The 72,089-nt window shown below is 28.4% G+C and overlaps 1 protein-coding gene across 1 annotated transcript; it reads right to left on the bottom strand.

Moving 5' to 3' along the window:
• Window positions 1–38,804: 38,804 nt before the first annotated feature.
• Window positions 38,805–70,414, bottom strand: LOC122510596. The gene is made up of 4 exons (XM_043625367.1): window positions 70,278–70,414; window positions 39,465–39,627; window positions 39,018–39,151; window positions 38,805–38,912 (listed from the first exon to the last, which is right to left on the bottom strand). Exons 1-3 carry the CDS (start codon window positions 70,395–70,397, stop codon window positions 39,048–39,050), a joined length of 387 nt encoding a protein of 128 aa, XP_043481302.1. The 5' UTR covers window positions 70,398–70,414; the 3' UTR covers window positions 38,805–38,912; window positions 39,018–39,047.
• Between the last annotated feature and the right edge of the window lie 1,675 nt (window positions 70,415–72,089).

Raw genomic sequence — 72,089 nt, 5'->3', positions numbered from 1 at the left:
GAGAATCGTGCAGGCTCTCGGGATACTCGAGATCAACTTCTAAAATGTACCAGACTGAAGAGTCGTCGGGTACGTTAAAGTCAAACGCCTTGTCAGGATTGTCAATCCACTTAAAACCACCAATTGGAAGTGCTTGTGTCATTGCCCAACCGTAAAAATTATTGGCATCGAAATGCATAATGTACTTTGGGTCTTGAGATGGATCAAACTGATCCATATAGGGATTGTTCGCTTTACCATACCGGTTACAACACTGGCTAATGCCACCTCTGATACCCGACTCAATAAACATCATCATGTCTATGTCGGTTATAAGTTGTAATGCTATGCCCGTATATTTGAGCATAGCATCCCAAGTTAAACCGGGGGTAGTGTAATAGTGTGCTGGATCTAACCCGTACGCTTTTACACACTGTTCGCGAAAGTTTTCAAAGACATTGGCAAGTAATAACACAATAGTTTTCATATAAAGGCGAACGTAATCGTAAAGAGTTTGACAATTAAATTCAGACCAGACTTTTTGCGCATGCTCATATTCATCATCCGTTACACCAGCGTCGTAAAGAGTACTATAAAATCTCTCTTTTGTTGGCAACTCTGTTTTATCGAGTTTACTTCGCGAATCAAAGTACTTATAGGGGAAAATACCCTTTCGCGTTAACAATTTTATTTGTTCGCGATCCGTCACCGTACTGGCAAATACGGATTCAATAATTTTATATTCGTCAAGGTATGACGCTAGTTTCTCAAGAGATGCTGCCATGAATCGAAACGAGTCAATGAAGCGGAATTTAACCTCACTCCCCTTGATGTTTTTAGTAAAGGAGATATACTTCTCCTTGTTCAAGGGGAGGAGGTCAATTCGACCTTCAAAGCTTGTTGATACAGCATGAATTATAAAGTGTGCGTCATACCCGCTTAAATTGTGAAATACAATGGGGATGAGTTGTCACTCTTGATAATTCAAGTTGCACGATTTATGTGCAGCACCTTGGTATTTGCCAGTAAGATGACAGTGATCGCGAACTTTTTTAACACCCGCTGGTATATTCTTCTGACAAATATGGCACACGGTTGCATTCTTAAAATCAGCAATTTGCTGAGGAGTTAAGGCATCCATAGGTATAGAATTTTTAAATACGTTATCAATTCTTTCCGCGAATTGTCTTAACTCGTCAGCAAACCACTTGGCAGGGTCTAACTCCTGCCTTGGACACGGTACATACATAGACATTGAGAAATCGAAGCTACATTTTACATAATAACCGATACTCAACAATTTATGACGCTCGAATATCTCGGTTTTACTTAAATTATCTGTATCTTTTTCAGCGGGAAAAAGTAAACTTTCACAGTCGGCATAGATGACAAAAGGAACTTTCTCCTTATTTACATAATTTTTGAAGGTAACTATACAATTTTCTGTTCTCGGTAGCCTAATGCGACACACATTTTTTTGTTTACAATTTTCGTCGTGCCCATTTAATCTTTCCGCAGATGGGAAGTAGTGTAAACATCGGTCGCAGATATACTTTTTACATTTCTTTTTTGACAATTGATTTGACACTGGCCGCGATAAATCTTTAATCCAAACATAGTGGAAATTCATAAAGTCAATATCGTCGTCACAATTTACATTGTCATCGCATACACTTTCATCATCATACGAATCTACTACATGCAGTAGATTTACATGTTTCTCTCTCTTCTCTGCGGTCAGATGAAGATGGTGGACGGAGAAATTACCATGCTATTTCGTAAGGCCGTAGACATTTACAGATATATTGTTTAACAATTTGAATTTCACAATACTTTTTAATGTTACAGGGAATTCTATACCCTTAAAATTCAATTCATTTTCGAATTCTTTATAAGTAAAAACATACTTAGTTACATTAGAATTTAACGTGTGAGTGTAAAGCTGACAGCACGGCCCACTTAAAACATTCTTTGTCATCGTTTTGTACATTGATACACGCTTTCTTATTCTTAATTTGTGTAGGTAGATTGATATACGACCTCACACGCATTGGATTATACTTATTTACATTAATTTCTAATTTCACTATCGACACTAGGTTCCAGTTTGACCCCTTCTCATGGAACTCCTCAACCTTCCTCATGATTGGCTGCTTCATGTTTGATTCAAACCAGTCCTCCAATACGGTCGTCGGGAAGATGCTACTGGATTTGGCTGTGAATGGTATTGGTTGAACCACTTCTTCTTTGTTCTGCACTCTTTTGAAGTTGGCTGTTAATACACCGTATGCAACTATGGGGCCATTTTGTTTTAAAGCATCTTGAATGTGTTATTTAAATAAAATGGCCGCATCATCCAAAAACGCACTTATGTCTAGGTGTACAATATTTAAAACAACATTCGTATACAGTCAACATTCAAATGCACTCTCACATTCAGCTCATCGCAAGCGGTTATTAATGTTAGGGTCTTGTAGACCACCGCCCTCTATCGCTTGAGACTCGAACAATACTCGAAATCCTATTATGGATTACAGAATGTTCTGGCAACGACTTTTCTCATGCGTAAAGTACATGGATTTTAAAAGACCTGTCAGAACTTTATACAATAAAAACGCTTACAAAATAAATTCTCATCTAAGAGAACTCAAAAAAATAATAACAGGTAAAAGTTGGAATACTGTAATCGGTGTTAGCTTAGCTTTGTCTACACTGCGTGAGCTCACAGACTACAATGAGAAATTAGCTCTCGAAACTCTCATTTATAGTCTGAAATCCCCACTCTATTACCCAAAAATCCCCACTACTACCTTTGCGCATGTGCAGGAAACCATTTACCCCCACTACTACCTTTGCGCATGCGCAGGAGACCATTTACCTTACTCATAGTTTTCACGCATGTGCGATTCCACACTACCTTAATTTTCATCCCTTCTACCGCTACTACAACATTCACACACATTCATTATATAATTTACCCTAACCTACAATACTAATAAATACACACTTATTTTGAAAATATATGTCTTCTATATTATTATTATAATTATTAATTATAATTTTTATCACGACGCGTGGACGGCGGCGACGTCGCTCTCGACGACCTCCATTAACATGTGGAGGTGTCGGCGCCCGAGGTGACGCTGTTCGCTGAGCCTCTGGTGGAGGTGGTGTCGGAGACCTGGGCTGCGGTGGCGGCGTCGGTGATGCCTCTGATGTAGGTGGCGTCCCCAGCACCACATAGGGTGGTGGCGTCTCTGGCCGGTGCCACGGGTACCTGAGAGGCGTTGGAGACCACACTTCCGGCGACCGGGGCTGCGGTGATGCCTCTGGTGTATGTGGCGTCTCTGGCCGGTGCCACGGGTACGTAGGAGTCGTTGCAGACCTGGGCCGCGGTGATGGCGTAGCTGGAAGTGGCACCTCTTGACCCGGGTGCTGCAACTAAAATATATTATATTAGTACAATTTAATTAATAATAATTACTTACTTAATTATTAATACTTACATTGTACTGCGACACCATCCTCATCAAGCAGTTGTAGCACTCGCACCGCTGGTTCTCTATTGCGTCCGTCTGCTGCTGTGCTGCGAGCTGAATGAGCTCTCTGCCGTGTGCTAGCTACAATCGTAGGGTTCTCCCCACCAAGCGGTTCTCCCACTCGCGCTCTCCCCACCGTGCACTCTTACGAACGCGCTAGGCGCAGCGGTTATTATTGTATGCAGGCCCTCAATTGTTGTAAACGTTAGATAATTACAAATTTTATTCACCTTCATTAATGAAATAATTTTAGTTAATTATTAATTAAATATTTATTTTTTAATTCGAATGAAGAGATTATTATTTATTTATACAGACAAAGAACAACGTGTAAAGTTAAAATAAAAACGGAAAAAGTATAACTGAAACAGAGAATTTTTTTCATAAAATCTAAATATTTCATCAAAAACAAGTAAGCGATATTAATAATATCGCCAGAGTCGTGATATTAAATTTTACTTGAAAGACAACATAACCCTAAAATGATAAATACAATTAAAATTGTGTAAAATTAAATGCCCATTTTCAATTACATGTATTAAATTACAACCATTTAAAAGTAAATTATTGAAATTAATACTGTTTTATAACAGAAAAACACAAAAGTTGATGTTTATAATGTCAGAAATATTTCTTGGTAAGAGTTGTAAGTTTCAAAAAAACTTTTGTTTCAAATTAATTTTAACAATTAACAAAAACATTTTTTTAGTTTTAAATAAAGTTATACAGTATGTTCAGGTTTGACATTAAAGACTAAGATAAATATAATTCTGCAGTTGGATGTTAAGAGTACAACATATTATATTAAAAATATTTTATTTACACTGAAATTTTTATACAATAATAAAATTAACAACTTTTTTAAGGAAAAATCGGTTGAAGACAACTTTAACGTAATACAGACATAATGCATTTAAAATACATTAAAAACTGAAACTGTTTTTTTAAAGAAAAAATCGATTGAAAAAATCTTCAAAACAATAATAAAACAAAGAATATAAAATACTACTTTATAAAATTAAAATGTTTTTTTTAAGAAAAAATCGATTAAAAAAAACTTCAAAACAATAATAAAACAAAGAATATAAAATACTACGTTATAAAATTAAAATGTTTTTTTTAAGAAAAAATCGATTGAAAAAAACTTCAAAACAATAATAAAACAAAGAATATAAAATACTACGTTATAAAATTAAAATGTTTTTTTAAGGAAACAATCGATTGAAAAAACTTTAAAACAATAATAAAAATAATATAATATACAACAGTATAAAATTAAAAAGTTTTTTAAAGAAAAAAAAGTCAACTGGAGCATTTATCTTCTTTTTTAAAGAAAAGAAAATCAACTGGAGCATTTATCTTCTTTTCTTGATGCTCGTTATATTTTTTGCCATAGCTGATCGTAGATTCTCCTTCGGATCATTATTTTTCCTTTTTCTTTTTAATAAAGGTTTCGGTAACATCAATTGAATTTTTTTTTCTCTTCCATGCGCCTTTCCTTTTTCATTTTAATCTTTCAATTTGAACCGATATATCATCAGGCTTAAACTCAGGAGTTGATGTCACTTCTTTTACTTTACGGTTACAATCTGAGCTATGAATTGTTAAGTTCCTCTTGGATGAAAACTGCAAATTTGATTCTTGAGTACAAAGTGTGTTGGGTGTTTCACTCATTTCTGTTTTAAACAAGTCGGGGCACATTGGATTATATTCCATTCCTTGTATTTTCTTAAATTTCTCTTCACTCAGCTTATAAATCTGTAAGAAATATTATTTAATTAAAATACATTTTAATGAATGTATAGTTTTAAGTTACAAATATTAATAAAGTAAATCAAATTGTAGTAAATTTTATGTTCTCATTTTAGCTCAAATCTTCTTTGAAATTTAATTCAACTAAAAAATATCAAAAATAATCTTGTTTCCTCTTGTTTCTTTTTCTCAAAAGTGCTTTGTGTATTTTTATTGTTGCTATTGATTTCCTAAGTAAATAAAAAATTATTTTTAAGATTAATAATAATTTTTTAAAATACAATGTAGAATGTTAATTATAAACCAATTTTTAGTTTAAATAAATAATATGCTCAACTTTTTACACCTTCTTTCAAAGGCCTCACCAAGTAACTTGATTTGTCAAACGTTGACAAGTATTTTGTTAAAAAATATTTCTTTACAACCTAAACAAAAAAATATTTAGAAATTAGATTCATAGATAAAAAATAATTCATTATGTGTAAAGCAAACAAAAATAATACGTAAATTTTCAAGGAGTAGAAAGAAATATTTCAATACTATTGATTATTCTAAAGATTTCAAATTATTCTAGAATTTCAAAGCAATTCAGTTATAAGGTTATATTAAATTAAATTTTAAGTTTTAGTTAAATTAATAATTAATATAAAAATCCTTTTTTTAAAATAGATTCAATTAATTCCTTGTCCAAAATGAATTGTTATTATCTTCCTACAGAAATAGAGAAAATTATCTTTAACAATATTTTTAGTATAATAATAGTATTTTTTGACTATATAAAGCTGTTAATATAACGCTACATTATTTTAACTATTTTTTTCAATTTTTACTGAAAAAATTCTAGTTCTGTAATAATTTTCAGACTTTTTACTTACAAAGAAACATATATACAAACTTTAATTGGCAGGTTGAAATAGAAGTGACTTTTTAAAATTTTTCTTTCAATAAAAAATATTATTTAAAAAACTATTGTAATTTTTTTAAGTTTATAGTTTAAGAAAACATTTTTAAACACTTAACTTTATAATTTTCTTTGTAAAACATTGAAATATTAATTTCTTGTGTAGATCTTTCTTTTAAGGTTAGGTTGGTTATATATGTATAATAAGAGATAATTAGATTTTTATTATGAATTCATTTGATAGTACTTTTAAATCAACTTGATCAATTATTATTTAACAGTTTTTTCTATTTTTCATTTTATATTTCTGTGAAATATTCGAAAAGTTTACCTTTCTTGCGTCATTGTGTACCTCGTCAACCTCGTGGATAAAATTTTTTTTAAACGCTTCCATTGTTTACTGAGTTTTTATTTTCCTAAATCAATAAAAAATCACAATATTAGAAAATTAATCTTATGAAATATAGTTGAAAACATGATTTATACAATAATTTGTAATTTGAAAGAAAATATAAGCACTTACGTTTTTCAGGTTGTCTAAGACTAAACTGTGTAGTCTGCTAGTCACAAGTGCTCTCAAAATCATAAGGTCTACTGTCAATATAATTTTGACTTATTCAAAATTTTTTAATGTTAATTAATATATTAATATGTATAAAATATTTATAAATACTCTGAAATGAGCGCGAAAATTTAAATTGATATATAAATATGGGGATAACAGATAATCACGCATCTTATTGAAAATATGACTTGGGGTGTTTACGAGATTCTCGCCCTAGGGCGCCCCAAGGCGAACAAAGGTTCTCAAAGTCACTTTTATTATTCTTTATTTATATAAAAACAAACGATAATAAAAGTGACTTTGAGAACCTTTGGTCGCCTCGGGTCACCTTAGGGCGAGCATCTCGTAAACACCCTTGATAAACGTTACAGTTGCGCGCGAAAACGATTTAAATTTGAAACTAAAAATTTCTTAATATTTTATTATATTAATAAATTTCATTAAATAGAGTGAGCATGCGATTATATAATAATAAATAAACATAGTTAAACGAATAATTTTATTTATAAACCAAATAAAGGATTGATAAATAAAATCAATTAAAATAATCTCAAATTATAATTAAATAATTGATATAGAAAAATCAATAAATCAAAATTAACTTAATAATAAATAGATAATAGTTGTAAATAAAACTAAGGTAATAATAACATTTATTAATAACTAGTAATATAAGATCACACTAAATAGAAATATGGTATACATTAATAATAAATGAATTAAACTTACCTTTCTTAATAAACAATTTAAAACTAAATAATCTTGTATTTATAGAATCTTTATTTACCTCTAAGATTAATAATCTTGTTCATAGTTTTACCAACGTAAATTATTGAGTCCAAGAAAGTTTACTCCCCAGTAACAGTTTTTAAATATACCGCCAATTGATCACTAACTTTAGTGGTAAAATAAAGCAAAATGGCGTCCAAGCAATTTTAAATTGTATAATAAAATTCAAATCTCCCACCAACAGCTCCATCGGTAAAACAGATTCCTACATTGTCAACCGAGTGTTGACAGTTACCCACACCACCGACTGTTGGCAATATAGGAATCTATATTACCGACTGCAGGTACTTAGTTGAGATCAGAACCAGACGCAGAATTCCCCTAGCTATACTACTTGTTTAAACATACATTTTTTAAATACTGTCAATTTGTGTTTAATTCTTTTTTTCTCAAAAATTATCAATAAAAATAAATTAGAGGTGTGCTTTTAATCATTTATTTTATTTATTTATATTACTTCCTCATAGAGGAAGTATTGTAATACCGAAATTTTTCGAGTTCGATTTTTTGACATATCTTTATGTTATTTGACCTCAGGAGTTCAAAAATGACATTTTTAAAAAATGTCATTCCGTATGTGTGTGTGTGTGTGTGTGTGTAAACATCACATTTTCATAAATATCTCGAAATCATGAAGAGCTTTTGGGTTGAATTTTTTTTAAATTGTAGATCTCACCTGCGGACATAAAGTGAGAGTACTTTGAGATAGATTAATAAAGTTTAACTAAATTTTTTTTGGATTTTTAATTTTGCAAAAAAACGTTTTTTGCCCATAACTTTAAAAAAATGTTAGGACACCTATAAATGATTTTCCACAATTTTGTAGAGTTTTTTTAGACGCATCTTTTGAGCCCTAATTGAACATTTTTCGTCCATATTAACCGGAGATATTAAACTTTTAAAAATTCAAAATTTTGGAAAATAAGACTTTTTTGAAAATTTTGTTGAAAAATATAGAAGTAATCTTAAAATTATCGTTACCGACTTGTAGAGCTTCAAAAAACGCTTCGATTGACCTATTTTTGAACCTAATTCGATAATAAATTTTGAAATTATTGGTATTTTAAAAACCAAAAATTGTGGAAAATGACATTTTCTCAACTTTTTTGTTTAAAAATTTTTGTTTAACTATTAAATTATTGTAATTATCTTGTAGGGTATTTAAAAATAAATTGATTGACCCAAAATTCAATCACCTTTACCATATTTATAAAAAGTTATTCATATATTTCTATTATTTTTATCTCTATGAGGAAGTAAAGTGTTCATGAAATGAGCACCAAAATTATAAAAAAAATTATACAACTTGGCAGCGGTTTTTTAAATTTTCTTCCTCGTGGAGGACTTTTTTTGACGTATTTCATATATTTGACGAATTTCTCGCCTAAATCATTAACCCGTTGACTGTCGCTGACGCATCGCATATATGCGCAAAACTAAACTGGACAAAAGTGGTTCATGACGCATATATGCGCGACTTATAAAAGGTGATTAAAAACTTCTTAAATGTTCCTGAAACCGATTACTCGGGGGTTATCGAGGTCGCTGATTACGAATATGACATTCGTTTTCCAAAATTCAAAATGGCGGATCCAATATGGCGGACAAAAAAATAAAAAATTGATCAGATTGACTTGAAACGTAGTACTCAGGGGTTTTTGGGGTCGCTGATTACGAATCTGACATCAGTTTTTCGAAATTCAAAATGGCGGATTCAAGATGGCGGAAATTTTTTCAAAATTCGTCGAATTTGTTTGAAACTTGTTACTCGGGGGTTTTAAGGGTCGCTGATTACGAATCTAACATTAGTTTTCTAAAATTCAAAATGGCGGATCCAATTGGCGGACGACAAAATAAAAAATTAATTATAATGGCTTGAAACTGAATACTCTGGGTTTTTAGGATGGCTAATTACGAATCTGTAATTATTTTTTCAGGGTATTTATCAAGATTTGATTTCACCAAAAATTATCATACTGATGTCAGATGTTACATTCGTAATCAGCGACCCTTAAAACCTCCGAGTAACAAGTTTCAAGCAAATTCGACGAATTTTGAAAAAAAATCCGCCATCTTGGATCCGCTATTTTGAATTTCGAAAAACTGATGTCCGATTCGTAATCAGCGACCCCAGAAACCTTAGGGTGGAAAAGAACGGGGCGAGGCAGCCAAGATTTCACATTTTGATTAGCGAAGCAGTTATTTAAATAAGTTTTTTTAATTTTAATATCGCGTTAGAAAGCTTGTCTTATTGGCTACAAAATCGCAATAAAACATTTTGACGTAGGTTGCACTTGAAAATTTCTACAACCCTTTTCCCAAAGGACCACATTTTGGCATATTTGAAAAAACGTGGGGTGAGGCAGACAACTATTTTAATAGTTGAAAAAACATAACTTAAAGTTAAATTTAGTAAAACATAACAAGGCAGTTGTCCTTAACTTACTTTTATATTGTTAGTAATTATATATATTATAATAATATAATAATATAATAATAATATAATAATAATATATAATAATATAATATAATATTATAATATAATTATATATTATATATATTATTATATTTATTTTTTTTTATATTGTTGTTTTTGTTTTTTTTGAATAATATTATAATAATAAAATTAATTAAATTCAATTTAACATTTTACGGAAATATAAATTTGTTATTCTTAAAAAATGGTTTATAAAATTCAATTTTAAGTTTAAAATCTATTGGAGCAGGAAAAAAAGAGAAACATTTAGAAGAACCAATAAAATCAACACAAAAAGACGAAAAATTTAGTGTTGACTGCCTAACCCCACGAGTACTTTTTTAAAAAAACATCCACAAAACCCGTAATATTAAAAATATCGTAATTCCATTAACACCATCGTCTTTAGCACTAAATTCTGCATTAAAAATCACTTTACAATCGAATTTTATTCGTGTAACTCTATTAACTAAAATCACCAAAATAACTCTTAGAAAAGTTACATCAAAAAAGTCTGTTTTCATAAATGATATAATATATTGTAATTGCTAAACTGCTCCAGCAATAATGCCTATCTGTTAGCAACTAAAGTAAACTACCATAAGTAGTCTACATTATCAATAGCGCACGATTTGAAAAAATTATGCAGAAATAAGAAGCAATTGGCTGCCTCGCCCCATTCTCCTCTACAAAGTTTCATAAAAATCCATTAAAAAATTTTTCAACACACTTTTGGCCCAAACAGTGGAAATCTCGTTGACAGTCAAGGGGTTAATCAACTCGAGAACAGAAAATTCGAATCGGAAATAATTTGATCCAAATCGGCCAATTCGAAACACAACATACTGCATACACATCATAATACATTACATAGCAGTTCGAAAGTCTAACTTCGATTTTCGAATTGGCTGATTTTATTCGAAAATCGAGAGAAAATTCTATTTGAACTGCCAATTCGAAATTTGAACTTTCGAATTGGCCGATTTGAATTGAAAGTTAACCGAGTCGAGTTGAGCAATTCGAACTTTCGAATTTCGAATTGGCAGTTCGAATCGAATTTTGCACACCTCTAAAACGAATGTTTAAATACTCTCTAAATCTGAATTAGTGCGGATTCGTTTACCAATTTGAATTAGTAACATTTTTTACTAATTTTTAGTAGTTTTTTACTAATTGCTAGTAGAAAATTACTAATTCAATTAGTAGAACCTATTTTTTACTAAACTGATAAAATTTAATATTTTTATGAAAAATAATAAATAATAAATTTTGTAATATCCGAATAATCATAAAGGTTTATAAAATTATTGCTTCGCGTCCATTTTTATCCTAAAAGTCTAACATAATTATTAAATATTTAAAACAAGTTGTAAATACAGATGTTCATTACATGAACATTTTGCTTCCTCTTTTTACCATAAGCAAAAAATTTTCTTCCTCGTGGAGGAATTTTTTTGACATATTCTATATTTCATTTGTTTTACGAATTTTTCTCCTTTAATTGTAATTAATTTTATAAATTCAAATGCAATATATAATTTATATATACCAATCAATCTGTTCTAATGCAAAAAATAAGATTTGTGAAAAAATTAAGTAAAATTTTATTGTACAGCAACATTATTTTGATGAAAGAACTGATTTTGTTTTAAAAATTCGAATTTTTCAGCTTTTATTGTCATATTAAAATTTTATAAATTAAACGGCTACAAAGCTTTTTCCACGAGGAAGCAAATGTAAAATTTTTAGTGTTTTTAATTAATTTTTTATAAGAATTATAAGATATATCTAAAAAATTAAAATTCTTCTAAAGAGGAAATTACATTTTTATCACATTGGATCAACATAATCATTTTCAAAATTGATAGATATTTATAAAAGATAAGTGAAAATTATATACTAATTTTTTCAAATTACAATTATTATAGAAAAAAATGTAATATATATATATATATATATATATATATATATATATATATATATATATATATATATATATTTATTATTTAATGTAATGTAAAGATTTGACAATTATTAATAAATTCCGAAAAGCTAAGTCTCCATGCGTCCGAAAATTAATTTTAATATTGTAACGTAAATATTTTTACACTTTACATTCGAGTAAAATTAATTGAATTTAAAATTTAGAAAAATTATAGCTTTCTCTTTTTGGACACTTTTCTGCGAAAATCTCTGCTCTGCGACTCGACCTCGATAAAATGCGATTTATTTTATCTTTTGTTTACTGCTTTGCTTTATTTTTTTTATGTTTGTCACGAGCGATTCTCTTTTGGATTTGTACTCTGAGACCCGAAGGAGGAACGATATTGGATATTTGGAGGTTAACTGTCTAACCATTCACCACACTGGCTGTTCGATGCGCTGCTTAGCTGTTTGAGGCCACACATTTACACTTTTGACAATTTGGCTGTTTGACGCCGACCTTTTGGCTGCTTGACGCCGCACTTTTGAGCCGTTTCTGCTCTTTTAAATTTTGCTGTTCGAAGCTGCACTTTTGGCTGTTTGACGCCTGAATTTTAACCACTGGTTGTACCAGATATTATTTTATTGCTGTCTGTTTGGATGCTGCCCTTGCGTTTGGTTTTGGACCAAACCCATTCTGTTTTATTGTTTTGACACGCACACACACATTCTCGTGGAAGGATGTTTCCTCTGGTCGCTGCAACCAATTATCGTTGGAAGTTCCAACAAATTTGTCAACTTAGGCCGAGTTGACTATTTTTTCTAAAGATCGAAAGCCTTGATCAAATTGGTTTTTGTCCTTTGGAAGGCAACCTCTCTTACCAATTTATCGTTCCGCAGCAGAAGATGAGCTCCTGATCATCGTATTTGTAAATCGCTCGCGTAAAACTAATTTTGCTTTGTTTTGCTGGTTTTGCTATTTTGAAATTAACACCGCGTTAATTTAAATTTTGCTTACTATTTTGCTTGCTTTAGTAATTTTGCAAATTTAATGGTTTTAGTATTGAATATTTTGTCTGTTAATTAATTAATTTGTCAATTGACTTAATTATTGGATCAATTTTTCTAATTAATTGCTAATTTAATTTTGCCTCGAATTTCATTTTGCTTATTTTTGAATATTGTTTTCAAGTTAGATTATCGCTAGTATTGTTACGTTAGTTCATTGAAATTAAGAATTTTATGTTATTATGAAATTTGGTTTAATATGTGAATATTTTATTGAACGAAAATTATTAATTTACTATTTTGTTAAGAATTGTAATTTTCAAATTTGAATGAATTTGCCGCCGCAGTGCTGCCTTGAAACAATGGCGCGCGACCGCCGTAGGTCAGGTTAGATAGGAAACACGACGCTACTGGCGAATTAGTGAGAAAACGTGACAAGCACCGGCATTCGCGTTTGGGACTCGCTCAGCGAATTATATATTGTAGGCTTCTCCCTTTCAAATTTTTCAATTTTGTGAATTGTCTACGAAACAGGTGTCTAGGACGAGAAGACGACCCGGTCTCGATAAGCTTCCCGTCCGCTGTTAATTTTTATATTAAGTTGAGTCTCCAATGTGAGAGAAGGTGCGCATCGATGTTCATAGCTATAGATATACCACACCATACTTTCGTATACCTATAGCTATGAACATCTATGCGCACCTTGTCTTATTGGAGACACAACTTTAGTGAATCGACAGTATTGTTTAAAAGAATGCATATTCTCAATTTTTCGTTTGTTTTCTTTGATTAAATTTAGACTATTTCGCGTAGAGAATATGAATTCTTGCTTTCTTTTCGAAATGACGCCACTTGTCGACCTCGTGGTCTTTTCTTTGCGACAATTTTCGGTTTTGTCATTTGATTTCTAATTTCAAGCTTAAAATAAAAGGCTTCATTGCAAATCATTGTTTCAATTTTGTGATTTTATTATGTATTTTACGAGTTTGTTAAAATTTCGTAATGCCTCGCGGTTTCCCTCCTAATTTTTGCTGTGTTTAAATTCAAAATGTCGCGTATTAATTAGTTAGAAATAATTAGAGAATTGATTGTGTGCAATGAGTGAGTTCAGAACCAAGTCATTTTGCGTTAAATTTAGTTTATTTCGCGTATTAAATTTTGTTGAGTAGCAGAGATTTTTTTTGTTTTATAATGAAATTTTACAATTTTTGTTTGATTATGTTGCGTATTTTATTTTTGTAATTATTTGAGACGAATATTAAGTTCGAGAATTATGTCGGAAATTATTAGTTTAGATTTTATTTTGTTATTTTGTTTGAATTGAGCGAATATTTTGTTCTTTTTTTGTAAAGCGAACATGATTACTTATTGAATATATTTTTTGTCAATTTTAATTACACGGAAAAAATTTCGGGCGCGCATCCGTATTACCTATGGTAATGCTGTTCTACTTTATCCCTGGTGCATAAGAAGAACAAGAGTGGGAACTAATCGCTCTCACAAGTGGGAGCCTCAGAGTCCCACAGCAGAGCAAGAATATACTTTAGACAAGTATATATATATTACGTATACAGAGAAGCTGTTCTACACCACATACAGAGGGCTCTGGGCTCTGCCTTTGGTAGTTCCACTTTATCTCTGTGGGACTCCACAGCTCCCACAATGAGAACGCAGATATCTCACTCTTAGAACATCGGCGTTCTTTCATTTAGCACTGCAATCGTACGCGTAGGTAATGCTGCGCGCCCGAAATTCTTTCCGGCGAAAAATGAAACATATATGTTTCATTATTTTTGCCTTTGGAAATACTCTCACCAAATCCCTAGCCCAATGCTTCTTCTTTTTGAGTTAGCCCGAGCAACATTTTGCTGTGAAAGTCCGATAAATTATACTTAAGTATTATTTTGTAGAGTTTTGACTAAATTTTATTTTTGATGCTTTGATTTGATATTCGCTTCTGTTCGATGATTCACGAATTTTGTTTATTTTTGTGATTAATTTCTAAAGTAAAATTTGTTAAAGAGGAATTAACCTGGTGGTCTTGTTTCCTCCAAAACGATAATTTTGCTAATATTGTTGCTGTTGACGTTGGCTCATCGGTGAGCCTGGCGCCCAACAATTTTGTTATTTTGTAGTTTTTGCCCCTTTTGCTTAAGTATGATTCCGAAGGTAATTGCGCTCTATCTCTGAACGGCACTGAGATAGTAATTATTAAGAATTTTGCAAATTTTGAATTATCTTGATTTTTTTTTTATTTTGAAAATTATTTAAGCCATTGTAAAATTTTTAATCTCACAATATTGATCACATTGGATCACTGAAATGTTTAAAAAAAAATTCAATAATTTTCTTAAAACATCATAAAAAATAAATTTGGTTTTTTATTGATTATTATATTAATTGTGAATATTTTACAATTATTAATAATTTCTAAACAGGAAAGTCTCTATGCGTTCGAAAATTAATTTTAATTTTGATCACACTGGATCACTCAAATGTTTAAAAAAAAATCAAAAATTTTTTGAAAACATCATAAAAATTTGTTTTTCAATATTTCAATTGTTTATTAAAATAATTGTAAATATTTGACAATTATTAATAAATTCTAAACAGGTAAGTCTCCATGCCTCCGAAAATTAATTTTAATGTTGGTCACATTGGATCACTCAAATGTTTAAAAAAAATTCAATAATTTTTTTAAAACATCATAAATAAATTCAATATTTTTTGGAAGCCATAAAATTATTTAAATAAAAGATGTTTTGATTCTTCTGTTTGGCCTAATGGCTTCATTATATATTTATATTTACAATAAGATGACGCGTTTCGACATGGAATACCACATCCTCATCAGATCTACAATGATAATTTACTACAATATAACATATATACAGACAGCATGTTGGAGAACATTTACGAAGTATAAGATTTCTTTGTTTATATAATATAATTGCTTGAAAAAATTTTTTTCTTTAAAAAATGTTCATATAAAAAATACATTATCCATGTTACGTTAAAATTTAAAGGTTAAGTGTCAAAATTTACGAAGTCAATACATATAAACATGATAAAGTTCTTTACAACAAATGCAAAAAAATATTTAAAAAACGAGCATTTAATAAAAGTTCATGGTTTTATGTATAATAATTTTATTAAAAACACTTTAAAAAAACACATAAATAATAAATACCTGCTTAAGACATATAATATTGATCATTTAAAAATGTAAAAAATGAAACATTGTGCTTATTATTTATTTTTTATAAAAAACTTTTTGATTAAATGTCTAAACGAAAAAGGAAAAAATTAACTCCATGTTCCATGCGTTCCAAAATTTATTTTAATTTTGATCACATTGGATCACTCAAATGTTTAAAAAAAAAATCAAAAATTTTCTGAAAACATAATAAAAATTTGTTTTTCCATATTTCAATTGTTTATTAAAATAATTGTAAATATTTGACAATTATTAATAAATTGTGAACAGCTAAGTCTTCATGCGTTCAAAAATTAATTTTAGTTTTGATCACATTCGATCACTGAAATGTTTAAAAGAATTCAATAATTTTCTTAAAACATCATAAAAAATAAATTTGGTTTTTTTATTGATTATTATATTAATTGTAAATATTTTACAATTAATTAAAGTCCGTATTCCGTTTGCATATATATATTTTGTCTGTTCGGTTTTAGTATGTCTGTTCGCCGTTAGAGGAAGCAAAACGCCCCCCGCTGCGAGGGCTACTTGGAATTGAGTCCCGAGCAACCTTCACAGCGGGGGTCGCTTTGGCCCTCAAACCCTCATTAGGAAAAACTGCTAATGACTTTTTCTATAAAATATAAATTTTTTAAATTGTAACATTTTTTATTTTTCATTAAAATATTTAAATTCTTTACTTTCTCACGATTTTATACATATGTTGTTTACCAAAAAAATGTTAAAATTTAATGATTAAGTTAAATATTTATTTAATAATAGGTATGGTTTTTGGTAGAGTTAACTTCATTCTATGTATCTGGAAAAATAATAAATTTTTTTAATTTTAACATTTTTTGGTAAACAACATAATGTATAGAATCGTAAGAAAGTAAGGAATTTAAATATGTTAATGAAAAATAAAAAATGTTACTTTTTAAAAAATTTGTATTTTTATAGAAAAAGTCATTAACAGTTTTCCTTAATGAGGGTTTAAGGGTCCAAGCGATCCCCGCTGTGAGGGTTGCTCAGGACTCAGTTTTGACTTGGTGTGCCGTATGGTGGGGAAGGCTTCTTTCCCTCACGAGACTAACTTGGACATCACTCCTTGTATGTAGTGTAGAGAGTTAACAATCGTGCTTCGTGAGTGGTATATTCATTTTTTGAATATATCACATTACTATTTGATATAATTTTTTTTATTTTGGATAACATTAGATATTTTCTTTTCTTTTTTTTGTATAATTTCTCTACAATTTGTAGAGAGTTAATTAAAGCGTTTCGTGAGAGGTATAGTTATATTTTTTTAAATATTATATTATCATTTGATATATTTTTTTTAATTTTGAATTTAAAGCATAAAGAAATTGACATTTTTTTTCTGTTTTGAATAAAATTTGATATTTTTTCTGTTTTAAATAACATTTGATTTTTTTTATTTAAAAGATAAGAAAAGAAATATTGGATAAAATTGAAATTTGGATATTGGATGAAATAAAAGATAAAAAAAGAAATATTGGATAAAATTGAAATTTGGATATTGAATGAAATAAAAGATAAGAAAAGAAATATTGGATAAAATTGAAATTTGGATATTGAATGAAATAAAAGATAAGAAAAGAAATATTGGATAAAATTGAAATTTGGATATTGGATGAAATAAAAGATAAGAAAAGAAATATTGGATAAAATTGAAATTTGGATATTGGATGAAATTGGAATTTAAAGTATTTAAAATTTAAAATGGATTGAAGAGAAATATATATATTGGATGAAATTGGAATTTGATGCATTTAAAATGGATTAAAGAGAAATATATTGAATGAAATTGGAATTTGACGTATTTAAATAGAATAAAGAGAATATTCGACGCCTCCCGTTCATATAATGCTTATTGAAAAACAAATGCAAGATTATTCTTATTCAGTTTTTAGTGCAAGACAATTCTTATTCGATTTTCCGTGCAATAAAATGCTTATTCAAAATTCTATGCTAAAAAGTACAATCTGAAATTAGCTTACGCTATGAGTTTTATAAAATTTTCAATTGAATATAATTTTTAATTACAATTGCTTAAACAATATTTCTTAATACGTAAGAGATAATCCATGTTTAAATTTTCTAATAACAATAGATACGCACTGAAATTCTCAGATATTTAATTGCAATTTAATATTAAAAAGATGATTTAGGGTTACATTTATTGTTCTGTCAGTGGCAATTGTTTTGCACACAATTTTGAATAAGCATTTTATTGCACGGAAAATCGAATAAGAATTGTCTTGCACTAGAAACTGAATAAGCATGATCTTGCATTTGTTTTTCAATAAGCATTATATGAACGGGAGGTGTCGAATTATATTGGATAAAATTGGAATTTGACGAATTTGAAATAAATTAAATAGAATATATTGGATAATATTGAATTTAGGCTTATTGGATATGTAAATTGGATGAATTTGGAATTTGACGAATTTGACGAATTTGAAATATATTAAACAGAATATATATTGGATAAAATTGAATTTAGGGCTTATTGGATATGTATATTGAATAAAATTGGAATTTGACATATTGAAAATGAATTAAATGGAATATTGGTTGTTGAATTCAAAAGCATTGTTTTATGGGTTACATATGATTTGATTGGTTAAATATTGATATGTTGGTTAAATAATTAAATATTAGATAAAATTAGAATGTGGCTTATTTGAAATGGAGTTAAATACACTTTATTAGTTGAAATCTTGAATATTGTTTTATGAGTTAAATATTGGTTGGTTTGTATTATTGATATAGGATACAATGATTTTGTAAGAATTGATGAAACTGTGATGTAGAAAATATAAATTAGGAAAACGTAATTATTATTATCAAAACCCACAAATTGGAATTAAAATTAGATTAAGAAGAAAATATTGATTAAAAAATGTCGAGAATAGAAGGCCATGTTAATTTAAGTGCTAGAGAATATAGAGAAATACTTAATAATAAAAAAATGTTAAGTGATAATCATATTTATGAATTGGGAAAAATTTTGGAAAGAGAATCAAATTCTATGTTTAGAATGCAAAGTACTTTATTTGTAAATGAAGATCTGCTTGAATATATTAGACCTATTGGAGTAGGCGAAAAACATATTCAAATACTATTTAGTGGTCATAATAAGAGGGGTCATTGGATTTGTACGTATTATGATGGAGTAAGAATTTATATTCCTTGATAAATTTTACATCCGTTTTCATTTATTTTGTTGTAATAAATTTTACGAGGCCTTATGCGGTTTAAACAATTTTATTTATTTTGACGACGTTTCGATACATTGAGTATCCTCTTCAGGTCAAATAATTGAAAATAAAAAACAAACAGTCGTTCAGTCATTTCATCGAAAAAACAAAAGAAAACAGAAACACCTCATAAAAAGGGTTTCCATTAATTTATTATTATTATTATTATTTTCGATGAAATGACTGAACGACTGTTTGTTTTTTATTTTCAATTATTTGACCTGAAGAGGATACTGAATGTATCGAAACGTCGTCAAAATGAATAAAATTGTTTACACCGTATAAGGCCTCGTAAAATTTATTACAACAAGAATTTATATTTTTGATAGTCTTAATGAAAAATGTCTGAATGGAGATCAGTTGAATTATTTAAGTAGATTATATCCTTTTAAGCCACTAGTAGTTTTTGTTACTGTTGATCAACAACCAATGGGTAGTGTTGAATGCGGACTATATGCAATAGCATTTGCAACATCATTATTTTATAATGTTATGCCAAACACTGTTAATTACGAAAGCATAAATAACAAAATGAGGCAGCATTTAAAAAATGTTTTAAGATAATCGTCTATGTCAGTTTTCAGAGATGAGAAGATCGAATATGAGACATTCGATTGTAGAGTGTGATTAGAAGCGTCTTTTGAAATATGAAAAAACAAATTCTTATAATTTATTGAAGACACACCCTTGGAATAATGTAAATAATAATAAAATTGTAACAATGGAGCAGTCAAAGGATAAGTGTTCTTTGAATAAAAAAAATTATAATAATTTTAATTCAATTAGTAATAATGATAATACATATACATAGAGCCCCCCGCTGCGAGGGCTACTTGGAATTGAGTCCCGAGCAACCTTCATAGCGGGGGTCGCTCGGACCCTTAAACCCTTATTTAGGAAAACTGCTAATAACTTTTCTATTAATAATGAAAAATATAAATTTTTAAATAGTAACATTTTTAACTTTTAAATTAACATATTTAAATTCCTTACTTTTTCACGATTTTATACATATGTTGTTTACCAAAAAAATGTTAAAATTTAAAGATTAAGTTAAATGGTATTTGCTTCAAATACTGCAAATATTGGGTCAAATAGCATTAAACTGATTTAGATAAAACCTATGTGAAACAGTTAATATTTATTTAATAATAGGTATATTGTTTTTGGTAGAGTTAACTTCATTCTATGTATCAGGAAAAAATAATTAATTTTTTTAATTTCAACTGTTTTTTGGTGAACGACATATGTATAGAATCGTGAGAAAGTAAGGAATTTAAATATGTTAATGAAAAATAAAAAATGTTACAATTTAAAAAATTTATATTTTATAGAAAAAGTCATTAACAGTTTTACTTAATGAGGGTTTAAGGGTCCGAGCGATCTCCGCTGTGAGGGTTGCTCGGGACACAGTTTCAACTTGGTGTGCCGTATGGTGGGGGAAGGCTACTTCCCCTCACGGGACTAACTGGGACATCTCTCCTTGTATGTACACTGAAAGAATTTTTAGGGAGGCTGCTGACTTTTAATGTCCGAAATTAGTGCCCCTTGCTTAGGGCTCGCAGCTCACCTCAAAAAAGCGAGCATCTACTCCCGAAAGGTGAGCTGCTGCCCCTGAGGAGTTGCTGCTTACCTTTCGGGAGTAGATTCTCGCCTTTTTGAGGTTAACTGCGACCTTGAGGCAGCGAGCTCTAGTGGCACTAATGTAAAGCTTGCAGCCTCCCAAAAATTCTTTCAGTGTAGTGTAGAAAGATAACGATAGTGCTTCGTGAGTGGTATATTTATTTTTTGAATGTATCACATTACTATTTGATATAGTTTTTTTTATTTTGGATAACATTAGATATTTTCTGTTTTTTATATAATTTCTCTACAATTTGTAGAGAGTTAATCAAAGTGTTTCTTGAGTGGTATAGTTATATTTTTCTAAATATTATATTACCATTTGATATAGTTTTATTCATTTTGAATTTAAAGGATAGAGAAATTGACATTTACTTTTTTCCTGTTTTGAATAACATTTGATTTTTTTATTTAAAAGATAAGAAAAGAAATATTGGATAGAATTGAAATTTCGATTGATTGGATGTTGGATGGAATTTGAAGTATTTAAAATGGATTAAGGAGAAATATATTGGATGAAATTGGAATTTGACGTATTTAACCCCTTGAAAAAATTTTTAATGCATTTTTATGAAACTTGGTACCCTAAGGTTTCTGGGATCGGTAATTACAAATCTGACATCAGTTTTTCGAAATTCAAAATGGCGGATCCAAGATGGCGGAAATTTTTTCAAAATTCGTTGAATTTGCTTGAAACTTGTTACTCAGGGGTTTTAAGGGTCGCTGATTACGAATCTAACATTAGTTTTCCAAAATTCAAAATAGCGGATCCAATATGGCGGACAACGAAATAAAAAATTGATCATATTGGCTTGAAACTGAATACTTGAGGATTTTCAGGGTCGCTGATTACGAATCTGAAATCAGGTTGAGTCGCGCAACATCAATCGAAAATGTGCTGCAACGCGCCCTCTTTTTTCTCAGTGCACTTACGAAAAAATCCTTAAATCGCACACTGGGTGTGCGACACCCGGGGACTTTTAAGTGTGTTCTTTAAGCTGGAATAGGATATTATCTTTTTGAAAAATTATCTTATATTGCTCAGTACATCTATTTTAAAGGCAAATAGGTTTCATAATGATTTATTTAATATTAATAATTAAAAAAGGGTTTTTTTAAACTACTGAAATCACCTTAAACCAAAAACTGGGTGTCAGACAAGCAGAAATTTTTCGTCGTCAACTTTATAAAGTTATTAAATACACAAAGACACTTGACAGACTAATAACAATCACGAAACATGAAGTTAAGTACAAAATGTACTGTCCAATATCAACACATGTTCAATTTTTACGAATTTAAATGAGATATTAGAGTAAAAAGCTAGAATATGGGTGTCGCACACCCAGGGTGCGGCTTAAAGGTTAATGTTAATATTTCCAAGCATCTGAGTCCTTAGAAGCATTTGGGATAAATAATAATTAATTATTTTACCCAATTAATGGTATATTAGTCTCAAATAAAATAATGATTTATTATAAGGGTAAGACTCCATCAGAAAAAAAGCGAATTGCAAGTGGTCTTCCGATTTCTTCAAAACCTTGGGAAATAGAAGTCTTATATGAATTAAATTTAACCCTAAAAGGATTTTGAAAAATTTTTAAAATGGCGGCCGCTACGCCATATTGAAAATGAGTGTTGCGTTTTTTTCAAAAATTAATAACTCTGAAACTTTTTGATCGATTTTAATAAAATTTACAGGCGATATAGTTAAAAATACGTAGTTTAATTTGATATTATGAACAAAAAAAAATTTCCAAAATTTGTCCAAAAAAAAGTCAAAAAAATTTTTTGAATTAATTTTTAGTTCAGTTGGCCTAATTTTTGAATTTTCTAATAAGTAAATATCGATTCCTTGTAATTTCACCTTTCATTTCATAAAAAAAAATTTATGGAGACTCTAATAGTTCTCGAGATATTGCGACTTTAGTGGGAGCGCATACCGCGGAATTAAACTCCGTAGCGAGGCGGAATATGAAGCAAGCGTACAAACGTGCACAATAGGGTGTCCGTAACAATTAATTTTCAAAATTTTGGATCCAATATGGCAAGTTCAAAATTTTAATTTTTTACATTTTCGAAGTAAATATTTTAAAACAACGTCAAGGGCGATATTTGGAAGCGCTGTTTACGAATCTAATGTTAAAAGTTTATTTTTTAAATTACCGAATCTAATATGGCATGGCGGATTCAAATTTTTTTTTTAAATATTTCTTTAATAATCGATTTTTAAGAGCAGAGGTATAAAAAGTTAAATTTCTATAAAAGAGTTTCTAAAACATCCCAATAATTATTTTTTGTCAATATTAATCTATAAATTAATATTTAGACTATTTATTTAAAAATGTAGAAAATCATAATTTTGAATCCGTCATAGTGGATCGAATAATTTGAAAAATAAAAATTTAACATTAGATTCGTACACTCAGAAAAAAATTTGTTCGAATCAACCAAATTTTGGTTGAATAAATGCATAAATGCATAAATGCATTGCTATACAGTCAACCAAACGTTTGTTTGATTCAACCAAAAAATTTCTTCCAATACGTTTATTTGTATTAACCAAATGCTTATTACACTTAACCATAAAATTTTATTTAATATAACTAAAAAATTTGTTTATTTCAAGAGAAAAGATTTGTTTGATTCAAATAAATAGTTTTAGTAAACGTATTTGGTTCATTTAAATAAATATTTTTGTTTACTTAATTTTGTTATTTATTTTCCTCTAATAATATTTGAATTTCCTAATTTAATATTTTCTAGTACGTATTATTGGTTAATTTATAATTTATTAAATAATTATTGATATTTTAAAATTATACATATAATAAATTATAATTTAACCAATAATATGTATACTAGAAAATAATAAATTAGGAAACTCAAACATTATTAGAGGAAAATAAATAACAATTAAGTAAAATATTATATATGTATTTCTTCATATAAACAAAATTACTTAATTATAAAAAAACATTTGAAATATTACATTAAACATATTATAATTATGATTTTTATACGTGCATTCAGAAAAAAGTTTATTCGAAACAACAAACTGAAAACTTCACAAAACCTTTTTGTAAATATTCTTCTCACTGGTACAAATTAAATATGCAGTAAGTCAATGAACACAATGTATTTAATATTTATTTAACCGACACTTATAATTTTTTTTCTTTGATTTACCGATTTAACAAATAAATTTGACGCGAACGCGGACTGTAGACAAGTGAGATCGCCATTTTTAAATTCACACATGTACTTTTTGAGACAAGCAAATATGTTTGTTTGACTCAAATAAAATGATTTGGTTGAATCAAACAAATTTGTGTGTTTTGTCGAACAAACTGTATTTAACTAAACAATATTATCTATTCAAAACACAAATTTGGTTAAATGAAACAAACAACTTCAAATAAAAAATTTCTTTCCAATAACCAAACAAATTTTACGTATTTATTAAAATAAACCAAATTTTTATTTAAATTCAACAAAATTGTTTTATCGTGACAAATAAAATAGGTTTTAAAACTTTTTCTCTGAGTGTAAATAGCGCTTCCAAAAATCGCCCTTGACGTTGTTTTAGAATTTTTACTTTAAAAATGTAGAAAATCAAAATTTTGAACCCGCCATATTGGATCGAAAATTTAGTAAAAATTAATTTCTGATATCAGATTCATGATGAACGATCGAAAATAGCCCCGAGTAAGTAATTTTTTTGAATTTTTGACAACACTTATGTGTTAAAACCTTGGATATATTGTGGTGTATTTTTATGACCCACTTTAATCATCCGCCATTTTAAAAAATTTTCAAAATTAAATTTTTGGCAAAGTGCTATCTTATAGTGCAGCTAAAAATGAAGCCAAATGTGACCTGGAGAATTTTCTGCATGAAAATTAAAAAAGTTATAAATTTTTTTTAAAAAGTGCATTTTTCCTATGTATTTTTAATGGGAAATTTCGATGGATCTCTGGCACGTGTTAATATTAATCAATCGGCTTCAAATTTTGGGAAATTTTTTTTCATTTTATTGGAACTAAACTGGGGGGTGGCGTAAACAAAATTCGAAAGTCGCATTGTTACGGACACCCTATTGTGCACGTTTGTACGCTCGCTTCATATTCCGCCTCGCTACGGAGTTTAATTCCGCGGTACGCGCTCCCACTAAAGTCGCAATATCTCGAGAACTATTAGAGTCTCCATAAATTTTTTTTATGAAATGAAAGGTGAAATTACAAGGAATCGATATTTACTTATTAGAAAATTCAAAAATTAGGCCAACTGAACTAAAAATTAATTCAAAAAATTTTTTTGACTTTTTTTTTGACAAATTTTGGAAATTTTTTTTTGTTCATAATATCAAATTAAACTACGTATTTTTAACTATATCGCCTGTAAATTTTATTAAAATCGATCAAAAAGTTTCAGAGTTATTAATTTTTGAAAAAAACGCAACACTCATTTTCAATATGGCGTAGCGGCCGCCATTTTAAAAATTTTTTAAAATCCTTTTAGGGTTAAATTTAATTCATATAAGACTTCTATTTCCCAAGGTTTCGAAGAAATCGGAAGACCACTTGCAAATCGCTTTTTTTCTGACGGAGTCTTACCCATGAATATTTGATACAAACAAATCTGTAGTTCTTTGGAAAAATTATTTTCTTGATTCAAATAAATATTTGAATTAAAAGAACATGAATTACTGAATCAAGCAATTTTCATAATTATTGATTTGAAGCAATATTTTTTAATTTGAATTATTCCATTTATTTGACCTAAGTAATGCAAATTTGGGAAAAATATCTAAGTAATAGATAATAGACAAATAAAATATTTAATTGAATCAAACAATGTTTTCCATTTTTATTATTAATATTGATAATAATAGTTTAATATACCGACAGATTAGCTCAGTCGGATAGATGCCTCGCTTGGCGGTCGTTTTAAGGACCAAGGGTAAGTACCCTTGTTTCGCGCCCTTTTGGCTTAGTATTTTTCCGGCACGTGAGACAATCTAAGCGGGAGGTTTGACGTCGAGGTATAATGATGTGCACCGTCGATTATTGTCCGGTACACACCATTAGAACTCGACTGTCGATAAACCGGTTGTACTCAGGAGACGTTTTCTACAGTTTCCCTCTCCACTGTCGAGAAAACCCATTAGACGGGTGATCCAGGCAAATGCGAGTACTCCTAATTTTTAAGTCGCTCTGTAGGCGCAAAAATTTAGTATTAAGTAAAATTTAAGAAATGTTTGTAACAAATGTTCTACGGTTGTAAAAACACTTGTATAGCGAAGATTGTAGGCTTAAGACGGGTGTATAAACCTTACGATGGTCAGGGTTTTAATTTAATTTTCTACAATTTGAACTGTATAAAATATTTTTTGAATTGTATGTTGAATAAAAGTAGGGGTGGATGGGGCAAGAATAGTTGGGTAAGACCTTTTCGGATCATGTTATAAAAAATCAGTAAATTTTCGTTTTCTCTATTTTATTGGATTTAGACTATTTAATATTGATATCTGAAAGTAATAACAATATGTTCTGAACATTTTCTGAATTTTAATATTGAATAAAAATTCGTCTGAGCTAGAACCTGAAAGTTAACCAATTTTCTTCAGACGACCACCAATTTATTGGTCAATAAGCTTCATTTTTCCGTATATGTGACCTGGTCTATGAAAAGGGACCTTACGTGTCAAAAAATCATTTTTTACTTTTTTGTTCATTCGGATAGGGTTTGAAATGCTCTTTAAGATGGTGAAAACCAAAAAATCATAAGTTGATTAGAAGTTTTTTAAAAAAATTTAAAGTTAAAAAAACAAGAGTAAAAATACGAAAAAACTGATTTTTTTATTATACAAATTAAAATAACGAAGACGATAATCTTTTTATTATTTAGAAAAGTTGACAGTTTCTTTGACAACTGTCAACAGTTAAAATTCAAATTTGTTATCATATTCGTAATCAGCGAAAAAAACCCTTACAAACATGTGTCACTTATTTATACTTATTGTTGCAAGTTAGAAAACTTAGATTATTTTTTCTATGTTTGGGGAGTTTGTTATTAATTTATATAAACAATTAGTAAAAAAAAAATTTCATTACTTGTATGTTATTTATTTAGATACTGTGATTCACGGTGAAGAAAATAAGCCTAAATTGATTAAAAAATATTAATATTTAAAAAAGTTACAAGGGTTTTTCTAAGTTAAACTTTAACTGCTGTTTTCTCGAAAACTTGTTTTCGCACGTAAGGTCCCTTTTCACTGTCCAGGTCACATATAATTACGCACCATTGTGTATATCAACCTAAAAAGAACAATTAAACATTTTTTTATAATTTCCAGTCGCATTAGCAGGATTTTTCCGTGCCAAACTAGCTCTAACTATTCTTGACCCATGGGGGAGTACGGAACCCATATTTCAATTTTTCTTAAATTTTGTGAAACAACGTGAATTTAATTTAAAATAAATACGATATTCGTGTTCAGCAAGAATATATTAAAACGTGATTAAGATTACGTTGACATTTTAGAAAAATAGGTGTTTTATAAAAATAAACTCCTAACTTCGCAAATGGTGGCAGATTGACTTCTAATTCTTACTATCATCTGTTAGGGGTCGTCCATAAGCTACGTAGCCCCATTTTTTGGGAATGTTGACCCTCCCCCCGTAGTACGCTATTACATGTAGGGGAGAGTGGGGCAAGACGGGATACTTAAGGTTTAAAGCGCAAAAAAACGAAAATTATCGAATATATACTTTATTATTATTTTTAATTATCATTTTTGGAAATCAGTCCTTCGTAAAAAAAGGCGTACAAAGGCTATCTGTTTCTTAAAAAAGCTTATAATTAATAATATTGAAAAAATTGCAAATCTCCCCGTCTTGCCCCACCGGCGGGTAAGATGGGGTACTAACAAAAAACAACCTATTTCTGTCGACAAATTTTACAAGTAAAAGTTGCATCTTCATCTTCATGCATAACTGCAGTGAGCCCATTGGCCGCAGACAAAAAAAGCAGGCCAGCCTTCATTTGAGTCTAAATAATAACCATTACAATAGAGACAAGGTGTATTTTCCACTTTACCATCGCTAATTGATGATTTAACCTGACAAGATTTTTTCTTTTTGGTCACTCTTATTTTATTCAGTCTTGATTTTAGTAGTTTTCTTAACTTCTCTTATTTTTTTTTTTGCTTAATTTGTGAACCCCGTCTTGCCCCACTCTCCCCTACCCCATCTTGCCCGCACCTGCGAAATTTAATAAAACGATTAATTACTGCAATTTACGATTCAACAAAGAAAAAAAACATATGCTTCTCTTCTTCTGTAACCCTTGACAGTTAGAAAAAAATTTATACAGTTCATTAACTGTTATTATTAAATAATAAACGCCTCCTAAAAAAAGTGAAAAAATGACAAGAAAATCGTCGAAAACATTTTTTTTAGTAAAACAGATAAAAGATTTGTTCTCATGGCTTTTAGGTTTTATAAACAAGAAACTATCGTCTCGGTGCAGTATTGTGTAAAATATAATCGCGATTGGTTAATTCGTTTGTTAAATAGGGCCGGTACCCCGTCTTACCCGCTACCCCGTCTTGCCCCACTCTCCCCTATTAGCGCCATTTTTTCCCTTTGTCGTAGTCAATTGCTTGACCCCCCTCCCCTTCAAGAGGTTACATGGTTTATGAATGGCCCCTTAGTGTTAAGACACGAAAATATCATGAATGTTTCAACGTTTAACATATTTCTTAGAATTGTTAAAATTTCGACATCCATTCTTACATTTGTGGAACGCTATCAGATTTAATTTTCTAAATATTATTAAAAAAAAGAATGAAATTAGTGTGAAAAATACTTAATTGAAGTATTATTGTTTCTGTTTGACGATAACTGTTACTATTTAGAAATATGATACAAACCTTTTTAAAAAAACGGTTAATGAGAAATAGTATTCAATATTATGATTTGTTTATTTTATGAAGTAGACAGAAAATTTTTCAATAATTGTTAAGTAATTATTATATAAGACTATGTAAAAATTATGCATAATTTGTTAATTTTTTTTTAAATGATATTGAATGCATTGGGTACTATTAATTAAAATTATTGCAAAATTTATTTATTTTCTCACATTATTTTTAAGATAATCAGGGTTCTTATGTTATGGCAGATGCGCCCAGCAAGTATTCACGCGCGTTTGTTTTAGCTAGTTTTACAATTAATTATAAATTCTAAACAGGAAAGTCTCTATGCGTTCGAAAATTAATTTTAATTTTGATTATATTGGATCACTCAAATGTTTAAAAAAAATTCAATAATTTTTTTAAAACATCATAAATAACTGTTTTTCTATATTTCAATTGTTTTTAACAATTATTGTATATATTTAACAATTATTAATAAATTATGAACAGGTAAGTCTCAATGCGTTCGAAAATTAATTTTAATTTTGATTACATTAGATCACTAAAATGTTTTAAAAAAATTTAATAATTTTTTTAAAACATCATAAAAAATAAATTGTTGAGTCTCTATGCGTTCTAACATTAAATAAAATTTTGATCACATTGGATCAATTTAATTTTATAAAAAATTGTAATATATTTGTAAACCTTTCATAAAATTGAGTTTTAAGATTTTTTAATTAGTTTTGTGTCTATTGTCGTAAAAGAACTTGTTACTATTAACTCAATTGGAGATGAATTAAATTACTTTACGCTCTTGGAAAATATTTTATGTTAATCACATTAGATCAATCTGATGATATTAGAAATTGATCCTATATTATATTTATATATTATTTTTATGATAAATGAAGTAGTAAAATATTTAATATTGACAAGTTTATCATATTGGATCATAATGATATTTAAAATTCTAATATTTTTAAAACGTAAAAAAACTACTTGAAGAGACTTTTCAATTATTTTCTTGGCGATTGGAGTAGTAAAATATGTATTTTGAATTATATTTTAATGTACTATAATTTAATTATATAATGAAAGAATTTAATGTTGATCACGTTATATCAAGGTGGTTTCGTTGAACAATTCATTCGGTTCATTTATTATAATAATATTATGTTTTATTGGATATTACATTTAAATATTTATTAATAAATAAAAAAATTATTTTAAAATTATTTTAAAACACTTTTGATTAAAGATATAGAATTACAAAACAACTTTTTGTATAATAATTAAGGCTATTTCTTCTTTTTGTTATTTATTTTGTTTTGAGATTGCTGTTTATGAATTGTATAATTATTTATTGCTTATTGTAAAACAATATTTTTGGCTTTTGAGACATCTAAGTATAAACAGCTGAAATAATTGCATTAATTATTTACTGCAATGTGCATGGGAATAACTTTTATTGTAGTATTCATTGCACTTTAAACATTGTAGAAGTCCATGTTCATTTTCTATATGCTTTGAATGTTTTTCTTTTTGGTAAAAAACTATCGAGCATATAAAACATTGGTATTCCTTATTTTCTTCGGAGAAAATACTAGTAGGCCAGTCGGTGAGTGCAAAAACTGCCAAAAAATATAAACAGCAAAGTCTCAACGGTTTCTGGTAGTTTGGGGGCTCCTTATAAGAGCCCCACAGTTTGCTCTCCATTTCCGGGTGCGAAAAATAGTGTAAACGATCGCTAAAGTTTGGAAAACATGGTTTTTCGATGCTCGTTGCTTCCGGTTAAGTTTTAGGGAAAAAAATTATTATTGAAAGTTATAGAGCTTAGATATACCTTTCAAATGATGGGTCATACGTTAAAAAAGGTTAATTAGTTCAATTGCAAATGAATTTAAACCATTAAAAATAGCACTTCTTAAATTGTTTAATAACTTTGTTAATAATTATCGAATTTGTTCATAACTTAACAGGAATGTTCTCCTTGCGTAGCTGAATAAATCCCAAAAAAATTAACTAGATCGGAGAAATAGTTTATGCATAATTCCATTTGTTAACTAAAAGCATGTAATTTTTCAACGGAATTTTTCCCACTTTTGGTAGGGGAGTATAGTCGAGGTTGGACTCTGTCTGGGTAGGCCATTCGCGTTTTTTTGTCAAGTTCACTAGCGCCACCTACGCGCATGCTTGTCGAAGCTTGTCTTAGTAAAACCTAACTTTTTGTTCAATTACATTTTCGGAGGATCGAAAATTGTGTTTTCTGTGACGTCGGTACAAAAAAAGCTCAAAAAAAGTTTTGTGCATAATGTGAAAAACCATTAATAAAAGATAAAAAACAAATTGAATCGTCAAGGAAAGTATGCAGAAAATTTGTGGGACTCATGGTTGAAAGAAAAACAAAGTAAAAAATCGAATCCCGAAACGTATTTCTTTATGGTTACAACAATTCGGTAATGTTACTTACTGTCAAGGTCGGCCACTATGTGTTTAAAATGCGCAAAGATGAGGACGAGCTACTTCATTTGCAAAAACTGCAATTCTGTATAACTTATAATATAATTAATCATCTTATTAATATTTTTATTTAATTTTATTAATATTTTAGTGCAAAATTTTTTTTTATTTATATTTATTTTTTTATATTGTTTATTTTTATCATTTTGTTATTTCATTAAGTTACAAACTGTAAACAATAAAGAATCAATTTTCTGTAACTCCAAACATGTTATTTTATTTTTTAACGATTAATGCCCTTTGAATTTTAATCATGGCCGACCTTGACTGTAAGGACCAACCTCGACTACAAATTTTTTTTTTAAATCTTTATAACTTTTTCATTTTAAAACCAATCGATTTACTTTGTACAGAAAAGATGTTCCTATTAAACAGGACTTTCCAACCATATACTTCAATTGTCCAAATTCATTTTTAAAAAAAAGTTATAAACAAAAGTCAAAAAGGTGGCCGACCTCGACTATGTTCCCCTACATCGAATTTCGATTTTATTTTTTGGAAAGTACACTTAAGAAGTCAAACTTTTATCCTATTTAAATGGCCATTGATTTTTTTTATCTAAGCGCATAATAAAAAGGGTTAAAAAAGGGTGTGTTTTTTTGTCAGAAACAAATGAAATTACTCAGCTAATTTTCACTTTATCAATTAGCTATAAACGGCATATAATTACATTTGTTTCCACAAAACTTTAAAAAAAAATCCGACCTAACTTGAAGGGGGGGAGTTAATTTTTTTTTTAAATTCCTGACAAGTTAATTATTCATATTTTTTATTGAAACTCATTGGAACACTTGGATCACTTTTAGTTCCAAACATGTATTTTATGAAAAAAAATTAAACTTAACGTTTTGTGCTTTTTTTCATTTATATCAAGTGAAAGTACATGCATCCTTTTTCAACTTTCGGACGGCGGAGTGGGGGAACTCGGTGGCGCTTGATTCTCGCCCGCCACAAAACTAAATTCAGCCGTTCAAATTCGCAAAAATGGTCATAACTTCGTTAATTATTGACCGATTCTAATTTTTTTTTAATTCCATGTATTTTTTTATGCTGAATCCAAACCGTGCCAGATTTGGATTTACTATATGTCAACTTTTAAAGTGGACAAATGGTAGACATATAGTAGACATACGGTAAAAGTTGGAATAAACTATTGAGAAGGTGTTTGATAGCAAAAGGAAGTGTTAAATATGTAAAAGGGATGTTTAGAGAATAGATTTTAGCAAATATTGCAATAAATAAATCTCTAAATAATTAATAATTAGTTGAAATTCCTGCCAGATTCGATAAACATAAATATATAGGTGGTTAGACTTTAAATAGTAGAAAAAAGTTCATCAAAAAAACTAAAAATGTTAGAAAAAGCTCTTATAATTAATAAGTTAACTATTCTACAGTCGATTTATCCATTATTTAATTTGAATTAAATCGTAAATTGTTCAATTATTAATGATAAATATGCGAACTGTGAGACCTGTCAATGTATTGGTAACATGCGTGATACTTGTAGCAGACGATCATATTACGATCATATTACTACGATCATATTCTGAACGGCGGAACGAAAGGAACTGATTTGAATAAACGCGCAAAGTTTCAAAATGATGTGTAAATATAGTAAACATTGAAAAATATTGCTTTCTTTGATTTAAGAGATATTACTAATAAAACATATCTTTTACCTTTAGAAAACGTTTTTTTACGACAATGTGATCAAAAATTAGAAATTTAGCAAAACTTTTTCGATTATTAAAATAAATATATTTATTTAAATAAATATTATTCAAAGCTAGAAATCAGTATTTTACTTAGAAAAATAAATTTGAATAAAATTTTCTTAAACAATTTCATGTAAAAAATAAATAGCATGAACAATTAATTTTGATTGAAAATTAATTATTATTATATTTAGTAGAATATAAAAAATAAAAAAGCAGAAAACAAATAGAATTAATTCTACAATCAATTATACTAACAAAGACAAAATAGACAATATTTTCCCGTTTTTCTAAAATAATTAGAAAATTTACTTTTCAGACCAATTAAAATGAGATTCTAACTCCTCCTACTTTAAGAAAGCTTTTTTTTTTATTCGTTGGTTCAACAGTCAAAAAGGGAAAAAATATTTAATTTAATTAATTTAATTTAATTGAATTTTGTAAAGAATTTTATGGAGAAAATTTTAATTTGAAAAAAAAATTTGAATATAATTGAATTTCTGCGAAGAATTTTATTACTTATGAAAATAATTGAATTTCAGAGAAGAATTTTATTATTTATAAAGATAATTGAAATTTTGACAAGAATTTGATTACAATTTTTTTTTAAATAATTGAATTTAGGAGAAGAATTTTATTATTCATAAAAATAATTTACACTTTAAAGAGAATTTTTAAAAAAATTTTAAAAATATCTAATTACAATTTTGCTTTGAATTTTATTAAATTTTATTCCGGATTGTTTTATGTTAAAGTATGTGTTGTCGAGAAATGTGATTTTTTTACAATTTTGACAATTTCCTGTTTCCTTTTTGTCGTTTTTTCTAATATTCCATGCGCCTTTTTTTTACTTTTTTGCAAATTTTATGCGACTTTTCGTGACATTTGTTGAGAATTTATGCGACTAAAGCGACTTTTTTTTTAGTCTTAAAGTCGATCCGAGCCCTGATTTTGTTAATTCTTGCTAGATTAAAAACATTTTTAATTCACAAAGAAAATAATTTTTGTATAATTTTAAAAAAGTTTCCTCCAACTTCAAATAAAATTCTCTGATATTTCTTGATTGAAAAGAGTCTTTTGCTTTTCTCTAACTTCCCTGGGCGCAGGGCACATTATTATATTTATCAAATTTAATTAAAAATTTTGGAATTTCTCCATCAAAATAGTCTCATCCATATCATTTTAGAAAATCCACGTTAACAAATTCCATGGAAGTATACCCAGTGGAAATTCCATGGACATTCTGCAAGCATTTTTCAGTAAATCGGATGTACTCAGAACTGTTTTAGAATTTATTTCTGATATTCAGAAAAAATTTGTATTTTTACAACTTTGGTACGCAATTATCAAATTTAAGTCTTTTTTAATGAAATTGGAGCAGGGTTGACACGCAATCTGGAAACCTAGAAATGTCAGGGAATTTTATAAACATTGAAAAAACCTGGAAAAATTTGGGAATTTTGATCGAAATCCTGGAAAATTGGTATTTTCTAAAGTTTATTCTTGAAATCTAACCTTACAAAATTATATCAAAATTAATTGAATTTTAAGAGTTGCGTTTACAATTTTCATAAGTATAGATGAATTTCAAAAGATTTCAATTTAAAATTTTGTAAAATTTTAATTTTGAATTAATTTAATTAGAAATCGTCTTAGAGAACGTAGATTTTTGAGAAATTTTAATTATTCCAATTCTTCTGAAATTAATAAAATTTTGTAATATATATTTTTAATAGATTATTAAAAGTAATGGTTTAATGGAAGAATTTTAATTAAAAACATTAAAACAAATTGAATTTTGAAGCAATTACAAATGATTGCAGAAATTCAATTATTTTCAAAAGCACTAAAATTCTTCTTAGCAATTCAATTAACTCCAACAATTTTTATAAAATTTATGGCAAAATTTCAATAATTTTCAAAAACTTTTATCAATTCAATGATTTTTAATAAATCTATTATACTTTTATAAAATTTTCCAAAAGAATTTAATTATTTTAAAAAAATTTTTAATTCTACGCAAACATTTCATTATTTTCATATGTAAATAATAAAACTCATCTCACACTATCAATCATTTTTAATATAATTTTAATGAAATTCCTTAAAAAATGAAATTATTCTTAAAATTTTTATTAAAATTCATTAAAGAAATTCAATTATTTAAAAAAACATTTTAATATTTAAATATTTTTAAAAATAAAAAATAAATTTTGTAATATATAAATGTAGTTTTGAAATTCTGGAAAAATTCCGTTTTTTAACCTGGAAAACCTGGAAAAGTCAGGGAATTTGTAATGAGGAGAAGAGTGGCAACCCTGTTGAAGCTTTCTTATTAAAGATGAGCTTTTCCGAAACAGGGGGGTACTCAGAATTTTTTTTAAATTTACTTCCGATTCAGGAAATAAATTTCTATTCTAACTATAAAAACGACGCTGGTCGCCCACGACAAAATATTCCATGGAGTTCCCGAAGATGTTCCATAAAAATTCTGCAACATTTTTATTTTCATAATACTTTAACATTTCTATTATGATAAGACTCTAATAATAAGCTTTGTTATATATTGTTCTCCAAATGCGTATTTCAATCAAGTTTTGCAAAATATATTGCAATAAAGCTCGTTATTAGACTCTAGTCATAATAGAAATGTTAAAAGAATATTAAAATAAAAAAACTTGCCGAATTTCCAGGGGGTATTGGCCACATTCGTACAGAATTCCTATCGAATTCGTATGAAATTACTACTGAAATACGTGTGGCGTTTTGAAACGTTTTTTCGAACGAATATTCGTACGAAAAGTACCCGGATTTTTTAGAATGGATTTTCAAAGAAAAAATTTCGTTCTGAAATCCGTATGGAAGTTCCCACGAAAATTCTTTTGACAATTTCTTTAAAAATTTTCGCACAAATTTCCTTACAAATGTCGTATGAAATTCGAGCGAATTATGAACGGATTTATTTTGCATGGAAGTTTCGCCGAAACAACAATAATCATAAAAAGGCAATATGAGGGTTTTGACCAACAAGGCTCGCGTAGCAGTAGGAAGTGAATCCTTATTTCTATTCAATTGTTAAAGTACCATGAATGTTTTTCGTGAAATTTCATATATATGGTCTTTCCAAGATAAGGATCGATCTACTGTTAGACCAAAGTCTCTCACTTTCTCGCTAAACTTTATTGGTCTACCATCCACATTGAGAGGAGATAAATGTGCTAAAAATTCATTAGAGGGACAGTTCGATTTTGAGATAACAATTGCTTATTTTTTAACATTTATGAAGAAAACAGGAAGAAAGTGTTAAGAAAAACTAAAAGTTAATCACAGGTTGTTTATATTTCATGAGGTTTTATTTAATTTAATGATTTATCTTTCTCACATTACATCTAAATTCAACAAATTTTAATATGTTTAATTGAATATTTGATTTTTACACACTATTACTATTTATCATTTATCACTATTACTATTATTACTATTATACTATTATACTATTATACTATTATACTATTATACTATTCACTATTACTATTTATCATATTTATGTAAGGACCAAATACCTACAATAAATAATAAATTAATCAGAACGAAAATACAAAAGGTCTGCATTTGGCCATATATCCTACCTGGGTGGGTAAGACGCCCCCCGCGTTAATTTATTACCATTCATTACAATAATTATTATAAAAAATGGAAAACGCCGATCTAATATGTTTCTCTGATTAATTTGAAACAAGAAAATAATTGCAAATATTTTCTTACGTGTTAAAAATCCTTTATTCTTGTAATAAGAAATTTTGTCCAGGTTTGTACAGATCGTGATTGTAGTTTGAAAAATGTTTTTAATTTAAAGCTAACAAATAACACTACCCAAATGCCACGCAGGAATTCTTGTTATGGAAATTTTGTAAATAATTGAAAACTATTTCATAAATATTTTTTTATTTCGGCAGACATGATGTTTTAAGAGATGAAAATAGAGTTTGACAGTTGATTCTTTACCATATGTCCATATTCAGACACAAATAACTCAAATGATCAAAGTTTTTAAAAATTGATCGAAAACGACTAAAAATAAATTCTTACTTGGGGGATCTTCGGGGTCGCTGAATTCAAATTTGATGTCCAATTTTCAAAATTAAAAATGTCGGCTAAAACAATTTAAAAGTTAGGGGATTGAGCTAAAAATACTTACTCTGGATTTTCGATCCAAAAAAATTTAAAAGATGTCGGATTGAAGAGGAAATCCCGCCATTTTGAAAATATCTCAATCTAACATTAAATTTAAATGTAGTGACCCCAAAAAACCTTCAACCCCTATTATTTTCATCCCTTAAAACATCATGTCGGTCGAAACAAAAACCCGTATAAAATATTTTTTAAATTTTCTACAAAATTTCCTTAGAAAGAAGTCAATCCCGGCATCGCACTTGGGTAATGTTAAACATGTAAGTTAGGCTCTTAAGACATACATTGGAAAAAAACCCTTCTTTTCTGTCACAACATTAGTAATTAATTAACTGCTTCGAACTTACTATGTGGTGATTAAATAAAAAAGAATGTATTATGTAATGATGGTTATATACATTTGGAAGCCACAAATCAAAGTTTTCGTTTGTTTTTCATTTGTTTTGTCATTTAGGAAAGGTTAATTATGAACCCAAATAGCCCTCGACCAAACACTAAATTCTGTCGTGGCAAACTTGGATTGTTTCCACACAAGTTAAAATTTTTTTTAAATTACAATAATGATCTGTACCTCCTTTACCAATTACCGATACTTGATGTTTATTTAAATACAAATGTGTAAGTATAGATAACCATGTTTCCGTCAGTTGATCCACCACTGGTGCATCATATGTGACTGTCCACGAAAAAACCGAGCTTAGCTTCTAAACGACTAAACGTGAATTTTACAGGGCAAGCGATTGAAGTAGAAGCAGAAGAGAAGAACTCGACGAGTGGAGTAAAGCTTGTGAAGTCGGTTCTACAATGGGCACGACTGGACGTTGTCGTCTGTCGTGGACGTGTACGCGCTGACGTCACGAACGTGGAGTTGCCAACTGTTTGGGAATTAGTAAGAAATTCATGTTTTTAAAGGTTATGAATGATAAAAATTAATTTTTAGTAAAATTTCGTTCATTGTCAATAAAGACTAATTAATTAATTAATAAATACATACATATAGTAAAAATGAATTAATGTAGTAAAATGTGTATATTAAATTATTCTGAAAAATTATAATTGTAAAAAATTCAATAAATTGTTAAATATTTGAAGTTTAAACCTTTTTTAAAAAAACTTTATAAACAAATAAAGAAATATTATAAATATGCTGCATGTGCAAAATTGTTAATTAAATTTAATCTCCAGAATTTTCGATAAGTCAATATAACATAACCTCTTCTAAATGTCTTTTTAAAAAAATGTAAAGATAAATACACAAAAGTGTAACATTAATAATACAAAATTACGTCAGGTGTGGATAAAAAGAAAGAAAGAATACAAAGATTATTACAATTTATTTATTTGTATTATCCACTTTATTTTCAAATTATAAAAAAAATCTTAGTTACTTGTGGAACTTCTTAATTGTGTCCTCTATTAGAGTTTCTATTTCATTAAAACATTGCCTCTTGTTTTTTTGTTTTAGTCCGGCCCAAGCATTTTTTATTATCAATAAATAATCTACTGTTGAATCGCTGCTAACTAAAATGTACAAACAAACAAATACTATTAATTTTTTAAAATTAATTTTGAAATTTACTACTGAGAATAAGATATTATTACTGGTTTTTAGTGGAATGATATTACCTCCTCCTAAAATGTCGACATTTTTGGGTTCTAAGTCGGTATCTTCTTCTTCAAATTGTTCATCTTCGCTACTGATGTACTCAGTGTCATCAATTTCTTTATTAGGGCGTGATAATTTAAAATTACTTTGCGTCCTAAAAAATGAAAGAAAAATAAAAGAAAAATTCAAATACAATAACTGTTTGAGATTTCAATAGAAAATATTTCAAATTTTAAACAGAAATGTTTGGAATTTAAAACAGTTTTATTTCAAATTTCATTCAAACACTCTGTATTAATTTTTTAAAAAATGTTTTGAAAATTTTTAAAAAAATGTGTTTTAAATTTTAAGAATAAAATTTGTATTACATTTTGAAATGTGTTATGAATATTCAAAATTGTGTATGATAATTGTTACAAACATTTTTTTATAAAATTTTTAACAAAAATGTATAACGGGGTGTTTACTTTCTATGATCGACGTATATTTGAAGAAACATGGAAGTGTAGTATTCCCAACTGCTTTCAAATTTTGTGGCGGCTGAACCCGACGGAATATATGTTGTGTCTTTTTTTCGTTCTTGGACATACAATGCTTATAGATTTCTCCATTTATTTTGCACTTCCTTTTCTGTGATAAAAAAGTATAATTCCATTATTTAATACGTACAGATACATTTTTTTATTATTTACTCTAATGTTAAATAAAAAAACGAAATAAAATTATTATAAAATCAATTATATTTTATTATTCATTATTCTTATTTGAAATTCGACTAAAAAATTAGTTTTTATTTTAAGCTAAAGAATGTTTCTTTCGAAAAAATATAAGTAAATGTAATAACGCTTATAGACCAGAGAAATAAAATTTGCTAAAAATCCGATCTGAATTTCTGATTTAAAATAATCTTTAAAAAAATTAGGTATTATTTGTTTTTTTACGTAAAAATAGAATTAGTAGTGTTATCTCACATGCAATTACTTTCCACGCATTTTTTGTCATAACATTGTCCTTGTAGCTGTCCCCCGATTTGCAGTACAAGCATTTTTTTGTTTCTACCAATTAAATGATCAATTCATTTATGTCGATATCACCCATTGTTGAAGATAAATTGAATTACCAGCAACAAATTACTACACGAGCAGAAGAAATTGGGAAAACAAAAATATTAATTTCAAGTCGCAAACCGTTAGGAATATTATCGCATGGAAGCAGAAAATAAATAGTCCTGCAGCCTGGCTGCATACCGTGATTTCTTTCCCTTCGCTCTCAATTTTCTGAAATGCTTAAATCTAATTGGTTGTCCATAAAGTGACAAACTGTGGATAACCAATCAATTATGACCAAGCCTGAATTGTTGGTATTATAGTATATCTGGTCAACTCTATTCTTACAACTGTTTAAAACTTAAATAATGATTATTATTCTTTTACAAACGCTTTCTTTAATTGCTGCATATTTAAATGTAGTTAATATATATATATAAGATGGAGCCAAAATAGAAATTTCCTTCGCAGATGGTGGGTCAAACCGCACATAAGAAGAGAGTTAAGAGATCTATTTGGTGCATATCAAACTTTGTTTTTATATTACATGCAAAGCGATCATGAAGAATTTTATAAGATGGCTCGTATGACACCAAATCAGTTTGACATTTTGTACAATTTAATTGCACACAGACTGCAAAAAGCCAGCATCCGACGGCCTTTATCAAAAAAACTTCGTTTGATAGTAACTTTGAAGTATGTATAGTGCTGAATAATTAATTTATAATATTTGTAAAATCTTTTATTTGTTATATTTTTTCTTCATCTGTTATTGATAAGTATAAGGAATTGAACAATCGAATTAAATTCGCACAGGAGTTAATCGTAAATCTGTGTATTAAAAAAATTTTGTTTTCAATCAGACATTGCAAATATATAATTGATAAGTATATAACTTTGGATGATTTTAAGACTTTTCTTCAGGTTTAATATTTTGATTTTCTTTAAAATTATATCTTGTGATGAATTGTGATAAATTGTTATTAACACCTGGACTCTTAAACATTCAGTGATATCTTAAATACTATTCTGTATCCATTTTAGAAAAATTATTTTCAGACTTGTTTCCTTTAATTTAACAATATTCTTTTAAATATACACTAAAACTTTGCAAATGTAAACAATATAGAATGTTTGTAAATATTTTTCTAAATCCAGGGTGTCTACTAATCCGAAAAAAACCGGGAATTTTTCACCAAATTGAAAAAAGTTTTATTTTTATTTGTTTTTAAAAAATTGCTTTTTATTTCAATTTTTATTGACATTTATATACTGTTCTCTAAATTTGAATTTGTCAAAAATAATTTATAAAAATTTTGAAATGTAAGATTTTTGAAAATTTTTAATTCTATTGTTTCAAAATAATTGAACATTTATAGACAAATAATTGAAAATTTTGAAAATAAATGAAATTTCTTTACATTCTATTCAAAATAATTAAATTCTTTCAAAGAATTCTATTAAAATTTTTCGAAAATATTCAAGGGAAGTTAGTTACCGTAATTACAATTTTATTTTAAAAATTTTTTCGCAATATATTCAATTATTTTCATAAATAGTAGAACTCATTGCAGAATTTCAATGATTTTTAATAGAATTTTAATTGAATTCCTCGAAAAATGTAATTATTCTTAAAAATTTTATTAAAATTTGTAGAAAGAATTTAATTATTTCTAGAAACTGTAAAAAAAATTCTTCTAAGGAATTATATTACTTCTATAAAAAGCAAAATTTTTTAGATTTACTAAATTCTTTAGAATATTATTTTTAAAAAAATTGTACCCAAGATTTCAATTATTTTTATAAATAATTACATTTTTCTCTACAATTAAATTATTTTCAAACATTTCACGCAAACATTAATTATTTTCATAAATAATAACATTTTTTGAAGGATTCAATTTCTTTTATAAATAGTAAAATTCTTTGCAGACATTCAATTAGTATCAATATATTTTAATAAAATAAAAGTAATCAAATTTTCAATTACAATTATGAACAGACAAAATTATTAAAAATTTTTTTTAAATTCTTTGTTTAATTCAATTATTTTTCAAATTTTTAATTAAATTTAATAAAAAAACATAATTTTAAAAAAATTTAAAGAAAACTTATCAAAAAAATAATGAGTAGTTTCTTATGAAAATATAGAATAGAATCGTTTCACGTGGGTAGATTCTCTACCAGGCCGAAATGTACTGCCTATAGATCTTTGTTCGGATTTCCGACAGAAATTAGTACCTATATTTATTATAATTCTGACAGTGTATTGAGCAGTACATTTCTCTAAATATTTGTTTAAATATGGTTTAAATTTTCTTACTTTACCGTGCTGTTTCTAATTTTATTTTTGTAGAATGTTCTTAATTTATTAATGCTTTGTAAATAATTTGTTTGTAGTTATTTAGCGAATGGCGACAGTAATCGTACAACTGCAAATTTTTCCCGCATTGGCTTATCAACTACTTACAAAATAATAGCTGAAGTTTGTCCTAAATTATGGGATTGTTTGTCTCCTCATTATTTAAGTAGAAAAGATGCCTTTGATTGGCGAATAGTTCCGCGCAGTTTTCATGAGAAATAAGATTTTCCTAATTGTGTTGGTGCCATGGATGGCAAAGAAATAAGGATTAAAAAGCCGCCACATTCAGGAACAATGTTCTTTAACTATAAAAAGTTTTTTAGTTTTAAACTTTTGGCAGCTTGTGATTCGCATTATCGGTTCACTTGGATAGACGTAGGAGATTACGGTAATTTAATTGTTAAAAGTAATACAAATTTAACTTCAAATGTAAAATTTAATGTTTATTTTTAGGATCTGTCAGTGATCTATCTGCGTTTACTCACACAGATTTCAGTATCGCCCTGGAAAATGACGAAGTTGACTTGCCAGAAGAAGCTGCTATACCAGGTACTAATATTGTAGTACCGTATTGCTTTATTGGAGATGCAATTTTTCCTTTCAGGCAATATCTCATGAAACCTTTTGACAGGAATCGTGGATTAAATAAGATACAAAGTAACTTTAACTACAGGTGAGAAAGTCAAAAATTATATGTATTAGTTCCTTATTTTTCGAAAAATAATAATTTTTTAGTTTAATTAAAAGTTAAAAGTAGTTTCAAAATCTTCTTTACTAAAAGTACATTTTTTTCAAACTGTTATTTTCCCAAAATAAAATTGCGTATGAGAACAATATTCTTCTTTAAATAAATTATTCTTAATAATTTTTAAAAATGTTTTTTGAGAATTTTTTAAAATAAAAACTAGAAATAATTTCAAAAAAAAATTTCATCTAACTTTGTAAAAAAATTAATTCTACAGAACTTTTAATAAAATTAATATTTTTAAAATTTAATTATTTCTAAAAATTCATTTTATAAAGCTTCTAATATTTAATTATTTTCTAAAATTTGAACTAAATTTCAATTTAAATCAATTTTTAATAGAAAATTCAACTTAGAATTCAATTATTTAAATAAAAAATTAAATCATTTATTGAATAATTGAATGTTTTTTAAAATCGAATTCTTCTTCTTATTTCGACGAATGTTAATAAAATTTTTAAGAATAGTTACATTTCTTCAGGCAACTGAATTAAAATTGTATTAAAAATAATTGGCATTCTGTGATGAGTTTTCTTATTTATGAAAATAATTCAATTTCTAAGCAGAATTTTATAATTTACGAAAATAATTGAATCCCTGCGTAAACTCCTTTACAGGGCTCTAATTGTGCGACTTTTTCGGTTTTTTTCGACTTTTTTTATGAAAAATGCGACTAATCGACTTTTTCGAGATTTTTTTTAGTAAAATGCTACTAATCGATTTTTTTCAAATTTTTTAATTACTTGTTGACTTAAATTGTGAATGGCAGAAATCTTTTTTTGTAAACAATATTGTTCACAAAATGGTTCTTCTCTTTTGTGAAAAAATAACATATTATCTCGTTTCTTAATATTTTTGAAGGAAATTCTCAATTTTCATAAGGAAACAATTTGCATCATTTTTATTTGTTAATTACAATTGCTTCAATAAAATTTAAAGTTTTTTAAAAATTAATGAAAAAAAAGTTTATAAATTCTTTTTGTCAATTAGAAAGTGAAACTTTTAAAAGTTTTAGAAAGTTGAAGGAATAAGTTTTAGTCAAAAAAATTATCTGTTACATTTATTTACAAATTTCTTTCTCGAAAACATCTATAACTTCTTTTTTAAATAAATATTTAATTATTATTTTTCCATAGGAAATAAAATTCTTCAAAAGATTCAAATTCAAACCTTTTGGAAGTTAAACAACTTATAAAAATTTTTATAAAACATGAAGAAATCGGTGACTCTGAGTCTTCGACTCGGAGCAATCGATGTCTTCATGTTTTATTACAATTAAAGATGACCAAGCGATAAAATCATTATTTTATATTATAAGACTTTATAAAAAAAAATTTTTAAATTATTTTTTATGAAAATAATTGAATTATTGAGAAGAAATTCATAAAACATTAGTAAGTAATTGAATTTTGCAGAATAATTTTGATATTTACAAAGATAATAATTGAAGTTTTTAGGAGAATTTTAATAAAATTTCGAAAATAATTGAATTTCTGCGAAAAATTTTCTTACTTTTGAAGATAATTGAATTTTGCAAAGAATTTTATCAGAACTTTTGAAAATAACAAAATTTTCAGGATGAATTTTATTATTTATGAAGATAAATAAATTTTTGACGAGGAATTTTAAAAAAAATTGAAAATAATAGAATTTTTAGGACGAATCTTTTTATTTATAAAGATAATTGCAATTTTTACAAGAATTTTATTATTACTTTTACAAATAATTAAATTTCAAAGAAGAATTTTATTATTTATGAAGAGAATTTAAATCTTAAACAGATTTTTTTAAAAATATTTAAATGTAATTGAATTTTGCAGAAGAATTTTCTTATTTTTGAAGATAATTGAATTTTGTAAAGAATTTTATCGAGAAAATTTGAATTTGAAAAAAAAGTTTGAATATAATTGAATTTCTGCGAAGAATTTTATTACTTATGAAAATAATTTAATTTTAGAGAAAAATTTTATTATTTATAAAGATAAATGAAATTTTGACAAGAATTTTATTATTATTTTTACAAATAATTTAATGTTAGAGAAGAATTTTAATATTTATAAAGATGATTGAAATTGTAAGGAGAATTTAAAATTATTTTTTTAAAATAATTGAATTTCAGCGAAGAATTTTCGTACTTTTGAAGATAATTGAATTTTGTATTACAATTTTATCAGAACTTTTGAAAATAATTAAATTTTTATAATGAATTTTATTATTTATAAAATTTTGACGAGAATTTAAAAAAAGATTTTGAATATAATTGAATTTCTGCGAAGAATTTTGTTCCTTATGAAAATAATTGAATTTCAGAGTTTATTATTTATAAAGATAATTGAAATTTTGATAAGAATGTTATTATATTTTTTAAAAATAATTGAATTTAGGAGAAGAATCAAGATTCGCGGTAGAGAATCGCCGCAAAGTAAAAAACAAAAACCGCGAATATATATTCTCGAAATATCGGCTATTTTTCGATAAAATTGAATAACTCGAGTAAATCTTAACCGATTTAGCTCATTCTTTTTTTGTTGGATAAAGAATCAAAAAAGAAAGAATTCTGTCGAGTTTATTTGAATATTTTTGATACTTTTATAGAATTTAAGCTAGGAAAACCGAAAAATATCGATTTTTTGAGATTTAGACAAACGTGGAGCGTAAACTTCTAAATGGATTTCTAAAATATTTTAGAATATTATTAATTAGGTTAAAATCTCGATATACATTTCAGAAAATTTTAATATACTTCGTATTTTTTGAAAAATTTGGATTTTTCTCAAAAAAATGGAATATTTTGACATTTAGACAAACGCAGAGAGAAAACTTCTAAACGGAAGTGTAAAATATTCTATAATATTATTGTTTCGGTTAAAATCTCGATATATATTTCAGGAAATTTTAATGCACTTCGTATTTTTTGAAAAATTTTGATTTTTCTAAAAAAAATAAAATTTTTTGATATTTAGACAAACGTAGAGACTAAACTTTTTAATGTATTCAAATTTCCTACAATATATATCAAGATTATACTCCAATCAATAATATTCTAGAATATTTTACAAATCTGTTAAGTAATTTAGTCTCTACGTTTGTCTAAATGTCGAAAAATTCAATTTTTTATAGATAAATCAAAATATTTTAATAAATACGAAGTGTATTTAAATTTCTTGCAATATATATCCAGATTCTAATCCAATCAATAATATTCTAGAATATTTTACATATCCGTTTAGAAGTTTAGTCTCTGCGTTTGTCTAAATATCAAAAAATTTTGTTTTTTTAGAAATATCCAAATATTGAAATATTTATATTTTTCTCTAAAAAATTAGATTTGACATCTAGATAAATGTAGAGCTTGAACTACTAAACAGTTTTATAAAAGACCCTAGAATTTAATTATGATGCAAAAAGTATTTCAATCCCAACAAAAACATCTTTGATGCAAAAATTTCCGCCAAGTAAAAATTTTGGAAATGTTGAAATAATTAGTGAAATAAAAATTTACCAAGTAAAATTTGTAACGAATGTATTCAATTGTATTCAATTGTAACAAATGTAGAATCTAATTTAATTATTAACATAATCAGCTAATGAAATCCAATTGTTCGTCTTAATAAAAAATTTCTATTTGAAGCAATTTTAAGATCTTGGCGTCAATAATGTTTCTAACTTATAATTAATGAAAGTATTGACGCCAAGATCTTAAAAAATTGCTTCAAATAGAAATTTTTTATTAAGTCGAACAATTGGATTTCATTAGCTGATTATGTTAATAATTAAATTAAATTTTACATTTGTTACAATGGAATACAATTGAATACATTCGTTACGAATTTTACTTGGTAAATTTTTATTTCGCTAATTATTTCGACATTTCCAAAATTTTTACTTGGCGGAAATTTTTGCATCAAAGATGTTTTTGTTGGGATTTTATTATTTATAAAAATATTTTACATTTTAACCCATTAACGTCCAAGTGGACAAAAAATTGCCATTGACTTTAAGCAGTCATCTTTGTATGAAAATGACATCAGAAAAAATTTGCATATAATATTTCCGATGTAAAATTTATCGCTCTTTCATATACCGTTGTTAGAATTTGTTTATAACAAACAGGGAAAAAGTTATAACCAATTTCTTCCAAAAAACACGATTTTTCGAGAAAAAAATTTCTTTTAGATTATATTTTCACTGGGAAAAAGTAAGGGCATTCTCTTTAAAGCTCAAAATAAGTTGTCCATGGACCTTCAGCAATAAAACCCTGAAGCGACTGATTTTTTTTCAAGATGGCGGACGCCAATATGGGTGCTAATTCTTAAAAAATGGTCAAAAAAACAACGTAATGCCAAAATTTTTAAAAATAGATCAAATCGGCTAAAAATCGTTACTCGGGGGTTTCGGGGTCGCTGATTACAAATCTGATGTCAGTTTTTGGAAATTCAAAATGGCGGATCCAATATGGCGGACGCCAAATGTAAAAATAAATCGGATTGGCCTGAAACTTGTTACTCAGGAGTTTTCGGGGTCGCTAATTACGAATCTGATTTTAGATTTCAAAAATTCAAAATGGCTGATCCAAGATGGCCGACGAAATTTTTAAAAATTCATCGAATTCACTTAATATAAGTCACTTAGGGGTTTTTGAGGTCGCTGATTACGAATCTGATGTTAGTTTTTCAAAATTCAAAATGGCGGATCCAATATGGCGGACACTTTTTGGAAAAATTCATCAGATTCGCTTGAAATTCGTTACACTTGCGTTTTTGGAGTCGCTGATTACGAATCTGATGTCAGTTTTTGAAAATCCAAAATCGCGCATCCAATATGGCGGACGAAATTTTTTAAAATTCATCGAGTCCATTTGAAATTTGTCACTCGAGGGTTTTTGGGGTCACTGATTAGGAATTTGAGGTCATTTAAAAAAAATTTTAATTGGATTAGTAATAATTTATATTGAATCTAATATAACAGTGCCAAATTTTTCTGAGTCTTTAATTTATTATTTTTATCGCTCCAATAATGTTTGTCCTTCAGTTTTTTTTTGCTTCAAGTAGATCAACTTTGTGATACTTGGTATACCCGGTATTAAATTTCTTTAAATAAATGTCAACAATTTGTAAACCAATTATTTAAATCTTAAATAAAAGAAAAATAAAAAAAAATCGTAATTCGTAATGGTCCGTATTAAATTCGCTTCTCTTCTTGATCCAAGAAAATTTTAATAGTTTAAAAATTAAGTTTAAAATTAAGAAAATAGGTGAATTGGAAACATATGAGTACATAGTTTTCTTGAATCAATACTACTTTTTTCCTTTAAGATTTTACTTTATTCTTTATTATTTTTCTTTTATTTAAGATTTAACAAATTGGTTTAGAAATTGTTGACATTTATTTAAAGAAATTAAATGCTGGGTATACCAAGTATCACAAAGTTGATTCAATATAAATTATTACTACTCCAATTGAAATTTTTTTTAAATGACATCAAATTCGTAATCAGTGACCTTAAAAAACCCCCGAGTGACGAATTACAAATGAACTAGATGAATTTTAAAAAATTTCGTCCGCCATATTGGATGCGCTATTTTGGATTTTCAAAAACTGACATCAGATTCGTAATCAGCGACTCCAAAAACGCCCGTGTAACGAATTTCAAGCGAATCTGATGAATTTTTCCAAAAATTGTCCGCCATATTGGATCCGCCATTTTCAATTTTGAAAAACTAACATCAGATTCGTAATCAGCGACCCCAAAAACCTCTAAGTGACTATATTAAGTAAATTCGATGAATTTTTAAAAATTTCGTCGGCCATCTTGGATCAGCTATTTTGAATTTTTAAAATCTGACATCAGATTCGTAATTAGCGACCCCGAAAACCCCTGAGTAACAAGTTTCAGGCGATTTTATCTATATTCAAAAATTTTGGCATTACGTTGTTTTTTTGGACCATTTTTAAGGAATCAGCAGCCATATTGGCATCCGACATGTTAAAAAAAAATCAGTCGCTTCAGAATTTTATTGCTGAAGGTCCATAGACAACTTATTTTGAGCTTTTAAGAGAATGCCCTCACTTTTTCCCAGTGAAAATATAATCTAAAAGAAATTTTTTTCTCGAAAAATCGTGTTTTTTAGAAGAAATTGGTTATAACTTTTTCCCTGTTTGTTATAAACAAATTCTAACAACGGTATCTAAAAGAGCGATAAATTTTACATCGGAAATGTTATATGCAAATTTTTTCTGATGTCATTTTCATACAAAGATGACTGCTCAAAGTCAATGGCAATTTTTTGTCCACTTGGACGTTAATGGGTTAACCCTTTGCGTCACAGTGGGTCTCTCAGCGACCCACCTTTTCCTTCTCAGTTTTCAGTATTTCTATGGCATATTTATTAATAAATTTAGGGTTTTTTCCGGGCATGTTCCTCATACCTAAACAAGTCTAAGAAAACTGTTAATTCACAATTTGTTAATAATAAAAATATTATAAACAAATAAATAACAAAAAATAATGCTTCTTTTTCAGAAAAAATTTATTTTCTACTTATCCTTACTAATTTTTGAGATGATAATTTTTTTTCTTTACAAATTAGATCCTAAACTATATTTACAATTACTTTTTTGAAATTTTTTTAATAATTTTTAATAATAAATAACAATTTTTTGTAATAATTTATAAAATAAAAGTATTTCAAATAAAATTTCAAACCTATTTTCATAAAACTCGTTACTCGGGGGTTTTTGGTGTCGCTGAATACGAATCTAGCATAAGATTTTTAAAATTCAAAATGGCGGATCCAATATGGCGGACGCGAAAATTAAAAATAAACTGAATTTGCTTGAAACTGGTTACTCAGGGGTTTTTGGGGTCTCTGAAGACGAATCTGGCATCAGATTTTCAAAATTCAAAATGGCGGATCACGGTGGTCCTCGACTAATTTCAACTTCGAGTTTCTTCTACCTCTGATTTTCTTTTTGGGAATGTTAGGGGACTACTTCAAGACCATTTTGCAAGAAAAATTAAAATCGAAGACTGAGCACTTTTTTTTTAACCGAGATTTTTCGATTTTTGAATAATTTTTTTTAAAGAAAAATCGTATTTTATTTTATTTAATAATACTTTACAACTATTTCCTTTAAAAGAAGGACTTCCGTATGTTATTTCGCGTTGAACACTGCACCAAAATAAGTTGATCGCTGTCCGTTTGGATGATAGGTGGATGTATACAGTTTTTGTATTTTTTTGCATCTGCTTTCTTGCTTCCAGCATCGCACCAGTCCATATAATATTTTAGTCCACTGCCAATAGTACGAAGCTCATCGTCATTACTCAGATTATTTTTGTTTGAAAAGCACCAACAACATGGAAATAAACTTGAATGTGCCATAATACCAACAATGATATTCGCCAGTTTTAAATCCGTAGCGATCGTACCATCAAAGTCATTAATGTTTAATGCTTCCCACAACTGTACCACATTTGTATAATTCTCTTGAGAATGAGGAGCCAATGCAAGGATAAATAGTTTTTTAACACTCGAATTTCTAGATTTTTTTGCTTTGATACCATCATTATATGATTGTCGAGTACATTTTTTTTCACTTTTAATCATATCATAATCTGTGTCTGATTGTATACTTAGACAAACTTTTAAAAAACCGCCCCCTCCATCTATACCAAATTTCAAATGTTCCTTATTAATATTACGAGACTTTATTGTAGAATCAATTAATTCTTGTAAATCGGTACAATAAACTACCAATTCTGGAGCATCAGATACAGAATTTTGTTTTACATTAAGGAAATTAAAAGTCTTACATTGAAATAAATGGTCCAGAGTATGATTGCTATCAAGTAATTTTCTTTTTAAGTGTGGTTCTATTATTTTCAAATTTCTTGTTGCCGTGCGAATTGCAGTGGCGATCCCAGCAGTAGTTTTATAACTTAAATTGAATTGTGTTCTGATGTTCTGAAAATCTTTTACGGAAAATAAGGTTTCTTTCGATTTTTTTAAATTTCCGATCGTAATTTGGAGGGAATTTCCCCCTTTTGGCTGCAATAACTTTATTGAATTAGAATCACTTTTTTCTCCAATTACACTTTTTATAAAGCTGGATGTTAATTGTTCTTTCGTCTTCAATTCACAATTTTTAGTCATACTTTTTACATTATCCACAATCTTTGATGTTTTACAAATATGACTTTTACCTTTCTATATAACAGACAAACAATTAGAACAGTGTTTCGTAATTTCATGTTTCGGCGTTTTAATTTTCCTCAAATCAGATTTGCGTTCAGTCCCAAATACCTTTTTCGGGATAATTTTTTTCAATCCATTCGTTCTTGCTAAATCACAAAAGTAACACTCACAGGTAACAGATTCACTTAATCTTGTTTGTTTTTTTAAGCGAAATTGTGAGAAGTTTATTTGCAAAATTCGATTCCTATCAATGTCAGAATACAGATTTAATTTGCACGAAGGACACACTACTCTTGGAAGACACTCATTTTGTTCGTCATAACTTTCGAATAATTTAATAATTTTCAGCTTTAATGCTGATTGTATATTAATCATAGTCTTATTTTTGCTACAACACATCAAACAAATAACATAACGGTTTTCTTCATGTGTTCGAGCATGATTTTTTATGATTTTAGGTTTGCTGTGCAACATGATGTTCAAGTCACTAATATTTCATAAACTAATTCTATTCGAGTATATTTAAACTTTTTTGGTTTAGATTTTAACGATGCTCTGAATAAAACGTCAAGATAAACGATAAACAATTTGAAATTAGCTATGAATTGTACTGAATGTCGCGAAGTTGATGGTTTTATAATTTTTTGAACCAAAATACAATAAAAAATATGTTTAAATAAAATTTACATAATTTTCTTTATTTTGTGTTATGTATACTTCTAAGTAAACAAATATAATCACATTATGAGTAAATGGTGAGTAAATACGATTTTTCTTTAAAAAAAATTTTTTAAAAATCGAAAAATCTCGATTAAAAAAAAAGTGCTCAGTCTTCGATTTTAATTTTTCTTGCAAAATGGTCTTGAAGTAGTCCCCTAACATTCCCAAAAAGAAAATCAGAGGTAGAAGAAACTCGAAGTTGAAATTAGTCGGATCCAATATGGCGGACGCAAAAATTAAAAATAAACTGAATTTGCTTGAAACTGGTTACTCAGGGGTTTTTGGGGTCGCTGAATACGAATCTGGCATCAGATTTTCAAAATTTAAAATGGCGGATCCAATATGGCGGACGCGAAAATTAAAAATAAACTGAATTTGCTTGAAACTGGTTACTCAGGGGTTTTTGGGGTCGCTGAATACGAATCTGGCATCAGAGTTTCAAAATTGAAAATGGCGGATCCGATATGGCGGACGCGAAAATAAAAAATCAACAGAATTTGCTTAGAACTCGTTTTTTTGGGGGTTTTTGGGGTCGCTGAATACGAATCTGGCATGAGTATTAATAAATTTATTAATAAACTTAGAAGATTCAAAACGTTCGGATAAAATTAAAGAGTAAAAACAAAAGTGAATGAATCCTGACAATCCACAGTCAGGTAACTCGTTTAACGTAAAATCCTCTTCATAGTATTTCTGTCTATAAAAAAAAGAATTAATTTTTGGATACTGAATATAATGTACCATTTTTGACAATCCGATTGAACAAACTGTAGATATTAGTAAAGAATTGCTAACCGATAAGTAACTGAAAATGTCAAACTTAATGCAGGATGTGATGTAAAAAACACATACAATAATACTGCTTCTACTCAACAAAATACCTTCTTTCAACGTAAAAGCTATATTAACCTGTTGAGAGAATCGTTAGTAATAGTTTCTCGAATGTCGTTTGTTTGAATGAAGTTGATACTTACCTTTGGAGGGAATCGTTCGTGTTAGTCTGTCGTTTGTCATTTGTTTGTTTGAAGTCGGTACTTACCTGTGGAGATAATCGTTCGTGTAAGTCTGTTGATTGTGATTTGTCCGATTGTAGCCTATACTCACCTGTGGAGGAAATCGTTTGTGTTAATTGTGTCGATTGTCATTTGTTTGATTAAACTCGGTACTTACGTGTGGAGAGAATCGCTCGTGTAAGTCTGTCGTTTGTCATTTGTTTGTTTGTCCGCCATATTGGAACCGCCATTTTAAATGTTGAAAATCTGATGCCAGATTCGTATTCAGCGACCCCAAAAACCCCCGAGTAACGAGTTCCAAGCAAATTCTGTTCATTTTTTATTTTCGCGTCCGCCATAATGGATCCGCCATTTTGAATTTTGCAAATCTGATGCCAGATTCGTATTCAGCGACCCCAAAACCCCCGAGTAACGAGTTCCAAGCAAATTCTGTTCATTTTTTATTTTCGCGTCCGCCATATTGGATCCGCCATTTTGAATTTTGAAAATCTGATGCCAGGTTCGTATTCAGCGACCCCAAAAACCCCCGAGTAACGAGTTCCAAGCAAATTCTGTTCATTTTTTATTTTTGCGTCCGCCATATTGGATCCGCCATTTTGAATTTTGAAAATCTGATGCCAGATTCGTATTCAGCGACCCCAAAAACCCCCGAGTAACCACTTTCAATAGATTTCAATGAAATGAAAAATGTATGACTTAAAGGGTTAAAGAGAATTTTTACAAAAATGTTAAAAATACCTACTTAAAATGTTGCTTTCAATTTTATTAAATTTTATTCCGGATTGTTTGATATTAAAGTATGGGTTGTCGAGAAATGTGATTTTTTCCAATTTTTACAATGCGTGTTTCTTTTTTGTCATTTTTTCTAAAATTCCACGCGACTTTTTTTCGATTTTTTTGAAAATTTTATACGACTTTTCGTGACTTTTGTTGCGAATTTATGCGACTAAAGCGACTATTTTTGAGTCTTAAAGACGATCCGAGCCCTGCCTTAAAGAAATTAAAATAAATTATTACGAAGAATTTTATAAAAAAATTTAAATTGAATTTCTGTGAAATTTTTATTATTTATGAAAATAATTGAACCCGAATGTTTGTAATACAAAAAGTTTATGACTGGAACTATTATAACCGTTTTTCAATTTTTCATTAAAAACATTCACTTCTCAGAAAAATGCTTGCTCAAATTTGTAGTTTGGGAAAAATGTTTTTTGGAAACCAGTATTGTTTAGGAAAATCCTCTGGGAAATCGTATTTTGAGAAAAATGTAGTGCAACCATTTTAAATTATATTACAAAAGGTGTGAGGGTGCCATAAGTGAAGTTTGTGAATTAAGATTTAAAAATTGGATCTAAATTTTAAAATTTACTCCAAATTCGTATTTAAAGTTTTTATAATTCAGATGTTTTAAACGTTCTAATGAACGAAACTAGAAATTATATTTAAGATTTAACATGTATTACTGATATTCAAACGTTGCTTGGTATTCCTAATTGACAAATTCTACTTTTTTCATTAAAGCTTTTTATTTGTGCATTTTTTATGTAATTATAATTTAAATTAAGAAGTTCTTTGTTCATATAAACGTTAAAAACTTATGAATTATTAAATTATCATCTTCTGGAATTACGTTTTTTTGTGTCAATTGAAGAGAAGTGGAAATCTTTTCTGGTGTAGAGAATTTTATTGTAAAAAATCGACCCTGTTAAATTATTATAAAGAAACAACATAAAAAACCAAAGTAGTTTACCTTAATTATTATAAGAACACTACTTAAAGAAAAAAATGTAATTTACCGTTAAAACTTACAGGTCCCTGCTAAAAATAAAATCAGAAATAAAGAGAAAACGTCAGAAATGTTGATGTTTTGTGACTACTTTGACGATTCATGAAGCTTTTGGTTAATTCTGACTAAAGGATTTTTTATGCTCCTGTTGAATCCTGATGTTTATGGATTGTGATTATTGAGCATTGAAATCTTTTTTTTTATTTACAGCCCCTCACCGAAATATAGCCGGTAAATGTAAAGTACCTTTAAAACTTGAAATTTGTGCGTAGCCCTTTTTTCACAATAGAATTGCGGGTCTATTGTTATTAGGTTCAGGTCTCTAACCTAATTTGTATTGCTCAAAAGTTTTGCAATTTTAAAATTTCAAGTAAAATGAATATAAATTCAAAATCTAGAAATCTCCACAATTACAAATATCTAAAATTTATTATAAAAAACATTTTTTTAAGGAAACTGTAACGCATCTCGAAAACCGTAATTGTTAAATAAAAAAGGATATCATTTTTGAATTTAAGTTCTAAAGGATATACTGCATGCATAATAAGAGCATATTGTTAGATGAATTCTAAGTCGATGAAAAACAAGTATAATGTTTAAATAAATATGAATATAAACAAATAAAAAGATTTCCCTTCAATTTTATGACGGTCAGTTGACCTTTTTCCAGGTAAAAAAGGGTGTCGACTTTGTATAAAAAACCTGACTACTTTTGAAGCTTTCTGATTAAACATGACTCAAGCCTGACGTTCTGTGGCTGCAATCGTAACAAATGCAGCCTAAAAACGTCAGAGATTCTGACTAAATTTCTGTCGTTTTGTGATTTTATTTTTAGTAGGGGTCTTTTTTTTAAAACGGTTTCTTAATTACGATGTATTTATTTATTAATTAATTCCATTTGAAAAACATATTTTAAATATATTAAATTGTGTTAAATTTTAGACTTCCCAGGGCTAGAAATTGTATCGAGGATGCTTTTGGTCTACTTACAAATAAGTGTACAATTTTGAAAAACAGAATGGACTTTGAATTACAAACGTCCATATCCATTGTTGAAGCTTTGATCTGCTTACATAACTTTCTGTTAACTCAAGAATAATAATGGATGATGAAGACAGATTGTATGTTCTAGACAATGAACACAGACAGAATGCTTTTAATGAAAATAATGATATTGAAGAGGACAATTTTGCAGCACCAAATGATGTTTTTGAACAAAGAAATATACTGGCTGACTATTTTTTTTCTGAGGAGGGAGCTTTACGATAAAAGGATTTGAGCATATATTAACAATATTTTTATGCCAACACTTGAACTATTACAGTATTTCTTTATATTTTTTTTAATCAAAATGAATATGCTAGATAGTTATTGTTCACTTATAACATTTTTATTCCTTATGAAATTTATGTATTCTTAAACTTTGAAATATAAAGCAAAAATGTAAATATTTTGTAAAAAAAGTTTTTATTGTACTATAATTCTTAATAATACTTTTATTACAACATTTAACTTGTAAAATTAAGATTTTTTATTTTGCGAAACTCACAAAAATCATTATGCTTGACTGCATGCAAAACAAGAAACATGAATCACAAAATATATAAAACGTGGAACAATAATTTTCCGCTCTAAGAACTAATCTTTTATATTTCTTACATTATAATACTGAATTAGTACAACTAATTAACATCACAATATCACCTTTATCTAAATTAACTTTTAATACTTTACAGTAAAACAATAGTAAAATAAAAAATATGACATAAGAGATAGTTTTACTTCTAAAAGTTACTAACATTTTTTTAATTTACACAGTAACTGTGTGTAAACAACAGGAACAAAATTGTCATAAGACTTTTTTCTGGGAAAGTATTGTCCCTATTAAAGAAATTAACTTATATTTAAAACTGAAATGACACGACGCGCATATAGTTTTGCAATAGTTCTTTGAGGAATATAACTTTTCATTGCTTATAAAATTTGTTAGCGTCAATAAAAAAAAAATTTAGTGTCGAAGTAAACTTTGTATGTGAAATAATCATTAATCGTATGATTCAATGATATCTAAAACTTGTTGGAACACATCTCTGCGTATTTCCAGAGGTAAACGCATGAAACCCCTTTGAATCATATTAAAATATCCATCTTCAGTATCACAAGTGGCATTTCTAGACAAATGTTCTCGCTGGACTAGATTATCATGAGCTTTTCCTTGAGTTTTTTTCCATTTCATGTAACCTGTTATTTCTTTTCAGGCATCTATTAAATTTGACGAAGTTTTAATGATTGATTGTGAGACTTCTTCGCTTAATAAATCTGGTCTTCTTTTTTTTTAACTGCAAAATTGTCCCAAGGTGGGACAACTTTGCACGTGTTTTTATTTTTTTGATCTTTAGGAGCAGGCAATTGCTTCCCAGATGCTGCAGCTGAAGCTGATTCTTTTACAACTGCTGGCTGTAGATTAGAAAACATTGTTACTGGTACAGGTATGTTTTCATTGGGCAATGAAAAGTGAGATTTTGAATAGGAACTTGAACATGGTATTGCTGTTGATAAGGGTAGTCCTTTGGAATTCACAGTTGAAAGAATATTAGAATCTGAACTTGAGTGGGATGAATAAATGAGTGGGATTAAAAAATTGTTTCACTTGTGTTGAAATAACTTTTTGAGTAACTTTTGACGGATATATTACACTAGTTGGCAATGGAGGCGTTGGAACAATTGATGGTAAACACGATGAAGTTAATTTTAATGACGATAAGGGCTTCTGTGAGTTAAAAGTGCCAGGCGAAAAATTAGTATTATCTTTGGGTGAACCTGAAGACTCTGAAACTGCTGTAGATGTAGATAATTTTCCATTTTCACTTGTTGACGGAAATATTTTAATTACTGACAAAATTGAAGGTCTTGAAGAAACTGTTGACGAATGTGATGATAATAACTTTGATGACGACAAGGATGCAGGTGATTTAGAAGCGCCAGGTAAAGAAATATTGGAATCAGTAGATGAACGTGAAATCTCAGAATTTACTGAAGATGGACATATTGAAGCAGTTGATAACATTTTATAAGTAGTTTTCCCTTTTGATGAAGAAGCTGGAAGGATGGCAGATGAAGTTTCTGTTGGATATAAAGGTGTTGAAAATGTAGATTGACCTACATTTGTTTCTTCTAAATTTCTGTAATCCAAGAATTTGTGTATTTTCTTCCATTTCATTCGTCGAAGTATCAACATTCATTTTGGAAACTTCATGACAAGTCTGCTCTCCAGAAGTTTCAAAAGTGCACTGATTAATGCCTGTAATAAAACAAATTTATTAAGTTTTAAATTTTATCATGAAGCAGTATTTTCAATTATTAGAGTCACAATATATACTTTAGTTTTAAATATTTCAAATTTAATTGATAAATGTAAGTCAATTATATTGGAATGTTTATTTCAATAACTATTAAGTAGTATTTGTGATATAATTATTGTTATATGAACTCCAAATGTTTTCAATGAAAACTATTGTTAAACAAAAGTAATTTAAGATTAAAATTTTAAGATTTTCATATAGACACACTACCGGTCAAAATTGAGAGACCACCCATTTTCAGGTGAATGAAAAAGGTTTTAAAACATAAAATTCATTGAAACTAAAAATTTTTTTGTTTAGTTTTTGAAAGATGATAAAATTTTGAAAAGAACAAGATATTTCAGAAGTCGTTTTGCCAATAATTTACTTTGATATTTTTAAAAAATCGTAATTTTTAATGTTTTACAGAAATTTGAATAACTTTTAAAATAATAAACGCTTTTTAATCATCTTAGGCTTATTTTAAAGGTCATTTGCTAGACTATAAGAATTACTTATAAGCATTAACGTGTAATTTTTTTTACAAAATGCAGGCCGCCAAACTTGGGCCAAAAGAATTCAAAAATTTTGAAACAATCTTATTAACAAAAAAAAAATTTTTTAAATTTAAACGTACTTTTTTATTAAATTTTCTTGAATAATCTACACTATATAATGTTTTATACATTTTCTTAAATAGTTTTTTAGTACAAGAAAATTTTCGAAATTTTTTTGTCAAAGTTTGACGGCCTGCAATTTCTAAGAAAAAAATTACACGTTAATGCTTATAAGTAATTCTTATAGTCTAGCAAATGACCTTTAAAATAAGCCTAAGATGATTAAAAAGCGTTCATTACACAGGCACACAAAAAAAAAAAGTGTCGTGGCCGAGACACTACAGTAGTATATTCCCATGTATTTTTGGCCGCTGAATCAGAATCTGAAGTCCGAATGCTCAAATTGGTTCTTTTTTTTGAGTTATACTCAAAAAACGACTCAAAACACGAATTTGAACCAAAAAAATTAAAATTTTTTTTTGTGACATGACAATAGCATATTTCCATGTATTTTTTCTCGCTGAATCCGGATTCGAAGTCAGAATTGACAGATGTGCTCAAAATTATGAGCTAAACTCAAAAAACGACTCAAAAAACCGAATTAAAATGACGAAAATGAAAAATTTTTTCTGTGACATTGCAAAAGTATATTCCTATGTATTTTTGCATGCTGAATCCGAATTCGAAGTCAAAATTGACAGATTTGCTCAAAATTTTGAGATAAACTCAAAAAACCACTCAAAAAAAGACTCAGAAAACCGAATTAAGATGAAAAAAATTTTTTATGACACTACACTACTATATTCCCATGTACTTTTTCCCGCTGAATCCGAATTAGCAGTCAGAATTGACAGATTTGCTCAAAATTTTGAGATAAGCTCAAAGAACTGATAAAAAAGCGATTTAAAATAAAGAAATGGAAATTTTTTGCTATGACACTACATTACAGTATTTCCATATATTTTTACACTCGGATCTCGCATTTAAAGTCAGAATTGACAGATTTATGACTGATTTGCTCAAAATTTTGAGATATACTCAAAAAACTGATAAAAATGTAATTTAATATGAATAAAGGAAATTTTTTGCTATGACACTACACTAGTGTATTCCCATGTATTTTTTCACTGTGATTCCAAAGTCAGAATTTTCAAAGTGTCTCAAAATTTTGGATTTCATTAAAAGTGCTCAAAAACATGCATGCTTGAACCTGTAACCAGGGTTTGAGTTCTAAAAAATTTTATGTCATTCTGATAATTCTAACTTCGAATTTGTATTCAGCGTATATAAAATTCATGAGAATACACTACCGAATACCAAAAAAATGAACTCTTTTGCATTAAATTAAATTTTGAGCATTTTTGGGTTTAACTTAAAATTTTGAGCCAATTTAATAATTTTAACTTTGAATCTAGAAGCAGATGTAAAAACATGAGAATATACTAATGTAGTGTACTAGCAAGAAAAGTAGAGTTTCTTGACTTTAATTTTTGTAACTTAACAGATTTTCTTGTGTGTCTCAAAATTTTGAGCCATTAGAATAATTCTGACTTCAAATGCGAGATCCGAGTGTAAAAATATATGGAAATACTGTAATGTAGTGTCATAGCAAAAAATTGCCATTTCTTTATTTTAAATCGCTTTTTTTATCAGTTCTTTGAGCTTATCTCAAAATTTTGAGCAAATCTGTCAATTCTGACTTCGAATCCGGATTTAGCGGGAAAAAATACATGGAAATATGCTATTGTCATGTCTCACAAAAAAAAATTTTAATTTTTTTGGTTCAAATTCGTGTTTTGAGTCGTTTTTTGAGTATAACTCAAAAAAAGAACCAATTTGAGCATTCGGACTTCAGATTCGGATTCAGCGGCCAAAAATACATGGGAATATACTACTGTAGTGTCTCGGCCACGAAACTTTTTTTTTTTGTGTGCCTGTGTCATTTTAGAAGTAATACAATTTTTTGTAAAACATTGAAAATGACGATTTTTTAAAAATATCAAAGTAAATTATTGGCAAAACGACTTCTGAAATATCTTGTTCTTTTCAAAATTTTATCATCTTTTAAAAAATAAAAAAAAAAATTTTTCCATACATTTTATGCTTTATAATATTTTTCAATCACCTGAAAATGAGTGGTCTTTCAATTTTTACCAGTAGTGTAAATATAAAAATTATGCAAACAAACCATAATTTTGAGGTTCCGTTTCCATTTGAAAAGACATCTCCTTTTGGTCCTCATCAGAAATATTTACATTTTGAAATGTTCGAGTACTGAAAAAATGAAGAAAATATTTCCATGTGGATAATAAAAAATTTGCGTTTGATTAAATAATAGACATATTAGAAATCAGTTATTAGCTCTTGTGCTGAATGTATGGCACAAGGAAAGACATATCATCATAATAAATCTAGTTTCGTCTATTTTCTCGATGCTTCCTCACAAACCGTTCTCGCAACTTTTGCCACTTAGTTTTAGGATCTATAAATATACAATGGTTAAGAAAAATATTTTGATTATTAGAGTTATCACTTTCGATTTAAGAATTATATATAGAGTATTTTTGTTCTAAATGTAAAGGGTATTTTAATATAATAAGATTAGAATAAGTAACTACAATTATTTGGAAGAAATTAAAACATTGCTAATTTCTTAAATTAAAAAGTTTCAAATTGAATACACAATTTCAATGATTCGAATATTCATTTTGATTTTTAGGTTAAGTTGTTATGCATTAACCATTTTAAAGTTACAGAAATAAAATGAACTTGAGTTCATGAGACATCTTACCTGCTATGTCAACACTATACTCTTTTAAAGTAGAGTATACAGCATCCCACAATTTTGCTCTCTTCACATCATCTGCCACTTTCTTTTTTGGATTGTAAATCTAATCTTCAGCTTGAATCAAAGTTAAAAAGAACTTTGTTTTAGCCTCTTCTTCTGCACTAGAATTGTTCATTTTTGTAGAACACTAAAACTAAGAGCACTAAAAACAAAGTGAATAAAAGAAACAAAAACTACAACTGCATGTTTCATAAATCACAATTAGATTTCTAACCACACAGTAGGGTTAAGAAGTTAAAAGCAATTTACGTTATAGTATATTACATTTTATACGTAAACAACATACAGTGCTGTAAAGAACACGGACAATTTACACAACTATAATACCAACAGTTCAGGCTTGGTCATAATTGATTGGTTATCCACAGTTTGTCATTTTATGGACAACCAATTAGATTTAAGCATTTCAGAAAATTCAGAGCGAAGGGAAAGAAATCACGGTATGCAGCCAGGCTGCAGGATTATTTAGTTTCTGCTTCCATGCGATAATATTCCTAACGGTTTGCGACTTGAAATTAATATTTTTGTTTTCTCAATTTCTTCTGCTCGTGCAGTAATTTGTTGCTGGTAATTCAATTTATCTTCAACAATGGGTGATATCGACATAAATGAATTGATCATTCAATTGGTACAAGCAAACAAATGTTTGTACGATAAATCCGCGATTAGCTACAAGGACAGTGTTATAAAAAAAATGCGTGGATGACAATTGCAAATGAGATAACAAGAATAACAACAGAACCAATAAGTGGTAAGTGTATTCCATTGTGGTAAATTATTATTGTGACACTTTTACTAAAAATACTATTTTTACGTAGCAAAACAAATAATACCTAATTTGATTTTGTTTTTTACTTCCAACTAAAATTGAAATTAGAGTAAATAATAAAAAAATATGTCTCTTCTCATTAAATTACTTGAATATTATACTATTATAACATTAGAACAATTAAATTTGAAACAAATTTTTAAAATGGCTAAACTCTTGAAACCATAAAATATATTTTATCTATCTACTGTAATTTAAGAAAACTGATATAACGCATTTTCATGTGATATAATAGATAGTAGTAGTTTGAAAAAATTTAACTATTTGTAAAAACATACTTTCTTATTGCCAAAAAAAATTTTAACAGATTAAAGTTATAATACAGTATAATTTATTTATTTCGCAGAGATGACATTAAAAAATAAATGGACCAATCTAACAACAATATATGTTCAACAACGCATACAATTGAAAAGCAAATGGAAATACCACAATTCCATGAAATTTCTTGAATTATGTTGATCATCGGAGATAATTGAAACATATTGTAAAATTACTTTGTTTTATTTAACTAAGATTTTTTTTATAATTTGAAAATAAAGTGGATAATACAAATAAATAAATTGTAATAATCTTTGTATTCTTTCTTTCTTTTTATCCACACCTGACGTAATTTTGTATTATTAATGTTACACTTTTGTGTATTTATCTTTACATTTTTTTAAAAAGACATTTAGAAGAGGTTATGTTATATTGACTTATCGAAAATTCTGGAGATTAAATTTAATTAACAATTTTGCACATGCAGCATATTTATAATATTTCTTTATTTGTTTATAAAGTTTTTTTAAAAAAAGGTTTAAACTTTAAATATTTAACAATTTATTGAATTTTTTACAATTATAATTTTTCAGAATAATTTAATATACACATTTTACTAAATTAATTCATTTTTACTATATGTATGTATTTATTAATTAATTAACCCTTTGAGTCATACATTTTTCATTTCATTGAAATCTATTGAAAGTGGTTACTCGGGGGTTTTTGGGGTCGCTGAATACGAATCTGGTATCAGATTTTCAAAATTCAAAATGGCGGATCCAATATGGCGGACGCGAAAATAAAAAATGAACAGAATTTGCTTGGAACTCGTTACTCGGGGGTTTTTGGGGTCGCTGAATACGAATCTGGCATCAGATTTTCAAAATTCAAAATGGCGGATCCAATATGGCGGACGCAAAAATAAAAAATGAACAAAATTTGCTTGGAACTCGTTACTCGGGGGTTTTGGGGTCGCTGAATACGAATCTGGCATCAGATGTTCAAAATTCAAAATGGCGGTTCCAATATGGCAGACGCGAAAATAAAAAATGAACAGAATTTGCTTGGAACTCGTTACTCGGGGGTTTTTGGGGTCGCTGAATACGAATCTGGCATCAGATGTTCAAAATTCAAAATGGCGGATCCAATATGGCGGACGCGAAAATAAAAAATGAACAAAATTTGCTTGGAACTCGTTACTCGGGGGTTTTAGGGTCACTGAATACGAATCTGGCATCAGATGTTCAAAATTCAAAATGGCAGTTCCAATATGGCGGACGCGAAAATAAAAAATGAACAGAATTTGCTTGGAACTCGTTACTCGGGGGTTTTTGGGGTCGCTGAATACGAATCTGGCATCAGATTTTCAAAATTCAAAATGGCGGATCCAATATGGCGGAGGCGAAAATAAAAAATGAACAGAATTTGCTTGGAACTCGTTACTCGGGGTTTTTTAGGGTCGCTGAATACGAATCTGGCATCAGATTTTCAAAATTCAAGATGGCGGATCCAATATGGCGGACGCGAAAATAAAAAATGAACAGAATTTGCTTGGAAGTCGTTACTTGGGGGATTTTGGGGTCGCTGAATACGAATCTGGCATCAGATTTGCAAAATTCAAAATGGCGGATCCATTATGGCGGACGCGAAAATAAAAAATGAACAGAATTTGCTTGGAATTCGTTACTCGGGGGTTTTTGGGGTCGCTGAATACGAATCTGGCATCAGATGTTCAAAATTCAAAATGGCGGTTCCAATATGGCGGACAAACAAACAAATGACAAACGACAGACTTACACGAACGATTCTCTCCACACGTAAGTACCGACTTTAATCAAACAAATGACAATCGACACAATTAACACAAACAATTTCCTCCACAAGTGATTATAGGCTACAATCGGACAAATTACAATCAACAGACTTACACGAACGATTATTTCCACAGGTAAGTACCGACTTCAAACAAACAAATGACAAACGACAGACTTACACGAACGATTCTCTCCACAGGTAAGTACCGACTTTAATCAAACAAATAAAAATCGACACAATTCACACAGACGATTTCCTCCACAGGTGAGTATCGGCTACAATCGGACAAATCACAATCAACAGACTTACACGAACGATTATCTTCACAAGTAAGTACCGACTTGAAACAAACAAATGACAAACGACAGACTAACACGAACGATTCCCTCCAAAGATAAGTATCAACTTCATTCAAACAAACGACATTCGAGAAACTATTACTAACGATTCTCTCAACAGGTTAATATAGCTTTTACGTTGAAAAAAGGTATTTTGTTGAGTAGAAGCAGTATTATTGTATGCGTTTTTTTACATCACATCCTGCATTAAGTTTGACATTTTCAGTTACTTATCGGTTAGCGATTCTTTACTAATATCTACAGTTTGTTCAATCGGATTGTCAAAAATGGTACATTATATTCAGTATCAAAAAATTAATTCTTTTTTTTATAGACAGAAATACTATGAAGAGGATTTTACGTTAAACGAGTTACCTGACTGTGGATTGTCAGGATTCATTCACTTTTGTTTTTACTCTTTAATTTTATCCGAACGTTTTGAATCTTCTAAGTTTATTAATAAATTTATTAATACTCATGCCAGATTCGTATTCAGCGACCTCAAAAACCCCCAAAAAAACGAGTTCTAAGCAAATTCTGTTCATTTTTTATTTTCGCGTCCGCCATATCGGATCCGACATTTTCAATTTTGAAACTCTGATGGCAGATTCGTATTCAGCGACCCCAAAAACCCCCGAGTAACGAGTTCCAAGCAAATTCTGTTCATTTTTTATTTTCGCGTCCGCCATAATGGATCCGCCATTTTGAATTTTGCAAATCTGATGCCAGATTCGTATTCAGCGACCCCAAAAACCCCCGAGTAACGAGTTCTAAGCAAATTCAGTTTATTTTTAATTTTCGCGTCCGCCATATTGGATCCGCCATTTTGAATTTTGAAAATCTGATGCCAGATTCGTATTCAGAGACCCCAAAAACCCCTGAGTAACCAGTTTCAAGCAAATTCAGTTTATTTTTAATTTTCGCGTCCGCCATATTGGATCCGCCATTTTGAATTTTAAAAATCTGATGCTAGATTCGTATTCAGCGACACCAAAAACCCCCGAGTAACGAGTTTTATGAAAATAGGTTTGAAATTTCATTTGAAATACTTTTATTTTATAAATTATTACAAAAAATTGTTATTTATTATTAAAAATTATAAAAAAAAATTTCAAAAAAGTAATTGTAAATATAGTTTAGAATCTAATTTGTAAAGAAAAAAAATTATCATCTCAAAAATTAGTAAGGATAAGTAGAAAATGAATTTTTTCTGAAAAAGAAGCATTATTTTTTGTTATTTATTTGTTTATAATATTTTTATTATTAACAAATTGTGAATCAACAGTTTTCTTAGACTTGTTCAGGTATGAGGAACATGCCCGGAAAAAAAACCCTAAATTTATTAATAAATATGCCATAGAAATACTGAAAACTGAGAAGGAAAAGGTGGGTCGCTGAGAGACCTACTGTGACGCAAAGGGTTAATTAGTCTTTATTGACAATGAACGAAATTTTACTAAAAATTAATTTTTATCATTCATAACCTTTAAAAACATGAATTTCTTACTAATTCCCAAACAGTTGGCAACACCACGTTCGTGACGTCAGCGCGTACACGTCCACGACAGACGACAACATCCAGACGTGCTTATTGTAGAACCGACTTGAAAAGTTCCCCACTACACCTAACGGAACGTTGCGCTCCTGTATATATGACTATACGGTACGGAGTTTTGCAATACTTCGTGAGCATGAAGCGAGCGAAGCTCGGCAAGTGAAGTAGTAGAATAGTGGGGCTGAATTTCGTGGGTACTGCAGTCCGTCGAAAAATACACTTTAAATATTTATTTTTAAAACGTTATACTGTTGAAAGTAATTTTGCTTTGACCACTTTTTAATTTTTTTTCACTGTTTCGTTTCGAAATCGAAATTTTTATATTCCAGGACAATTGTGCTTTCAATGTATGATGTGAATTCTGTTCATATAATCTTAATTTTAATGCTAAAAGAGGACCGAATTCGGTGGACGAAAAAAGATTTAGTCAAACGTCCCAATACGGTTTTTATACAAATCCGTATTGGCTCATGCTGACTCCCAATTCCTAAAGGCTCCACTCAATACTTTTTTTACTGTGTTTTACATAAAATTAATTTTTATTTTGACGTCAAAGTTTATTTAAAATGAAAACTAATTTGGTGATGGAAGTTATTTTAGGACGTCCGTATATCTCCGTAATCTAAAAAGTTTAAATCGTAATTTTATCTAATTTTAAAGTTTCAAATGGTAAAATAACCTAAAACATCTACTTAATAAAATGAGTTTATTCTAACATTTATTTTCAGCAAGTAAGAAAATTATCTAATTCGTATTTTCTATAATCGTAAGCAAGTATAAATTTTTTGCACTCAAATTTTCAATTAATAAAATAGTTGTATAACCCAATGTCTGTTTCTCATAATTTTATCATTACCTAATTTTAAAGGGTATTAGGAGAGAGTGGGGCAAACCGGCCATAGTAACGGTTTTTTTACTCTTGTAATAAAAGGAATAAACTGATTTCATTTTTCGATGGCTTGTTTGAAATATTATTTAATTGCGCAACTTTTTCCCAGAGACACCTATACTTTATCTTTTATTGTTTAGTTGCTGTGTTCACTTTTAAAAAATTTGCAAACTGGCCGGTTTGCCCCACCCCCTGGGGTAAACCGGTCACCTAGATTTTTTATCTATAATATTGCATTTGTATAATCTACAATAATAAAAAACATAAAGGATCACGTGAATAATGGTTGTAATAATGTAAATAATATTGCAGGATTAAATTTTAATTAAATAAATAATTTTAAAAAAAAAGTGTTTGAATTTATGAGGAAAACAATATTAATGGGTCTAATTCTCATTGGAAGAAAATTATTTTTCATTGATAGTAAATATTTTAATGAAAAAAACATTCTAATTAATAATAATTTTCTTGAAACTCTGATACAATGAGAACATCCTATGGCCGGTTTGCCTCACCGAAAACTGGCCGCTTTGCCCTACAGGCTCATTTTGAGAATAATTATTTGTTAAAAAAACGCTTTGCACATTCATCAAAGTTTTCGATAGTAAATATTCCTGAGGTGTGTACCTTCAAAACCTAAGACCTAATATTTAAAAATATTACACGATTTCCTCAGAATTTCCTTAAGAAAAAATTCGTAAAAGTGTAGAAAAAAACTAAAAAAAAAAATTTTGCTCCCAGCGTTGCACAAACAAAAGTAAAAAATGTCAAATTGAAAAAATATGGTATAGTACACATGGTTGTTTCAAATTTCTAAATAGAACTTTTGACAATTTTGCTATTTCGGAGATATTTACACTTTGCCGGTTTGCCCCACTCTCTCCTATAATTTTTATTTGTAAAAATTTCAATTTAACGAAATTTACTTAAATAAAATTTAAATAATAATTACTAATAAAACAAATAATAGGTGTTAACTGAAAAAAATGCTTTGAAAAGAACTGACAAACATCCTAAATTTATGGAACTCTCTCCCTCGTTCTATGACAAATATTGAAAGTCCAAAAACATTTAAACTACAATTATATAAATATTTATTTTCGTTGGATGTATAGAGTATATGGAGTGTATCTTGATTGGTATGTCATCTGTGTGTGAGTTGCTGTGATAATTTGTAAATCAAAGTATTTTATTGTCTGCATGAGATGTATATAGCTTTGTTTAACTTTATACGATATAAATGTTATTAATTACTGTATTTTTAATGATTGTCCTCGTGGTATTTACCTAGGACATAATAAAATATATTCTATTCTATTCTATTCTAACATCCATGGTTGGGGATTTTGGTTTAAACTAGCAATAAAGTGAGTTTACGTTATACATAATCTTAGATAAAACGAGACGATATCGATATACATACTATAAGTTTGAGAAGACCGAGACTCTAGGCGATATTTTAAAAAAAAAAAATAAGAATATTATTGAGACTTTATTCATTAAAATATAATTTATTAATTTATGTAATTAGTTAACACACTAATATTTTCTACTAAAAATTTTTGTTATATTTTTTGTTTAGTAATTTTCTCGAATTTAAATGTTACGCTATATGCGAGTAATCAATGAAGTCAGGTTTTTAGACTTTTGTTGTGTTTACTCTCTAAATCTGAATAAGTAATTTAGTAATAGTTAATAGTCGATATAACATTAACACTTATTCATTTTTAGTAAATTAGATACCTAATAGCAATTAGTAAAATCCTATTAAAATAAAAAAAAATACTAACAATTACTTCTATTAACCAATTTCTACTTATCAAAAAAGGGGAAAAGTCGTGCAAGAAAAATATTCTAACAATGAGTAAAATTTTACTGTTTATTAGTAGAATTTTACTAATTCAGATGTGAAATGTATATGTTCCTAGACGAAATGTAAAAAAATTGGATCTCGCAAAATTTTATTGACAACAACATTATGTTTATACAATTAAGAATTATTGAAAATAAGTTAAATAAAGAATTAGATAATTTAATTTGCATTTTTTAACTATTTATATTTTATGGATCATTTTCTTTCACGCAACTATAAATTTCTCAAATTAGGGTAAGTAGATTAATTGAGACTACATTATTCGAGACCGAAACATGAAATTTTAATATTTGAGCCGCCGGAAAGAAAAATCACATATAAAATTTATTCAGTCGTTTTTATTGGCCTATAATATCTAAAAAATTAATGTTTCAAACATAAATTTTAGCCAAATTTATCATTTGAAAACAAAAAATAAATTAAACTGTTTGTATTTTGCACTATGGTTTTGGTGCGCTGTGGTATAATTTTGGGCGCGTGACTGTACAAAATGTTGGTAAGCAGCTCACCAAAGTAGTGGGGATGCCGCCTTTGGTTTGCATCTGAACAACTGTTGAACTGCCACGCGCCCAAAATTGTACTGCAGCAACCCAAAAGTATATAGTCCTACAGCGTGCCAACATAATGGTCAAAAGCAGTCTATCGAAAGTCTGCTGCAGACAAAAAAAGGTCCTTCAGTGTATATTTTTATTTTCTACACGGAGAGAAAAATCAAGCGTTTGTAGTATGGAGCTCTCCTATGGTAATTTTGTATGGAGGTTCCTGCTTAAAGGTACAACTTTTATGCTCATAACGTAGAAACTGATACAAATACAGCACACATTTTACGCCTATTGCGCACGTGCATTCTTTTACGAAATAAGGTTAACTGCTCATAATACAAAAGCTTGATTTTTCTCTCTGTGTAATCTCACTTTTTTCGATGCATATAGAAGAAAACTAGGAGAAATCATGAAAAAACAATTCTTTTTTACGTAGCCTTTTTAACGCTGAGAAAATTGGAGGTTTGGAGTCAACATTTGGAGGGATAAAGAATTTACATTTTCCTTGGTGGAAACTGAGTTTATGTCATAAGTAAAAATTATAAATCTTAAGGTATACCTTCCTTATCCAGGTTATCCTACGCGGAACGAATAAATATGGAAAACAAACTTCAAAATTCAGTGCATTAGAGCCATTAAAATAAATGCGTGGTGATGTTTGCGCGAACTTCCTGCGCATCAGCTAGTTTACACTTTCTGTGCACCTTTTAACCCTCTGTATATAATAAAACAGAATATACAAGAAGATTTCCTTTATTAATTCAAAAATCATTTTAGAATGACTATAAATCTCTCTTAATAATAAAGTGAAACATACACTTTTAAACCTCTGAATTTGAACCTTCAGTTTTCTCAGTGAATACATGTAAATCTAACTATATTCAGGTATATGTGACGTTCCACGACGAAACACGACTTATTAGTACCAAAAAATCAATTTTTAGTTTTTTTATGCCAATCGATAGATTTTATATTGCTTTTCCAAATGCAAGAATCAAAAGTTGTAAATGTCAATTACTTTCGACAATATAACGTTTTAAGGACGTTATATTTTAATATGCATTCCTTCTTTCCGCTTTTACTTCAATCGCTCACCCTGTGAAATAATTCACATTTGAAAGCTAACCTCGTTTTCTCGTGGAATTTACATACTTGTAATTTTTAAAATGTTCTACAATTAATTTTTTTTTTTAATATTAGAACTTGTCTTGATAATTTTATAGTATTTACTAGCAACATTCCACATTTAATACCGGTTTTAAGTATATAGTTATTTTACTTAATGATAATTATTCAAAACTTATTTATAAATATCCTTTAACAATAAAAACTTACACCTCGACTTACACTCAATGGTTCAGTTTGTATTCCATTTTCATGTCCTGATTATGAGGTGGCTCCAATGTCACTTTCCATCTGCAAATATTTAAAATTATAAAAGCCACACTCTTATCACGAAGCATCAAATCTTTCCAAACATTTACACTTATTTTTCACTTAAACTTCCCGGAGAAGTAGCATGTTCGATTTAACAAATTTGCTATAATCTGAGAATACAAAGAGTATGCCCGCACGGAAAAATTAAACCTTCTTTTGACCCTCCTTTTTTAAACCTCTTTAGAACCTTCAATACTCTCTAAATCTGAATATGTAAAAATTCACATATTTGTAAGTAAAGTTATAAGTCGGTCTCTTGTTCAATAAGTGCAAATACAGTGGAACCTCGATTATCCGAACCGAAAATAATTTTATCTTAACTTTTTTTTCGACCTCCCGAATCTTTGAAAGCAAAATAACGAAATTTATGTCAAAAAAATTTTTTAATTTGTTTACTGTACACGAAGAAAAATTTATTCATAATGATTACAATAGTCTATATTACTGTTCGGATATGTGACCACTTTTTGTGATGATTACTATAGCTGTTGTAAGGAGTACAAACATGAAGGTATCCCTTACAACAGCTATAGTAATCGTTCCTACTCAATTCTTAAAACATTACATAGTCTTCGTAATTATTCCAAAAAGTGGTGACATATCCGAGCTGTAATGTAGACTATTGTAATCATTAAAAAACAATTTTTTTCCGTGTAATTATAAAAAAAATTTTAATTTCTATTATTCCAACTTTCGATTATCCGAAGCCAGACTTCAAGTTTAGAGAACAGTATAAATATCTATAAAAATGCAGAGTCACAAATTTCAGTTTACCAATTTCCCTGACAGTTAATGTAGGAAATTATTTGCTGATGAAGAATTTTAATTAAGGAAGATTTCGACTATATCAGCAATTAGTGACATCTATTAGACGTCAATTGAACTCTTTGGTTTAGAGTCAGGTGTTATTCTTAAGATAATTATTCCGATATGG

The sequence above is a fragment of the Leptopilina heterotoma genome, unplaced genomic scaffold, assembly GCF_015476425.1.
Source record: "Leptopilina heterotoma isolate Lh14 unplaced genomic scaffold, ASM1547642v1 Lhet_708, whole genome shotgun sequence".
Classification (NCBI taxonomy): domain Eukaryota; kingdom Metazoa; phylum Arthropoda; class Insecta; order Hymenoptera; family Figitidae; genus Leptopilina; species Leptopilina heterotoma.
Note: the sequence above shows the minus strand (reverse complement) of the source record. Positions and strands in the feature narration are given on the sequence as shown.

Bases quoted from the DNA above. Each gene is read 5' to 3' on its own strand.
- LOC122510596 (XM_043625367.1), bottom strand. From the start codon at position 70,397: ATGCGCAGGAAGTTCGCGCAAACATCACCACGCATTTATTTTAATGGC. The intron at 39,628-70,277 runs GTATACCTTAAG...TTTTTATCACAG, and splicing joins GGATAACCTGGATAAGGAAG to AAAAGGAAGTGCAAAATAAA. The intron at 39,152-39,464 runs GTAAACACCCCG...TTCATTTTTTAG, and splicing joins ATATACGTCGATCATAGAAA to GACGCAAAGTAATTTTAAAT.